Source organism: Polypterus senegalus, chromosome 14, assembly GCF_016835505.1.
Source record: "Polypterus senegalus isolate Bchr_013 chromosome 14, ASM1683550v1, whole genome shotgun sequence".
Classification (NCBI taxonomy): Eukaryota; Metazoa; Chordata; class Cladistia; order Polypteriformes; family Polypteridae; genus Polypterus; species Polypterus senegalus.
In genome coordinates, this window is record NC_053167.1 from 139,849,678 (window position 1) to 139,921,766 (window position 72,089).

Sequence of the window (72,089 nt, forward strand, 5' to 3'; positions counted from 1 at the left end):
GTAGAGGCAGACAGCTCCCGACGCGCCCCTCGTCTGATTTGTCTGCCTCCACAGATGACACGAGACTTCAAAGCTCGACTCGCAGCTTCAAAGCGTCTTGCACAAACAAGTCCTCCAAATTCATTAGACGCCAGGCACCCAGTCGGCTCGGCGCTGAGGCTCTGATCGCTAATAAGTGATAGTCCCCGAGAACCCCGAGCCTTCCTCTCATCTCACTGGGGGCTTCCCCAGCCCGCTGTGCCGTGATTAAATTTTAATCAAAGGCACTGCATTTGTGGTCCTGCTCCTTCTGGCTGTCGTGGGCTGTAATGGATGAGACTGCCCAGCAGCAGCGAAGGTGGTGTCACCTCAAGGAGATCAAGTCAGCAGACCCAGGTGACGCTGACCTCGGTCCACAATTCTGCAAAGTCAGCCTCGTGTTTCCAGGATCTAATGGACTTGAAAGGAGAAAGAAATCATGGATTGGCAGACTTGGTAACATTTTTCTGATTTTGCAATGGCCACTGTTGGTTACCACGTGCCTTGACGGGTGCTGTCTCCCGTTGCTTCAAAGTTCAACATTTGGTGTATTCATTGATTCACATCTGCACACCACTGCTGCTGTATTTCTGTATGTGTGGCCCATATTTGCCCTTAAAACTGCCTGTCACCGGATGCTTGTAGTTAATTGTGTGATTCTGCAATAAGCTCTAAAGAATGTATTGCTTGAAATCATCTGGAGCCACCAAATTGGGCACTAGTAACGTTGTCACCGTCCAAGTTGTTTGCATCGGTCACCTTAGCCATTCTAATGTCTGGTCAGATGCCAACCTTTTAACCACATCTACATATTGTATGAATCGCAGGCACGTGATTGGCTATTTGTTTGTCTTCAAGAGTCGGTTGGCGGGCCTAATAAAATGGACACTGAGCCTGTGTGTCTATTGTGATGGACAGCCAGCATTTCAGTCTGGCCGGGACGCCCCTCAACTAAAAGAAAGAGCCTTTTTAGGGCACTAAATCCCTCGGGACGCTAGATGGCAGCACCCCTGGATGGAAATGGTTCCCCGCATTCCCACAGGGCAGCATGGGACATGGAGTCCGGCTCTTCAACCCTGTTGGGTGCCGCCAGGGGGAGCTCACCAAGAATCAGGGGGATAGTACCATGACGTTAACCCGGACGTACGTAGGTGTCACGAGGATGGAAACCCGCAGTACTTCTGGGACACCTGAAGAAGGTGTTTGACCCAGAGACGGAATACTTCCAGGTCAGAGATCGAGCTGGAGTTGGGTGGTAGAGGACGGAGCTGCTGGGAGTGGAGGATTGTGTGTGATTATTGATTATTATTATTATATTATTAAAGAATCTTCTTGTGCCTTTACACGTGTGTCTGGGACGTCTGTCTGGTGGGTTCAACGGGGCTACAGCGACCCCTAGCATCCACACTATATATTGCCATTGTGTCCAGTTTAATGATGGCAGCAAGGAGAAATGTCTCTTGATTCAAATAAGCTTTCATGCCAGCAGTTGCTTTGGTAAAGAGTGTTGATGGTCTCAATAGCTGGTTCTGGTCTAATGACCAGTTACAGTTGTTTCCGCTGGCTTTTCCTCTCATGTCACACTGGTGTACGGTCACATAACAGGTGAAAAGCCCCCGTTGTTCTCATGAAACTCCAAGCTGTCAGAAATGCCTTGAAAACATTCAGGCCACACCCCCTGCTCCGCCTCCTGCAGTCCCACCAGAATAAAAGCAAATGGCAACAATGTTGTTAGACCTGCTAAAGCTAACGAGTACATCAATAAATATACTGTACTAGCTGTGTAAGCCCATGGTGTAAAGAGCCCGGGCTCCTAGAAACCATGGATTCTGGCCCTTCAATCAATCAATCTATCAATCAATCAATCAATCAGTTGCATCGGTTGTGCATTAGTGGCTAAGCGAGGTTCTCTTTTCTCTGTGGTTTCGTTTTGCCGACCTGCTCGACTCCATTGTCTATCGGCAGCTAAGCAAGTTTCTCTCTCTTAAAATGTTTTGTTTTGCCGATGTGATCGCCTTGCTTGTATATTAGCGATGGCGATATCACTTTGGCGACTGTCACTTTCTTTGAGCTTCATGCTGTAGCCTTGCACTTCCTGGGCCACCACGCACTCCCAGGCCGGACAGACACACACACACACACACACACTTCCACATGTAGACGACTATATAAAAGATATAAACATATTATGGTCATGCGAGGTGCAGCGATGGGTCTCGAGGAATGTTGGGGTGCCAGCAGGGTCACCCCGTTTAAAAATAACAAAGGATTTCAAACAAAAAAGTTGAACAATGGTGCTGCTACAAAACAAAAAAACAGCCAACGGTTGAAAGATTCTAGTGATCAGCTCTGGTTTGGAGCTCCATCTCTAATGAGCGTCAGTCCAGAATGAGGTGCCACCATCTGTGAACGGGCTTAGTTAAATCCAGCTGGGGAGTTTTTTTTGTTTATTTCTGGCCATGGAGTGTATGATATGGATTAGAATCACTTTATTATACTGTACCTACACAATAAAGGTATGCATGGAATTCAAACATTGCAAAAAGATTTTAAAAAATCATATATAATATTAGTCAGTCAGTGTCCAACCTGCTACAGTGGTGTTAAAAACTATTTGCCCCCTTCCTGATTTCTTATTCTTCTGCATGTTTGTCACACAAAATGTTTCTGATCATCAAACACATTTAACCATTAGTCAAATATAACACAAGAAAACACAAAATGCAGTTTTTAAATGATGGTTTTTATTATTTAGGGAGAAAAAAAATCCAAACCTACATGGCCCTGTGTGAAAAATTAATTGCCCCCTAGTTCAAAAATCACCTAACTGTGGTGTATCACACCTGAGTTCAATTTCCGTAGCCACCCCAGGCCTGATTACTGTCACACCTGTTTCAATCAAGAAATCACTTCAATAGGAGCTGCCTGACACAGAGAAGTAGACCAAAAGCGCCTCAAAAGCTCGACATCATGCCAAGATTCAAAGAAATTCAGGAACAAATGAGAACAGAAGTAATTGAGATCTATCAGTCTGGTAAAGGTTATAAAGCCATTTCTAAAGCTTTGGGACTCCAGCGAACCACAGTGAGAGCCATTATCCACAAATGGCAAAAACATGGAACAGTGGTGAACCTTCCCAAGAGTGGCCGGCCGACCAAAATTACCCCAAGAGTGCAGAGACGACTCATCCGAGAGGTCACAAAAGACCCCAGGACAACGTCTAAAGAACTGCAGGCCTCACTTGCCTCAATTAAGGTCAGTGTTCATGACTCCACCATAAGAAAGAGACTGGGCAAAAACGGCCTGCATGGCAGATTTCCAAGACGCAAAACACTGTTAAGCAAAAAGAACATTAGGGCTCGTCTCAATTTTCCTAAGAAACATCTCAATGATTGCCAAGACTTTTGGGAAAATACCTTGTGGACTGATGAGACAAAAGTTGAACTTTTGGAAGGCAAATGTCCGTTACATCTGGCGTAAAAGGAACACAGCATTTCAGAAAAGAACATCATACCAACAGTAAAATATGGTGGTGGTAGTGTGATGGTCTGGGGTTGTTTTGCTGCTTCAGGACCTGGAAGGCTTGCTGTGATAGATGGAACCATGAATTCTACTGTCTACTAAAAAATCCTGAAGGAGAATGTCCGGCCATCTGTTCGTCAACTCAAGCTGAAGCGATCTTGGGTGCTGCAACAGGACAATGACCCAAAACACACCAGCAAATCCACCTCTGAATGGCTGAAGAAAAACAAAATGAAGACTTTGGAATGGCCTAGTCAAAGTCCTGACCTGAATCCAATTGAGATGCTATGGCATGACCTTAAAAAGGCGGTTCATGCTAGAAAACCCTCAAATAAAGCTGAATTACAACAATTCTGCAAAGATGAGTGGGCCAAAATTCCTCCAGAGCGCTGTAGAAGACTCATTGCAAGTTATCGCAAACGCTTGATTGCAGTTATTGCTGCTAAGGGTGGCCCAACCAGTTATTAGGTTCAGGGGGCAATTACTTTTCACACAGGGCCATGTAGGTTTGGATTTTTTTTCTCCCTAAATAATAAAAACCATCATTTAAAAACTGCATTTTGTGTTTACTTGTGTTATATTTGACTAATGGTTAAATGTGTTTGACGATCAGAAACATTTTTTGTGACAAACATGCAAAAGAATAAGAAATCAGGAAGGGGGCAAATAGTTTTTCACACCACTGTATACCCTAACACAGGGTCACGGGGGTCTGCTGGAGCCAATCCCAGCCAACACAGGGCACAAGGCAGGAACAAACTCCGGGCAGGGTGCCAGTCCACCGCAGGACACACACACCAAACACACCAAGCACATACTAGGGACAATTTAGGATCACCAATGCACCTAACCTGCATGTCTGTGGACTGTGGGAGGAAACAACATGGGGAGAACATGCAAACTCCACGCAGGGAGGACCCAGGAAGCGACACCAGGTCTCCTTACTATGAGGCAGCAGTGCTACCACTGTGCCACCGTGCCGTCCCTTATATTATATTATATTATATTATATTATATTATATTATATTATATTATATTATATTATATTATATTATCCATCCATTATCCAACCCGCTATATCCTAACTACAGGGTCACGGGGTCTTACTTGAGTATTTCACTACAACGGTCAATTTTAAATACCAATGGATAATAAGACGTAGTAAGAACTATACGTTAAAATGAAAACATAATAAAATGTAATCAAAAGAAAATAAAAAAATAAATTACATTAACACCTCATCAAAAACAATATAATGAATTGCTTTATCCTTTAACTTACATTCGCATTTCTGTTTGCATATTGTCCGGGATATTTTTCTCTTTTTCATTTATTGGACGATTCTCTTTGTCTTTTGATTTTTATTATATGCCACTCCTTTTTGTTAATTTTCTTTTTGTCGACGTTCATTTTCAGCTCTTGCTTCTCTTTTACTATCGCGATGTAAACTTTGACATTCTTGAATAGGCCATTTGCTTTTCTGCCCTGCCGTTATAACCGACTGCGCTGAAAGGGCGAGTTAGCAGCACTGAGAATGTCAGGGGGCGGGGCGGAGAGAGGATGTGCACAGCAGGAGTAATGATTGGGTGAGCGGTGTGGAGAGGCGTGGCCGAGGCTTAATAATGTGGGCACAACAGAAAACTTTTTTAATATAATAGAGAGATTATATTATATTATGGAATAGAATCACATTAATAGCCAGGTATGTTTATACATACACAATAAATGCATGCATGCAAAGCAAACTTTGTAAAAAGATTTAAAAAAATCAAGTTTTATGTTATACTAGCTGATTACCCAGTGGCTTCGCTCACTGAGTGCAAGGGAAAAAAATTAAATGTAGTATTTATAAAATAAGTTTGTTAATTACCAATTTTATTTTAGAATAAATAAAGAGCATTTACAGTAACATAGAAATCATATAAATATAAATTATTAAGTAGTAAAACATTTTGATAAAAGAATTTGAAGAACATATATGAAGCGTATAAATTATTAAACAGTGAAACGTTTCCATAAGAGAATTTGAATGATATATAAGAAGCATATAAATTATTAAACAGTAAAACATTAACATTTAAGAAGTAAAAATACATTAAGCAGTACTGAAGTGGTTTCGGGTAAACTACCTGCTTGACAACCTTGCACTACGTGCCTGTGATTTAAGAGAGAAATTATTCTGAGAAATGTGGACGCTGCCCTTCCGTGCTTAACGGGCAGAAGGTCCAAACAATTCCCAAGTCCAACACTTGACATGAAGAGGTCGGTACATCTTCTTAGATGTAAACCCTCCATCTTCTTAAAAGAATTCATCACAAAAGCAACCTTGAATGTTGCGGGGTTTTAGTAGACCTGAACTCACCTTAAGGGACAGTAAGTAGTCGTGCAGCGTAATTTACAAAGAGAGTTTTGCTTCGACGCCGCCGATTACACTCATTCGCAAAGACTTCCACTCTCCAAGGAGCCGACGGGGCACTCAAAGTGTCACAAACAGTGCGAGAAGAGAGGACGCCGCCTGAAACCGTGAAGCTCTCGACCCGGCGGAGCAGCCCGACATTCCGCAGCTCCCAGCGTCCACTTTGTTCTCACGACCCCTCGCCGCTGAAGGCGCTGTCATCTTCACATTATTTACAACTCGGCGCAGTTAAAAAGTAGAAAGACGCAAAGCTGTTTTCCTCATCTCTTCTACTATCAAGTACTGCCAATTAAAAAAAAGTTATAATGTGGCAGTTTCCGCGACAGTCACGTGGACGAATAAATAAAACTTCTCTGTCAGAACGCGCCTGGCGGCAGACGGGTCAGCGATTGAGTCCAGAGAGGAGGGCTGGGATCTATGGGATAGATCGCCGTGTTTGTGTTTACTTCTTTTCAATATCAGTAAAATAATTCTCACACAAATAATAACAATTCTTAAAGAGAAAATAAAAATGGCGTCCACAAACGAAGTGATTAGTTCCTACAATTAGGTCATACGTAATTTCCATTTCAAATGCGAAAAGAATTTTATATACAGTGGTACCTCGGTATACGTCTGCTTTGGAATAAGTCCAACTTGGTATACGTCCTGTTTGGACACGAAAAATTTTGCTTGATATACGACCTTTGTTTGGAATACGACTCGCGTGCTAACCTTGTTTACCTCTCTTGAGACCAAGCCACAACTGCCCACGAGTGTTAGTGCGCCAATTGCTAGCATTCAGTGAACAACCCGCGCTATAACTCTCTGTGAACTTTCACGTGTGTGATATAGCGGGTCCACAGCTCCTGTCAAAGTCCAGCTTTAAAATAAATAATCACCGCTTGCACCTTGGTGAGGGGGTGTGGTGGTTATGTGGCTGAAGGTTGTCAGGGCGATTAGCGATGTGGGCGTTTCTCACCAAAGTGCACTTGTGAGGGACCGTCCGCATTCATGATTGTTCTTGGGGCTGCTTATCTTGATAAACAGAAGCGCGAGTCGGCTTGAAGGGGAGTAAAAAGAAAGAATGGATGAGAGGGTGAGTGAGTGAGTGAGAGAAAGAGAGAAGTAGCTGAAGTAGGCAGAGTTAACATCAGCTGCAAGTTGGGCGATTCCCCTGTCGGGAAGCAGGGGGGCTGCCAGGTAAAAAGGCACCGGCTTCTTCTTGTTTTTTTTGTTTTTAAAGAATGCTTCCTGCTCTATTTTAACTTTGTTGTTTTTAAGAAGACTTTTTTCTATTGTTTTTAACCTCCACGTTTCGCTTCTGATTTTATGGATTATTTATTTGAACTTTGGAGACTGCGCTTTAATTTGAACACCTTGTTTTGTTAATTGTTTTAACAAAAGCACTTTGCACTTTTTCACCATCCTCTTGCTTTGTTGTTACCGATGAGGTTAGCAGTGAGGCACATTACCGACGGTGTAGGGTTCAAGGGCTCTCCGGCAGCAGATGGGAGCATACAGCAAACCTGCATCGTCACAATGTGATTTTGTGTTTTTTTCATGTAAATTTGAATTGATTGTTGAAAAGTATGAAGGTGGCATGCGTATCCGGGACATGGCTGTTGCATACCGTTTGCCGAGAACGACGGTATCTACGATTGTGAAAAACAAAGACGTTATTAAAAAGTAAAGTGAGGTTAAATTTTCATTTATTTCATCTAATTGCTTTGTATTTATGTATTTTAGTATTAAGCAGTGTTTCAATTATTTTATACAACCCCATCAATGTATAATATGCCAATAGCAATAGGATTTTTTTTTTCATGGGAACGGATTAATCATTTTCCCATTATTTCTTATAGAAAAAATTTGTTTGGTATACGTCCTGTTTGGTATAAGTCAAAATGTCTGGAATGAATTAAGGACGTATACCGAGGTTCCACTGTATATAGATTATATTATATGATGTTATCCACCCATCCATTACCCAACCAACTATATCCTAATTACAGGGTCACGGGAGTCTGCTGGAGCCAATCCCAGCCAACACGGGCTGCAAGGCAGGAAACAAACCCCGGGCAGGACGCCAGCCCACCACAGTATATGATGTTATGTTATATCATATTATATTACAGGGTGGTCCAGATCTAATTATGCAACTTTTAATGCAATGCAGGAAAACAATACAAGACAAAAGAATTGTTCGAAATGTCTTGTAATAAACGAAAATCTATCGTGCTGCCATCTATCGGCAACAAAAAGAATTTTTTGTGAATCCTCAATGTAATAAACTTAATAAGTTAGAGTGTAATGAAAATTGCATAATGAGATCTGGACCACCCTATATATTATACTAGCAGAATACCCGCGCTTCGCAGCGGAGAAGTAGTGTGTTAAAGAAGGTACGAAAAAGAAAAGGAAAAATTTTAAAAATAACGTAACATGATTGTTAATGTAATTGTTTTGTCATTGATATGAGTGTTGTTCTCATATCTATCTATATCTATATATATCTATATATCTATATATATATATATATATATACTCGCGCTTGGCAGCGGAGAAGTACTGTGTTAAAGAAGGAAAGAGAAAGAAAAGGAAACATTTTGAAAATAACGTAACATGATTGTCAATGTAATTGTTTTGTCACTGTTATGAGTGTCGCTGTGATATATATATATATATATAGCAAAATACCCGCGCTTCACAGCGATGTCATGTGTTTAAGAAGTTATGAAAAAGAAAAGGAAACATTTTAAAAATAATGTAACATGATTGTCAAAGTAATTGTTTTGTGTATTTGGCGGCAGCGTCACGAAGTTGTTTTCGTTTTGCTGCATCAGAAAATGTATCACGACGTCTGACACGCCTCCTTTTTACTGTTTTCTCACAGCTTGGATTAATGCTGTCAAATATATACACACACACACACACATACATACAGTACATATATATATATATATATACACATACATATCTTCATATCTACATATCTATATATACACATATATATATACATACCTATCTACATCATATATACACACACACAAATTATATATATGTGTGTATATATGTATGTATGTGTGTGTGTGTGTGTATATATATATATATACACATACATACATATATATACACATATATATACTTGTGTGTATGTTTGTATGTGTCTATATGTGTGTGTATAGCTTTGGTCACTGAGTGCAAGGGAAAAATAATAAAATATAGTCTATAAGTTATTAAACAGTAAAACATTAACGTTTTAAGAAGTAAAGCTACACTGATCACTACTGGAGTGGTTGCGGGTAAACTACATTTTAAAGACTGTGTAACACAACAGGTAAGTAACTAACAGCAGCTAAAATGTATATGGATCATCTCTCGGTAGTAGATCCCTTTTGAAAGGCGCTACATGACGGCTGTGGTATAGAAATTACATTTTCTATGTGAACGTTCAAATTTGTGCCTCTGGTAATGTGCCTTACCGGCATTTAAAGAAAATTATTTTTGTGTCCTCTGCAGTGTTAAGAGAGAAAGGCTTTGGTTTGGGATAAAAGGAAAAAAGGTGTAAAGAAAGGAAAGTTGCCTTTTTCTTTTATATAGTATAGAGATGTGTTAAGCTGGCGTTATGATCGCCTTTTGGGACAGTAGCGTGGGTCTTGTGTAGACTGGTGAGCGCCCCTGCCATTAATCGGCTGTGATGGCACTGTTAGTCCTCCACTCCTGTGCGTGTCTTCATAATCCGAGGTGAGAACCTCATAATCGTATACGTGCAAAAGAAAGTGTGAATCGCCTTAATATTATTTTGCCGTGGTGTAGAAAAGGGGTCCGTGTTTGCACTTGTCTGGGCTCAGGGGGAGGATGAAAAAAATTAAAAGTGCTCACTTTGACTTAAGGCACAAGCGCAGTCAGCGTCTCAAAGGCGGCACAGCTATGCACGCGCTGGCTGCTCGACTTTTGCTGGGCAGGAGACCCCAGTTTTGCAGACACGTTCATGATATCAAAAGTCTCAGCTCTTTGGAGGTCATTCATATATTATATATATAGCAAAATACCCGCCTACAGCGAGAAGTAGTGTGTTAAAGAAGTAATGAAAAAGAAAAGGAAACATTTTAATAATAACGTAACATGATTGACATTGTCATGAGTGTTGCTGTCATATATATGCCTGCCTAAATAAGTCACCCTCGCTTTGCTCTTACTTTTTTACCGTTCATTTAATCATGGCTATTGGCGGAAAAATTATAAAATGGAAGGAGGATGGCTTTACCAAAACAATTATTGATGGCGAATCGATTATTCATAAAGCTTGAATTGGTGATGTTTTTCTGTGTTAACCTCATATTTTTCAGACTTCTTCTCAAACTAAGGTGGTGCGAGGGTAAAATGAATCGGGATGCGCTGATCAATGTAATCGGTGTACCAGGAAATCATGCATTGACAAAAGCTCCCTTTGCTTGTAATGCAAAGTGTGATTAAATGCATTATTTTTTAACGCGTTATGGAGCACATGCATCAAAGCTTCTCAGCTGTGCTTGTGCTAAGAAAAGGAAAGATTTTAAAAATAACGTAACACGATTGTCAATGTGACCTTTTGTAAGTAGTGCCTGGAGGATTCAGTGTGGAGAAACTCTAGAGACAGCGTGTGTATTAACTTGTGGATTTTTCTGTGAGTATTTGGTGGCAGTCTGACGAAGTTGCTTCGGAAGACGGCGTTAGCATGAGCTCAGCTCAGAGCGAAATTAGATGAATGGGAGGGAGATGATGACGTGACTCCCCACCCTTAACTGTCAATCCCCACAAACACAGTCTCGAATTTGCATAAGCACACCCTTCACCTACAATTTTAACTTAGTTACAAAGTGATCAAAACTCGTTTATATCCTCGTCCTCTCATTAAACTTGTATCCCGCATTACCTGTGTGTATGTGAAACGCCAGCGTAGCCTGTCTATGAACTTAATTTAAAGTTTAGGTTTACCCCTTGCTTTCTTTCGAGCTGGCAACACTCATGAATATGGTAGTATATGTCACTCGCTCGCTTCTTATTGTTTTTCGCTGCCTTCTCAATTATATAATGCATGTTTTCTTAAGCGCTTTTTGGAGGTCTTCCTGGTTTTCTACGCACTGCGTGATGATGTCACACAAAACTCCGCCCCCCACGTCATTCCAGCTCAACTCCATTACAGTTAATGGAGAAAAATACCTTCCAGTTATGACCATTAGGCGTAGAATTTCGAAATGAAACCTGCCCAACTTTTGTAAGTAAGCTGTAAGGAATGAGCCTGCCAAATTTCAGCCTTCCACCCACACGGGAAGTTGGAGAATTAGTGATGAGTCAGTGAGTGAGTGAGTGAGTGAGTGAATGAGTGAGTGAGGGCTTTGCCTTTTATTAGTATAGATTATGTTATAGTATATTATCACTTTTCTAGACAAATATGTTTATAAATTACAGGAATATGACTTTTGTAAGAAGATTAAACAACAAAGAATAAAATATACTTTAATATTCTACTGTATAATATTATATTATGTCCGTTTCCATTAAAGTGGTGTGGTGGCTCAGTGGTCCTTGATCCCCCCACCCCCCATGTTCTCCCCATCTCCGTCTTCTTTAATCAGCTGCTCAGGCTCGGATTGCTAATTTTTTTTGTTCTCCTTTAATTACCAGGGCTGCGGCTCCCAAATCAATGGCATATTGCGAATGGCAGTATATGCTGAAGCCGAGAATTTATGGCGATTTTGACATTCACGGGACGCGGTTTGACTAAAGGGTTAAACATTCTCATTTTCGAAGGGCGTCTTTGCATAACTGAGTTTTGGTAATCCAAATAATTCTTCAATTAAAACCCCCCAAAATGTGTCTCCTTTGTGAGAGGCTGGGTGGGCCGCTCGGCTGGTGTCGTTTTTTCATCAAGGGCACACGGGACAGATTGCTTTGTCATTTTTTTTGTCAGCTCTTTCCTAATTTCTTTCTCTGCTCTGAGATGGAGAGACGTTCCTCTCACTTCCGCCCACCGCGCACTTCATGTATGAATAAAATTACAGCAGGTGCTGTCAATCAGCGGGCTCCTCAAGGGTAATGGGCAATGTGAGGATGGCAGTCCGTGTCAGTATGATGGAACACTAGGGGGCACCATCTCCGCTTGACTTGACTGGACTGGACTGACCCTCAGGCCACAGTAGCTCAAGAAAGGACACAATAGAGAGATGTTGTGGGTGGGAGTCTGGATGGTGAAGATATTTGTCCAGGATGTTCATCCATTGATGGAAAAGACTGCAGGACCCCTAAAGCTTTTCCAAGGGATGAGGTGCAGGGGATGAACAAATCACAGTTTGGAGTGCAGCCTCAGATCAGCGTGTGTGTCCACTAAACTTAAAACAGGGAGTTAGAGGACACCTGTAGCTGAAGTCAAGTGGGAATAAAGGACCACAAGGGGGCAGAGTGGCAGTTACACATGAACTGCGGGCACCAAGAAGGAGGCCGTCAGAGAATCCGTGAATGTGGGGTCCCACCTGGGAAGAAACTTTTGAGATTCAATGGGACCCCCTAATTAACCATTTTGTTTCACTGAAAACCGGAACATGATAGATGTGTGTGCAGAGGGGGTTCCGAAGGAGCGTCTTTATTGTCATTGTGGCAAGGAGATGGACATTCAGTCTGTGACTCCTGAGGTGACGCTTTTTGTTTAAAGCACACACAAGTAAAAAAGCCATAAATTAAATAAAAATCTACAGGTATATAAGTGATAAAGTGACGGTACTTAAAGTGATGTTACACAACAGCATAATAAAATAACAATAATCATAGCGATAATAATTACAAAAATAAAATAAGGGAATAGGTAATCACATATATGTATTATGTTATATCTATAAATATAATTATACACACACTTATCAACCCAAACACCATTTGGCCAAATGTTTATGGACACCTGACCTGACCTGACATCCCATTCGAAAACCAATTGGGGTGAAAGGACATTGGTTTTCCCTGCAAGGTCAAGATGGAGGCTTTCCACTTAAAGATCAGCGTAATTCAGAAATCTCCAAACCAGAGCCATCAGCTCAGAGGGGTGCGAGGCTGAAAGATCCATCTGGTGGCCATGTGCTCATCCAAGGTGTATTATTGGGATATTTGCCTCTACTTACCCTTTGCCTAGGGGTAGATGTACACATCAGATACTTTACCATGTTGGTCTACTGTTGCACCTTAAGATTAACACGGACACACATAGCTATACGCATACACACAGCAACTCAACAGTACTCTATGAATGACACACACACATAGCACTTTAAACCACTGCCTGTCACTCTCTCAGCACTTCAAGAGACTTATTTATTATCGGCACGAACAACAAAAGATATCTCAAATCTAAATTTCACTTTTGGTCTCCAAGAAAATATTTAAACATACAAAAGCTCAGCATCCTTGACTATATGCCATTTATCAGCCAAGACTGCCTTACTTGATGTCCTGTTCCCTACTATTGGGTGGAGCCCACACCCTCAGCCTTAATAAACCTCACAGCACAGAAGGTAATGGTAAATCTCCCACTACACCTGGTGCTCAAAGAAATCTACCTCAATACTTCAATCACTCTAGACATGAAGACAAGGTATAGAAAGTTAAAAGCAGCACAGTATTTATTACAGGAATAATAATACCAGTGGAACAAAGAATAATGGAAAATAGGACTGATAGGAAAGTCTGGATATATGTAGTCTTTAGAAAAAAAGCTTATGAAAAGTAAAGATGACAAGGATGAATGTTGCAGGCGGCTTGTGATCGAGCACTCGTAGTTGGTCATGAGATGCTTTTCTGACGATCAGATGGAAACTGCCATACATTGACATTGCTCTGTTTTCTTCTGACATCTTCGTCCCTTCTTCTTCCTCCCTTCTTCTATATCGCTCCTCAGATAAGGTATATTTATTGTAAAATTCTACCGTGGGGTTCTGCAAGATGTGAATGTTAGATATTCTGATTGACTTGCTGCCAATATGATGAATGAATTCACTGTCCATTTTCCCAAACAATAAAACTTTTTTGATGTTGCCTGAGGTATCGGCAGGTCTTCCTTTCCCAGGTGTGAGACCGTGAGTCTTATGGAGACGCGGGTAATGAGCCTCCCGGTGTCATGGATATGGTGTTAATAGAAGCCAGTGTATGCTTTGGGGATGTGCATTTACCTGTCTCGCTAGGAGAGGGTTATAAGAAAAGGAGAACAAAGAGTTTTATTAAACGTACCGTCACGGAGGGCTTTGTGCACATTGTGCTCGTTCTGTTTTTTGTTTTCTGTTGCGTTCACTGGGGTTTGCTCCGCATGGTTGGGACAGGTGCACACAGAGCTTTTGTCAGTTTTAAAAGTGCTGCAGTGACTGTATTGTACCGTGAGACCGTGTGGGTAGGTAGAAGGTCGAGTATTTGGGGGGCGCCGTGAGTGTCAGGTTTGTTTTGATGGGAAAGTGTAGGTTTATTGTGGATGTCTGGTGATTTGATGGTTGTCAATATAATACAAGTATCCGTAAAGGGTGCTAACATCACCTTTCATTTTCTTTTTATCACTGTTGGGAGTTGGATAAACTGATTGTATCCCCTCTCCCAAGGATAAGAATGGAGATGCCTTGGTGAAGAGTATCATTAGATGGCCTGATTTTAGGTTATTTAAGGCTGAATAAATAGGAAGAAGGTGGAAAACCACACTGCAGAGAAGTGGTAGATGAGAGTGTTGAAAAACTGAGAGCACAATTGAGATAGGTTGTGCGGCTCAGTGGCTGGCGAGTTCTGGGTATACATAAAAAGATGACAACCCCAGTACGCCAGTGATGACCCCTGATTTGTTCTTTTTTTTGAGGGAGTCTTATTGGTTATGTTTAGAGGTTGGGCTACAACAGAACCTATATATATTTTTGGGTGACTTTATAAATGCTTTATTTATTTATTTATATTTTTTTCTTATTTTTTTTCACTGTATATATGGTTGCTCTCTAAGACAGATTGAATAGGATTGTATGCAATAAGCAACAACAACAACATTTATTTCTATTTGTATTTCACATTTTCATACAAATAGTGTAGCTCAAAGTGCTTTACAAGATGAAGAAAAATAAAAGACAAAAATAAGAAATTAAAATCAGAGAACACTAATTAACATAGAATAAAAGTAAGGTCTGATGGCCAGGGAGGACAGAAGAAACAAAAAAAAAAAAAACTCCAGGCGGCTGGAGAAAAAGTAAAATCTGCAGGGGTTCTGAGGACATGAGACCACCCGGCCTTCCTCTAGGCATTCTACCTAACATACTGTAAATGATCAGTCCTCATTGTATTCAGGGTTGTCATGGAAGGACTTGATGATGACGGTCACGTGGACTTCTGGCCTTTAATCCATCAATGTAGGAACATCATGATGCTTTGATTAGGTGGTGGTGGTGCAGATCGCCACCACAGAAAACCGGAAAAAGAACAGCAGAGAGAGTAGGGGTTAGTACAGATTTTGGAGCCACCATTAATAGTTATGATAATTAATTGACTATACAGAGCATCAGAATTAAATTAAAATGAAGCTCCGAGAAAGCCATGTTACAGTAGTGAGTTCTTAGAAGTTTTTTTTAAAGTACTCCACCATATTAGCCTGGCAAATTCCTATTGGCAGGCTATTTGAGATTTGAGGTGCATAACAGCAGAAGGCTGCCCGACTCACCACTTCTTTTAAGTTTAGCTCTTGGAATTCTAAGCAGACACTCATTTGAGGATCTAAGGTTACAATTTGGAATATAAGGTGTCAGACATTCTGAAATATAAGATGGAGCAGATTATTGAAGGCTTTGTAAACCATAAGCCGTATTTTAAAGTCAATTCTGAATGACACAGGTAGCCAGTGTAGTGACATCAAAACTGCTGTGATGTGCTTGGAATTTCTTTTGCTAGTTAGGATACTAGCAGCTGCATTCTGCACTCATTGCAGTCGATTGATGTCTTTTTTGGGTGGTCCTGAGAGGAGGAGTGCGTTACAGTAATCTAGTCGACTGAAAACAAAAGCGTGAACTCATTTCTCAGCATCTTTCAATGATATAAGAGGTCTAACTTTTGTTATGTTTCTTAAGTGAAAAAATGCTGTCCTAGTGATCTGATTGATATGTGATTTCAAATTCAGGTCACAGTCAACACCGTCGTCTTGACTTTTAATCCTAATGCATCAAGTTTATTTTTAATAACCTCATTAGATCCATTATTGCCAATCACTAATATTTCTGTTTTCTCTTTATTTAGCTTGAGAAAATTGTTATTCATCCACTCAGAAACACAAGTAAGACATTGTGCCAGTGAATCAAGAGAGTCGGGGTCATCAGGTGCTATTGATAAATACAGCATACATGTGGTTGTTCACATTATGCCCCAAGATAATCTGACCTAACAGAAGCATGGAGATCAAAAAGAGCAATGGACTCAGGATAGAGCCTTGTGGACCACCATATACTGTAGAATATCAGGTGCCTTTGAGTTATAAGTACCACAACTAACAAAGAATTATCTACCTGCCAGGTAGGATTCAAACCAATTTAAGACCCTGCCAGAGAGCCCCCACTGACTAAGGCGATTTCTAAGAATACTGTGATCAATAGTCTAAGAATATTGTGGATCAATAAACTGCAACTTCTTTAGTTTTAACATCTTGACATCTTAGTAGCAGCACACCTGCAGCTGCCGGCGAGTTACAACACCAGGCTGTAAAATAATTAGATGTCCATCCTTTCTCAGGTTAAAAAGTAATCGATCGCCTGAGCCACCAGCATGTCTTCCTTTCTATTAATTTAATTTTCTATTAAAATTGATATAACTGGGAAGAAGACAAACTTTAATTTGTCCTGAATGCAGTTCATCTGTTGTCTTGTCTTGAACAAAATGTAATGGAAATATAAACCAAAATGTACAGATTTTGATATGCCAAAACACGAGGGAAGGACAGGTGGTGACAAGAGATCGGTGTTGGAAGGCACCGTCGCCGTATTACTTTAAAATCAAACGCACGATGGCGTGAAAATGACAATGACATCTGAAATGGGTCAAGCCATGAAGTGGCATCTCCTTTTAATGGTCCCATGACCAGAAGGGGTGGAGTCAGTTGCAGAAGCACTGGGGAAGAGAACACAGTGAGTGGTGGGATTACAGACCTGAGAGGGACCCTGACTGAGACCCTCCGAAGTGCTTGAATAATCAAGGTGACAATTTCTATAAGAACTGGAAGGCATCGCTGCCTTCATCATTTTTTAATGAATTTTTCTTTGTAATATAGGGCCTTTCGTCATAAAGCAATTAGAGGCTTTATTAAATATGGTGCCTTTCATATAGGAATTATAAAACAATTATTTAATTTTTGCCTATAAGTTATGAATTGATCAAATATTCAAATCAATAGAGTGCCTTTCACATATCAATTTGAAATGTATTACTTTATATGTTGCTTTTTGCCTGTCAATATTAATTATGTGCTCTCTCTGGCCCTATGCAGTACGCATACCTTCAGCGCCTTTCCTCGGTTTTCATGTGTGTGAACGTCTCTTCACCGGAGCCTTCTGCTTTTCAGACTCTGTGATCATTTTTTTGGGTGCTTTTCTCCTCAATCCAAATTTTATACTTCCCATCTTTTCAGGTGACTCTGAGTTTGCCTCCTGTGCTCATCTTGTGTGTCCAAAACTCACACTTCCTCTTTCGCTTGCATCACTAAACTAACCAATCAGATTGCTCTGAGGGACCAGGCCCATACATAGACAATGTCAACTTTATTTATATAGCACATTTAAAACAATATAGGAATGCTGTTGTAAATGCCAACCTTACCCAGCCGGCAGCTACACCTCCAAGACCTGTGGCCTGGATAAATTACTGAGGCTAATCTAAATATCATGCCGTACCTCTAACAAATGAAAACTTCCCCGCAATTGATGGTTGAAACAAGCATGCAAAAGCAGGTATGTCAAATAAGTGAATATAATAAATGAAAAACAAAACACTACTGCACATCCCTAAAATAGAAAAAATATATATGTTGTGGTGGATTGCCGGCATTTTACTCCGGCCCTCGCCCTCTCCCGACAGCATGCTCATGCCCCGAGTTCCAGCAGGGCATCATGGACTATGTAGTGTTTATACACAGCCCTGCTGGATACCCTGGGGGCCACCAGGCGTCGCTGTAGGGGGGCTCGTAGGCCCGCATGTGCCCTATAACCCGGGCATACGTCATAGTCATGTGACAGGAAGAAACAACGTGCTCCCGGGGTGAAGAAAAGGACTGTTTACCCTGACCCGGAAGGAATAAGGAACTGTGGACTGATGGGGCAGGAACACCTCCGGGTCAGGGGCTATAAAAGGACTATGGGCCAGTCCAGACACTGAGCTGAGCTGGGAGGTAGGAGGGCGAAGTGTCTGGGCGAGGAGGAAAGCGTATTAGTTGTACTGTAGTTTATTTGTGATTTATGAGTGAGGAGTGGAGGGTGCTCGGTGCACTGCGTAATAATAAACATAATAGTTATTATACTTTCACCTGGTGTTCAGAGTGGTACCTGAGGGTGTTAGAGGTGGACCACGCCTGTATCTGCTACAATGTATAAACCACCACCAAAGCAATAACGTGACAACACTATATATACACAGTATTCAATGACAAACCCTCCCTTGCCCCAGTAATATATAATGGGCACAAAACACAGATAGTATTAAATGAACACGGAAAACGGCAATGATATTAAACTCCAGTCCGAGTGTACAACTGTCCTGAATGCGGACGACTGGTCAACTGATAAAAGATGCGTTCGTATTTCCCGGAATAAAAGGAGCAACCTCACCGTGAATCCTTGGCTTATGGTAGATGATGGAATTCGACCCCGGAGTCTCTGGTGATGAGGGCATTGAAGTCAGCCCGGCGGAATGAAAACAAACTGGTTGCAGTGGTGCGATGTGGTAAATAGCAGGTAAGATGATGCGTCGTGGTGACATGTGGTCCTCTTCCCTCTCTCTCCCCTGTTCTCTCCCGATTGTTTCTATAGTACTGCCGGATGTAATTGACTGATAGTTAACAGGTGCTTTCCAATTTGGGGCTCTTTCCATCATCCGTCCCCCCTTGTATTTACGGGGACGACATTTACTGACGCACACAAACAGCAAACGGGACAATGGAAACAAAACGCATTCGGTACAAACATTGAACAACACTATTACTATGTACACTGTGGCCAAAGTGCTTTACAATAATAGAATAAAAGAAAAACATACAACTATCATGAATAACAAATAGAAATAAAATAACATAAATAAAATAAATAATAAATAGAAGTAATGTTACATAATCACAACATCAGTATTACTGAAGGTCACGGAATACAAGTGAATAGAAATGAGTCTTTAATCTCGTTTTGAATTGTCGGCGACTCCTTTATATGATGAGGTAAAGAGTTCCACAGACTGAGATGCCACAGCTGTCCCCCTTAGTTTGACACTCAGTACGAGGGACAACAAGAGACAACTGACCAGGAGATCTCAGCACTCTGGATGGCTGGTGTAAAACACACAATTCAGATAAATAGGCAGCAGCGAGCCCATGTAAAGATTTAAAAACTAGCAACAAGATTTGAAAATCAATTTGAAAACTGACAGGCCGCCAGTGTGAAGAAGCTAATATTGGAGAAACAGAATCAGACTTTCTTGCCCCAACCAGAAAGCGAGCGGCAGCATTCTGGACCAACTGTGACCTGCGTATCAGAGATTTGTTAATCCCAGAATACAGCGAGTTGCAGTAATCAGGCGAGAGAAGATAAAGGCACAAGTAGCTTTCTCAAGATCCCTAGAAGATAAAAAAGGCTCAATCTTACCTAATAGACGAAGCAACTCTTGACTACAGAATTAAGTTGTTTCTCAAAAGAGAGGTTACTGTCAAAGGTAACACCAAGATTGCGGACTTGAGGTTTGGAAAAGACAGAGAAAGAGCTGAGAAGTCCAAGACCAATTTTGGCTTTAGCTTACGGACCTGCTATAAGCACCTCCATTTTATTTTAATTCAGATCAAGAAAATTATTAGCCATCTTAGTTCGGAAAGACAGTTGTGGAGTTGATTCATTGCAGTGTTGCAGACGGGAATATAAACCTGAGAATCATCAGCAGAGCAGTGAAGCTCCAATAGAGTGAAGGTATATCGAGAATAAGACAGGACCCAAAATGGATCCCTGAGGGACACCACATTTAAGAGGAGCAGTAGACGACAAAGAGGAATTTAAAAGTCACTGAAAAGTGTCTACCAGTTAGATATGACCTGAACCAGTTAAGAGCGGCCCCTTTAAGCCCATTAAGATGTTCAAGCCACATCAGCAATGTCTCCTGGTCAATAGTGTCAAAGGCAGCGGACAAGTCAAGGAGGACAAGGACTGCAGTGCCACCTGAGTCAGTAACAATAGAGATGGCATTGAATACTTTCAGGAGGGCCGTCTCAACACCATGATAACGCCTAAAGCCAGATTGGTAGATCTCAAATCTTCGTGTTTTTAATGTTTTATTAAATCGAAGATACTGCCTTTCACATGTAAAGTGAAGGTTTTATTTAGTAAAGTGCCTTTCACCTATCAGTTATGAAAATATTTAGAACCGTGCCTTTCACTAATGAGTCGTGACTCAATCCGATGTTTGACTTCATATAGTGCCTTTCGTTTTAAACTAAGGTGCTTTAACAAAGTAACATACAATGGCAGGGGAAATTAGAAGATCATTTAAGATGGTGGCCTGGATGTTAGTGACCATCTCAAAAGGCGCTATGTAGCAGATAGAGGCGCGGTCCACCTCCAACACCCTCAGGTACCACTCTGAACACCAGGTGAGAGTCTAATAAACTATTCTTTATTATAATCACAATGTGCACCAAGCACTCTACACTACTCATAAACCACAAAACAACAATACTACAATTTTCTCTCCTCCTCCCAGACACTTCGCCCTCCTACCTCCCAGCTCAGCTCACTGTCTGGGCCTTCCCACAATCCTTTTATACACCCTGACCCGGAGGTGTTCCTGCCCCATCAGTCCACAATTCCTTATTCCTTCCGGGTCAGGGCAAACAGTCCTTTGCTTCACCCCGGGAGCACATTGTTTCTTCCTGTCACATGACTATGAAGTATTCCAGGGTTATAGGGCACATGCGAGCCTATGAGCCCCCCTACAGCGACGCCTGGTGGCCCCCAAGGTATCCAGCAGGGCTGTGTAAAAACACTACACAGTCCATGATGCCCTGCTGGAACTCGGGGCATGATCATGCTGTCGGGAGGGCTCCTCCTGGCGGCCTGGAGGTGAGGGCCGGAGTAACAATCCATCACAGCTATAAATTATGAGCCCATACTTGACATCCAGAAGACACACATAATGACATGAGCAGCCACGCCATATAAAGATGCTTTACCACTCAGCTGGCATGAGCACCAGGTCTGCCATGCCATAACTTCTATTAGAATCGGCAAAATAAAAGTGTCCTGCGTACATTGAATTTCAGCTTCTGTATTTCAGCCTGTTATGGCATCTTCTTCCCCTTGATACTTTTTTTTTTGGGGATTCAATCCCCCACACCAGCTTCCTAATCCCTTGGGAAGGGTGCTAAAGCAGCACAATATGGCGTCTTTGTGTGTCGAAGATGGACCAGGCACAGAAGAAGGGAATCGTTTGTGTCTCATCGGAGTAAAAGAGAACTCCGGCTGGGCGAGTGGGCGTGCTGGCGAGAGACAGCGTATTCGGGAAAATGGAAGACTGCGTGTCTGTCTGGAGACTGACAGAGAAAGAGAGAGAGAGAGTGAGAAAGAGAGAAGCGCAAATTATTTTTAACATAAATTAAAATAATAAGCCCATCTCATTTGCATAATACACAAGCCTTCCAAGAATTGTCTTTTCAAATTCAAATATAATGGAAAGCAAGATAAGATGGAACAAATGGGAGCAAACCGGGTCGCCTGTCTGCCTGGTAATTATGTTTTAACAGCTGCACTTCACGTACAAGAATGGCTCCCCGCACAGGTCACCGACCTCAGGAATGCTTTCACATCCGCAGCTTTTGCTTCATTTGCATTTCTAATCGGCAGATCAGTTTTATTTAGATCTTCAAGGAAGTCTTTTGTGCTTCTATAAAAACTGCAGCTCGCGCTGAGAGAGTCCCACCATTCACATCCCATTGAGTCTGAGGATTGTAGAGCTTTGGCTAAAGGAGCCTAACCCTGCCATAGAGCTTGATGTCCTGCAACTCACTGTCACCACGCTTGTCACAGTTTAGACTTGCGTCCCGTTGTCTTGTGCTGAACTAACAAATCTGATCACCTCCACACGTAGGCTGATCCTGTTAGATCTCATATTTATGAATGTTTGTGCCCAGCCAGATGTGAGGACTGGGTTGTTTTGTGTCATTTAGACTCGGCCTGTCAACTCTCAGTGTCATGCCTCTTTGTCTCATGAAGAAGACTAACCCCTCCAGAGTTTGATGTTCTGCCTGTCCATTGTATGATGCCTAACCTTGACTCATTGAGGCAGATCCTGTTAGACATCTGTATCATGAGTGCTGGTCTCTCCTTACTCTGAAGCCCGGTCATGTTGAGACTGATCCTGCTAGATCTTAGCGTTATGAATGTTTTGAGCCATGGTGTCTGACCTTACCAAATCTGAGGATTGTGTAGTTTGGTCTCAAGGAGTCTCAGCCTGTCGACTCTAAGTGCCATGCTTCCTTGTCTCACAAAGAAGACTAACCCCTCCAGAGTTTGATGTTCTGCCTGGCTGTTGTATGATGCCTGACCCCATCTCCTCTTGGAGTTGAGATCTTTCAGTCTGATGTTGTGACATCCTATTATTTATTAAACAGCCTTGTCTAATTGAGTCTGAACCCATCAGATCATCTCAACCTATAGCTGAGTCTCATTGAGGCAGATTCTGTATTATGAATGCTACTCTCCTTACCCTGAAGCCCAGTCGTGTTGAGACTGATCCTGCTAGATCTCAGTGTTATGAATGTTTGTGCCATGGTGTCTGACCTTACCAAATCTGAAGATTGTGTAGTTTAGTCTCATGGAGACTGGGTCTGTCGACTCTGAATATCATATCTACTTCTCTCATGAAGACTAACCTCACTAACACTAAGGCTAATCCTGCTGGACCTCAGATTTGTGAACGTTTGTGCCCAGCCAGATGTGAGGACTTGGGTAGATTTGTCTCATAGAGACTTGGACTGTCGACTCTCATTGTCATACCTCATTGTCTCATGAAGACTGACCACTCCAGAGTTTGATGTTCTGCCTGTCTGTTGTACGATGTCTGACCCCATCTCCTCTCAAAGTTGAGATCTTTCAATCTGATGCTGATGCTGATTAAACAGTGTTGTCTATTTGAGTCTGAACCCATCAGATCACCTCCGCCTGTTGCTGAGTCTCATTGAGACAGATCCTGTATTATGAATGCTACTCTCCTTACCCTGAAGCTCAGCCATGTTGAGACTGATCCTGTTAGATCTCAGCGTTTATGATTGTTTGTGCCATGGTGTCTGACCTTTCCAAATCTGAGGATTTTGTAGCTTTGTCTCATGGAGACCCGATCTGTTGACTCTCAGTGTCATGCCACCTGTTCTCATGAAGAGTAACGTCACTACACTTTGGTGTTCTGCCTGTTCGTTGTATGATACCTGACCCTATCTCTTCTCAGAGTTGAGATCTTTCAGCCTGATGTTGTGACATCCTATTATTTATTAAACACCCTTGTCTAATCGAGTCTACGTGGCATGATGCCCGATCCCATCTCCTTTCAGAGTTATGGTCATCTCTCTCTTTGGGTTTGATGTTGTTGCATCCCAAGGTTTATTGTATTGCCTTGTCTATTGGAGACTAAACCCATTCAGATCACCTCAACCTGTAGCTCAATCTCATTGAGACTGATCCTGTTACATTTCTGTGTTATCAACACTGGTCTGATATTTCCTGACCCTAACAAGCCCTCACACTATGCAATTTCCTTCAATCTGATCATTTCAGATATTATTACTATAGGGCCATGTCTAGTGGTCTGTGACACCATCGGATATCTTTAAGCATTGTGCCACTTGGACTGATCCTTCTGAAGGTTAGTGTCTGGTCCTCCCAGATCAGAGGGGCTGGGTAGTTGTGCCTCATGAAGAGTCGGTCGGCAGACAATTAGTTGCTTCAATCTCTTATGAAGACTAACCCTACCTACCACATTTCAATGTCCTGCACCTCTGTCGCATGATGCTTGACCCTGTCTTCTCTCAGATTTCCCTACCCAGCAGTGGAATTTCATTACAACAACGAGTTATGCTGTAGACGTGTGCCAAGAAATGTGACGGGGGGCTCCTCCATACTAACAGCTTTGTATAGCGCCTCACCGGGACTGGGACTGCCAACTCAGAACTTTTCTTTCTTTGAAATTTTCTTGCTTTTTAATCATTCCAGTGTGTTTAGATCAGGGGTGCTGCGAACTACTTTTAAAATGACCAGGTCAAAATGATCTACCTACATTAAAAATGCTATATATATATATATATATATATATATATATATATATTGTGATGGATGCCCAGGGATCCTGCCCAGACAGGATGCCCTTTCCAGGAGAAGACCAAGGGAAAGGGCATACTGTCTGGAGTACCTCCCACAGGACACGAGAGGGCAGCACCCTTAGTTTACAGCGAGGCCTTGGAATTGGGGCTTGGAGACTCAACCCAGTAGAGCTCCGTGGCCACTACCAGGGGGCGTCTGGACAGCTCCAGAGTCTGGACATGCAGCAATTCTGCTATACCCAGAAGTGCTGCCGGGTGTCAATCAAGGGTCACCTGGAGCACATCCCGTTGCACTATAAAGGAGGCCATCTCACTCCATTCAGAAGCCAGAATCGGGAGGAGGAAGACAAAGCTTTGGGAAGGAAGCAGTAGACGAGAGACAGAAAGAGAAGGACTGAGTACTGTTTGGAGCACTGTGATGTTTGCAGGGTACAAGAGTAAATAAACATGTGTGTTTTGGACATACGGTGTCTGTCTTTCTGTGCCCGGGGCCTGGTCTTCCACAATATATATATATATATATATATATATATATATATACTAGCAAAATACACGCTCTTCGCAGCGGAGAAGTAGTGTGTTAAAGAAGTAATGAAAATGAAAAGGAAACATCTTGAAAATAACGTAACATGATCCATCCATCCATCCATCCTCTTCCGCTTATCCGAGGTCGGGTCGCGGGGGCAGCAGCTTAAGCAGAGAGGCCCAGACTTCCCTCTCCCCGGCCACTTCTTCCAGCTCTTCGGGAGAATCCCAAGGCGTTCCCAGGCCAGCCGGAGACATAGTCCCTCCAGCGTGTCCTGGGTCTTCCCCGGGGCCTCCTCCTGGTTGGACGTGCCCGGAACACCTCACCAGGGAGGCGTCCAGGAGGCATCCTGATCAGATGCCTGAGCCACCTCATCTGACTCCTCTCGATGTGGAGGAGCAGCGGCTCTACTCTGAGCTTCTCACCCTATCTTTAAGGGAAAGCCCAGACACCCTGCGGAGGAAACTCATTTCAGCCGCTTGTATTCGCGATCTCGTTCTTTCGGTCACTACCCATAGCTCATGACCATAGGTGAGGGTAGGAGAGTAGATCGACTGGTAAATTGAGAGCTTTGCCTTACGGCTCAGCTCCTTTTTCACCACGACAGACCGATGCAGAGCCCTCATCACTGTGTACGCCGCACTGATCCGCCTGTCGATCTCACGCTCCACTCTTCCCTCACTCGTGAACAAGACCTCGAGATACTTGAACTCCTCCACTTGGGGCAGGATCTCTCCCCCAACCCTGAGAGGGCACTCCACCCTTTTCCGGCTGAGGACCATGCTCTCGGATTTGGAGGTGCTGATTCCCATCCCAGCCGCTTCACACTCAGCTGTGAACCGATCCAGAGAGCTGAAGATCACGGCCTGATGAAGCAAACAGGACAACATCATCTGCAAAAGCAGTGACCCAATCCTGAGTCCACCAAACCGGACCCCTTCAACACCCTGGCTGTGCCTAGAAATTCTGTCCATAAAAGTTATGAACAGAATCGGTGACAAAGGGCAGCCCTGGCGGAGTCCAACTCTCACTGGAACGGGCTCGACTTACTGCCGGCAATGCGGACCAGGCTCTGACACCGGTTGTACAGAGACCGAACAGCTCTTATCAGGGGGTCCGTACCCCATACTCCCGAGCACCCCCACAGGATTCCCGAGGGACACGGTCAATGCCTTTTCCAAGTCCACAAAACACATGTAGACTGGTTGGGCAAACTCCCATGCACCCTCAGGACTCTGCTAAGGGTGAAGAGCTGGTCCACTGTTCGCGACCAGGGCGAAAACCACACTGTTCCTCCTGAATCCAGGTTCACTATCCGGCGGACCCTCCTCTCCAGAACCCCTGAATAGACTTTTCCAGGGAGGCTGAGGAGTGTGATCCCTCTATAGTTGGAACACACCCTCCGGTCCCCCTTTTTAAAGAGGGGGACCACCACCCAGGTCTGCCAATCCAGAGGCACTGTCCCGATGTCCATGCGATGTTGCAGAGGCGTGTCAACCAAGACAGTCCTACAACATCCAGAGCCTTAAGGAACTCGGGCTATCTCATCCACCCCGGGCCCTGCCACCAAGGAGTTTTTGACCACCTCGGTGACTTCAGTCCCAGAGATGGGAGAGCCCACCTCAGAGTCCCCAGGCTCTGTTTCCTCATTGGAAGGCATGTTAGTGGGATTGAGGAGGTCTTGAAGTACTCCTCCACCGACCCACAACGTCAGTGAGGTCAGCAGCGCACCATCCCCACCATATACGGTGTTGACACTGCACTGCTTCCCACTCCTGATTTGCCGGACGGTGGATCAGAATCTCCTCGAAGCCGTCCGAAAGTCGTTCTCCATGGCCTCTCCAAACTCCTCCCATGCCCGAGTTTTGCCTCAGCAACAACCGGCAGCGTTCGCTTGGCCTGCGGTACCTATCAGCTGCCTCCAGAGACCCACAGGACAAAAAGTCCTATAGGACTCCTTCTTCAGCTTGACGGCATCCCTCACAGCCGGTGTCCACCAACGGGTTCTGGGATTGCCATCACGACAGGCACTGACCACCTTGCGGCCACAGCTCCGGTCAGCCGCCTCAACAATAGAGGCACGGAACATGGCCCATTCGGACTCAATGTCCCCCACCTCCCTCGGGGCGTGGTTGAAGTTCTGCCGGAGGTGGGAGTTGAAGCTACTTCTGACAGGGGACTCTGCCAGCCGTTCCCAGCAGACCCTCACAACACGTTTGGGCCTACCAGGTCTGACCGGCATCTTCCCCCACCATCGAAGCCAACTCATTACCAGGTGGTGATCAGTTGACAGCTCCGCCCCTCTCTTCACCCGAGTGTCCAAGACATATGGCGCAAGTCCGACGACACGACCACAAAGTCGATCATCGACCTGAGGCCTAGGGTGTCCTGGTGCCAAGTGCACATATGAACACCCTTATGCTTGAACATAAAAATATCGAAACCTAATTATGTCATATTATCTACTGTTAAACCATAATTCTAAAATTTTTATTATGCTGTCTTAAGGAATTGTTCTGTTGTGTATATTGTATTGTATTGACCCCCTACTTTTGACACCTACTGCACGCCCAACCTACCTGGAAAGGGGTCTCTCTTTGAACTGCCTTTCCCGAGGTTTCTTCCATTTTCCTACAAGGTTTTATTGGGAGTTTTTCCTTGTCTTCTCAGAGAGTCAAGGCTGGGGGGCTGTCAAAAGGCAGGGCCTGTTAAAGCCCATTGCGGCACTTCCTGTGTGATTTTGGGCTATACAAAAATAAACTGTATTGTATTATTGTATTGTGAACATGGTGTTCATTATGGACAATCCGTGACGAGCACAGAAGTCCAATAACAAAACACCGCTCGGGTTCAGATCGGGGGGGCCATTCCTCCCAATCACGCCATTCCAGGTCTCACTGCTATTGCCCACGTGAGCATTGAAGTCTCCCAGCAAAACGAGGGAATCCCCAGAAGGTATGCCCTCTAGCACCCCCTCCAGAGACTCCAAAAGGGTGGATACTCCAAACTGCTGTTCGCGATACGCACAAACAACAGTCAGGACCCTTCCCCCACCCGAAGGCGGAGGGAGGCCACCCTCTCGTCCACCGGGGTAAACCCCAACGCACAGGCTCCAAGTCGGGGGGCAATAAGTATGCCCACACCTGCTCGGCACCTCTCACCGGGGGCAACTCCAGAGTGGTAGAGAGTCCAGCCCCTCTCAAGGAGATTGGTTCCAGAGTCCAAGCTGTGCGCCGAGGTGAGTCCGACTATATCTAGCCGGAACCTCTCGACCTCGCGCACTAGCTCAGGCTCCTTCCCCTTCAGAGGTGACATTCCACGTCCCAAGAGCCAGTTTCTGTAGCCGAGGATCAGACCGCCAAGGTCCCTGCCTTTGGCCACCACCCAACTCACACTGCACCCAACCTCCTTGGCCCCTCCCATAGGTGGTGAGTCCATGGGGAGGAGGACCCACGTTACCTCTTCGGGCTGTGCCCGGCCGAGCACCATGGGTGCAGGCCCGGCCTCCAGGTGCTCGCCATTGAGCCCCACCCCCAGGCCTGGCTCCAGAGGGGGGCACCAGTGACCCGCGTCCGGGCAAGGGAAAACGTCGTCCAAGGTTTTATTCTTCATTAGAGGTTTATTGAACTGCTCTTTGTCTCATCCCTCACCCAGGACCAGTTTGCCTTGGGTGGCCCTACCAGGGGCATAAAGCCCCGGACAACAGAGCTCTTAGGATCATTGGGACACGCAAACCCCTCCACCACGATGAGGTGACGGTTCAAGGTCGTCAATGTAATTGTTTTGTTACTGTTATGAGTGTTGCTGTCATATATATATATATATATATATATATACATACATACATACACACACACATTATATCTATATCTATATCTATATATATATATACTAGCAAAATACCCGTGCTTCGCAGCAGCAAAGTACTGCCTTAAAAGTTTTATTAAGAAGAAAATCAAACCTTTTTAAACTGAGAGATAATATCCCAATAATTATTTGTTAAGGATCTCTTTGTATACCACATTGTGAGTTCGGCCCTCCGGTTGTAATATGACCAAGCTGTGCGCTGAGCTTACTCTTGAGCATGTAACGTACAGTTGGCCATGTGAACAGTAATCTTGTTTCAGATCTCACAGCTTGGATTGCTGCTGTCATAATCGGTTTGAGTTTCATGGTTTGTTTCAATTACGACCGTATTTGCAGGACTTGTGTTGAAGTGACATTCGGCATCTGTCAAGCGTTGTAAGCACACAACCGGTTTCATCGATAAAATCACATCCAGCTTTTGAGAGTTTAAACATTCATAAACATCAAAGTGTCCACTACTGAAATCGTCACCTGTAAATAATCTGAGATGTTTAAGAAGCATTGGCGGTTGTCGAAAGGTGTAAACTATTTGGCCATTTCGGTACACTTGAAAGCAACAACCAAACAATTCAGCGGCAGCCATCAACTCACATGCAGATCCACAGGTGAAGGGCTTAAGCATTTCACTCTTCTGGTGCTCCTGTGTAGTCTAATTATCTCCTGTACCGTCATCAGTCCACACCTTGAACCTGTCAGTCATTCAATACATAAGACACAATGGATATCAAGAGTGAGCCTGATATGGCCGTGCAATATGTAACAAAGAGAATGGAAAAGGCAGGTGCCATCTCCGGGCATGAAAACCACTCGGTAAGTGACAGTTCTTTGATCGATGGTGATCACCTCGATAGACATGGTAATGGGGGTACGGTTGGAATGATAAAGGAAATGGGAACCTGAACAATGTAAAGTATGTCTAAAATACCTACACAATAACTATAATCGTAATAAATGAACAATAAAACAGCGGAGAAGCCGTGGATTAAATTAAAAGGCTGTAGTTATCAGCAGGGAGACGTGAATCCTGTGGTGAAGCAAGGAAGGGAATGTAGAGACCGGAGCGACGGACGGCCTTATATAGGCAGGCAGCCAACAACGTGGGAGGAGTGGGGATGGGGGACCCAACGCCACCTCACACGGTGACCGAGCTGCAGGCTATGGACGTATATATGTATGTAAGTAGGATTCAGTTAGCGTTGGGAACCCGCGTACCAAATTTCTTGAAGATGGGCCCATAAGTAACAAAGACCGTTGAAATGTTCAATATGGAAGCCAACAGTGGCTTCATACCACCAAAATAAGTACAAAATTTCAGCCTTCTACCTACACGGGAATTTGGAGAATTAGTGACGTTGGAAAGTTCAATATGGCGGGTGACAGTGGCATCCTGCCACCGAAATAAGTACGTACATTGGTTTCGGTTAGCGCAGGGAAGCCGCCTACCAAATTTCATGAAGATGGGGCCATAAATAAGAAAGTTCAATATGGCGGACATTGTTGACCGTTTTGAGCGTTATGCGTAGAATTTCGAAATGAAACCTGCCTAACTTTTGTAAGTAATCTGTAAGGAATGAGCCTGCAAAATTTCAGCCTTCTACCTACACGGGAAGTTGGAGAATTAGTGGTGAGTAAGTCAGTCAGTGAGTGAGTCAGTGAGTGAGTGAGGGCTTTGCCTTTTATTAGTATAGATATTGTGATATTCATCCCGGCCAATACCCCCAGGCCGCCAGATGGAGCCCTCCTTGCAGCATAGAGGTGCCCCGAAAGCCAGCAGGGAATTATGGACAGTGGACTTTTAATGCACAGCCCTGCTGGATACCATGGGGGCCGCCAGGAGTCGCTGCAGGGAGGCCCAGAGACTATTTTCCCTACACCCCGGAAGTACGTCCCACTCACATGAACAGAAGAAATGACGTGCTTCCTGGATGAAAAAAATGAGTTTTTACCTGACCCAGAAGTGATAGAAAGTCACATGGACTGAGGAACAGACACTTCCGGGTCAAGAACTATAAAAGGACTCTGGGAAATCCCAGATGGACGAGCTGAGTTGGGAGGCAGGGTGGCTAAGCGTCTGGGAGAGGAGGATTGTGATTATAGAGAACTGTATTGTTAATTGAGTATTGTGGAGTGGAGGGTGCTTTGTGCACATTATTATTATAATAAATTGTCATTTTTGGTCTTAGGGTTCAAGGGAGCGAGAATGCCCTAATCTGTCACTATATATACATATATATATATATATATATATATATATATATATATATATATATATATATATATATATATATATATATATATGTAAGTCTGAATCACAATCTGATTGTATGGGTGGTTACCTACCAGGTAACACGTGTGGTTGGTCTGCAAGTTGGCAAACATTCGCCACGGGTGCCCTCTCAGTTGCGAGAAGCAGATCATAGAATGTTACTGTCAAATAATGCAAAGAGTACGCGACACGTGTTTCTCCCTATTTTGGGCTTATCAGGCATAAACACTCCACTGTACCCCTCATCAGGGATCGAACATCGGACATCAGACCAACACACTTCGATTGTGACATTGTGAGAAAAAAAAATCCTCTTCCAATTCCACATCCAGCTCATACCCTCCCCAAACATTTTTTTTTTAAATCCCTTCTTTAGTCGATACAAATTGGAAGGCTGACTAGACTTAGATAGCTGGAGTTTTGCAGTAGCTCGCACGTTTGATTGTGCGTGCGGGATGACCAGTGTGTTAGAAGGAAAGAGATCTCAGACTGGCCACCGTGTATGTCAATCAAGTGGCAAATGCCATAGGGAGGATATATGATAGACTAATGTTTTAAAAACATTTTTTTTTAAAGCAACACGATCTACAGTACCTGCACTACTTTTGCGATCTACCGGTTGATTGCGATCGACGCATTGGGCACCCCTGCTTTAGATCAATGCATCTGTTCTTATTTATTTTAAAAGCCAAATTTCCCCCTGGGGACAAAAAAAAGTTCTATCTATTTTATATAGTGCCTTCAAAGTGAGCAATAACACAAAGTGCTTCTTTGAACTTCTTATATAGTGTCTGTCAAACTCGCAATTACTAAGCACTTTAATAATTTGTGGAATCATTCAATATTTTATATAGTGCCTTTCAAGTTATCTATCTATCTATCTATCTATCTATCAAGTTGGCAATAACACAAAGCACTTCACTGAACTTGTCAATTATTCTTTATAATATATAACCTCATCCCAGTCCACTGTCTTCTTTAAACTTGTTTGCTATTCTGACATCGTGTCTTTCACATTCACTATTGCTAAGCACTTTAATGATAGATAGATAGATAGATAGATAGATAGATAGATAGATAGATAGATAGATAGATAGATAGATAGATAGATAGATATGAAAGGCACTATATGATAGCTAGATAGATAGATAGATAGATAGATAGACAGATAGATAGACAGATAGATATGAAAGGCACTATATTATAGATAGATAGATAGATAGATAGATAGATAGATAGATAGATAGATATGAAAGGCACTATATTATAGACAGATAGATAGATAGATAGATAGATAGATAGATAGATAGATAGATAGATAGATAGATAGATAGATAGATAGATAGATAGATACTTTTCAATCCCAAGGGGAAATTCACAAAGAATTTTTTCATCTTTCTTTATTTCTTATAGTGCCATTCAAGTAAGGAGTAACACAAAGTGCTTCATTAACTTTTCATTTGTTCCTTATAATATATACTGCATTTCAAGTGAATGCCATCACTCAGTTTTCTACTGAACAATTTAATCATATTTTCTTATTTAGTGCCTTTCAAGCAGGCCTTAACACATGCTGTTTCATTGCTTATATTATATAGTGCCTTTCAAGTGGGCTATAACACAGTGTTTTCTAGAACTTTTCAATTATTCTTTCTGTTATATAGTGCCTTTCCAGTGTGCACTGTCATTTGGCTTTTTATTGAATTATGTAACCATGCTGTATTATATAGTGCCTTTATACTTTATTGAACTTCCCAATTAATCTCCCGAATTATATAGTGCCTTTCAAGTGAGATTTATCACTAAGATTTTGACTCTTTTAATAATTCTTTACATTTTGTAGTGCCTTACACTCAAGTGTTACCACTTATCAGTCCTAATTCATACTGTACAATTCAAGTTATGATTTACTGGTGTTATATTCAGTACCGGCTCCTGCCTTGTGTGGGCTCCTTTCTGCCATGGCCCCCTAATTTAAAATTGAAAACCATTTATGGTTTTACCTTTTTTTGTAAATGAAGTCCATGCACCTTTCCTTCTCTATGAAAATCTCTGTCTCTTTCGTGTTAAAGTCCACCTTATTTTCCTTTAGTTTTAAAAATCTTCCATTTTGGCAGTCAGTCGGAGCAAAGCATAAAAATAAACGGCCCGCTGCAGTGCACTTCCATCCATCTATTATCCAACTCACTATATCCTAACTACAGGGTCACGGGGGTCTGCTGGAGCCAATCCCAGCCAACACAGGGCGCAAGTCAGGAAACAAACCCCCGGGTTGGGCACCAGCCCACCGCAGTGCACTTGACTTTCTGATGTCGCTAACTTATCGGCGCGACTGCGTAGAAGAACAGCAGCAAGGAGCGCCTGTTGGCCTCACATGCGCCCCTGCCCCTTTAAGGCCGGTTTATTACTGTCTGCCTCACTTTGTGCCTTTTCACTGCGGTTTAATGTCCAATCAGGAAGACTAAATATGTCACACGCGTTCATTAAATATATTAGCCAGATTGTGGAATGTCAGAGTGTCTGCAAACATTATATTGGCGACATACAAAGAGACAGCAACAGGCAGGTGCCAGTCGCAGGCATCGACCCCGTCAGTGTGTGAGGAGAGGCGAGGCTCGTCGCTGCCGCACCTCGCGTTTCTCCCCTGTATTTGAACAGGGAATGCGCCAATGGCCCCCTAATTTAAACAGGCTTTTTTGTGAAAATGGATGGACACGTTTTGTGCTGCTGAGCACCAGTCAGTCCATCCATCCATTATCCAACCCGCTATATCCTAACTACAGGGTCAAGGGGGTCTGACCAGTCAGCCATTCATCTCAATTTGTGTTTCACACCCACTTTGACGCCGCCTACTGACGTGTAGCCACACCCCGTCGTGATGGGCGGGGCGCTGCTCAGGCCCTTTCAGCTTTTGAGCCATTTGAACTCACAGCCGCTCTCTGGTGGTAATGAGTGGACCTACAGCAGACTGACACAGCCTGGCATTGATGAGGCACCTTGCACAAGAACCTACACATAAAGCAGCCACAGAGTGGGGTCTTATACCTAAATTAGTCCACTAATTGGATTCCATGAGAACCCTGAATGCCATGAGGACTGATTGAGGTCATTGATGTTAGGTAGAATGCCTAGAGGGGGCTGGGTGGTCTTGTGGCCTGGAACCCCTGCAAATTTTATTTTTTTCTCCAGCCGTCTGCAGTTTTTTTTTTTTTTTTCTGTCCTCCGCACCTTACTTTATTCTATGTTAATTTGTGTTCCCATATTTTAATTCTTATTTATTTTGTCTTTTTGTCAACTTGTAAAGCACTTTGAGCTGCACTATGTATGAAAATGTGCTATAGAAATAAATGTTGTGGTTGTTGAGGGGTGGCATGGTGGCGCAGTGGTAGTGCTGCTGCCTCTCAGTTAGGAGACTTCCAAGGTCCTTCCTGCGTGGAGTTTGCATGTTCTCCCCGTGTCTGCGTGGGTTTCCTCCCAAAGACATGCAGGTTAGGTGGATTGGCGATTCTAAATTGTGCTTGGTGTGTGTGTGCCCTGTGGTGGGCTGGCACCCTGCCTAGGGTTTGTTTCCTGCCTTGCACCCTGGGATTGGCTCTGGCAGACTCCCATGACCTTCTAGTTAAAATATTGTGGTTTGGATGATGACTGACGTTTATATATTTCGATAAACATAGAAGGGAAGAACCCTTTCATTTATGATTTTACAACTGGTTTGGATTTTTCTACTTAGAAATCGTTTTTTCCATTAAAATAATATGAATTGTAACAATGATCATCATTTTTTTAAAATATAACAAAAATATAAAATGATCAGAATATTACAGAAAAAGCTGTTATTAAAGTTATTTTATTTTTATGAACTAGCTGAAACATCCAGCGTTGCCCGGGAGGAAAATAAAGTGTTTTTTTTTTTTTTTTATGCATTTAATTGTTTGAGAAAACTGCGATGGGCTGGCGCCCTGCCCGGGGTTTGTTTCCTGCCTTGCGCCCCGTGCTGGCTAGGATTAGCTCCAGCAGACCCCCATGACCCTCTAGTTAGGATATTGCGGGTTGGATAGTTGATGGATGAATGGATGGATGTTGTTGTTATAGAGTATAGCGCCTTTTGTGAAAAGTCATTTTTGAAAGCAAAAAAACTCTTAAAGGGATAATTTAATCACTTTGTGTTTTATCTCGCACTGTCGTGTGCGTTGCAACTCGCTTTTTGATGCTATTCGTATGAAAGGCGCTATATGATCATGTACAAACACGCAATAGGAAAAGAAAGGTCTCACAAATAAATTGCGATGACCGCCATCCTTGAAATGTGTGACTTCCATTTTGCCGCACATGAAGCGAGGGAATCGCACCCCCGCCTCCCGTAATCAAACCCCGCCAGCTTGTTTCCCGGCGATGAGGCTCCGTGGCGGATTAGGATGACCCCGAGTGAGATAAGACACCGCCGTCGTAACATAAAAGGAAGAGTAGCAAAGGCGTTTTAATTAAATCCTCCGCCGTGTGTATTTCAAGCCGCCGAGGTAATAAGTGTTTAATTCCCCCATCGTGATTCATAATCGCACTCGTGTCAGGGTGGGACTGCATTTTAATTCAAAGCCCGCACCGCGGATGGCCTGCAGGTTTCAGGCTTTAGGATTTTTCATTTCATAAGGACGGGCCTGGCTCTCCTGGGAGCACATCGGACCGACTTGGTGCAAATTAATAAACCGTAACGGGGGGTCCGGCTGGGGGGTGGTGACGCTGAGGGGATTTCAGAAAGCTGGGAGTTGTCAGAGCGCATTATCGTCAATCTGAGTTTGCCAGCCGTTTAAGCCGAACAGTAAAAGCTGCTGGGGGTGAAGGTGGGCACCGTCCACTTAGCCAAGAATACTGGGCATCGGCCTGGACCAGCAGGGGAGAAGCATGCGTGTTTCGGGGTTGATTGCAGGGCCGGTGGTCTGCACCTGAGGTAAAGGGTCCAGCTGCTGAGTAAAGCTGCAGCAGTTCTAAGCGCCGGCTAACAGCTGCTTTATGGGAGTGCGAAGTTCCTCCCTCCATTTCTCGCACCCCCGGGGTCGTTACGATAAATATTACAGAACGCTGTTCTGAATTTAAAAAAGGGGCTGTCGATAGCGTTGACACACCCCGTCCCCACAAGGCTACATACAGGAGGGTGGGGGCTCTTGGCCTGACAAGCAGTTTTGGGGTCTCACCAACACTCTAAGAGCATGTCAACTGCAGGGTCCTCCAGAATACGCGGAGCGAAGTAAACGACAACTATAAAGTATTAGCTTGAAATTGAAAAACACGAGCTTACTGTTTGAAATGGCGAGACGACAAAGTATAGCGTATTATTGATCCGCCATTGCTGTGCAGATGACAAGGTTTAAAATGTCAACTATAGAGCAAGCGCCCCCTAAAGCATGAATATCACGCGCTGCGGAGGCCATTCTCTACATCAGGGGTGCCCACACTTTTTCGCTACGAGCCACTTTTAAAATGACCAGGTCAAAATGATCTACCCACATTAAAATGCTATATATATATATATATATATATATATATTGTGACAGATAGGGGGCCCCGCCGTCCCCTTGAACCCACAGACCAGATGCCAGACACCAGATAAAAGTCCAAAGCACCCTCCACTCCACAATACTCATACAATACTCCAATAATAAATCAATAATCAACAATCCTCCACTCTCCCAGACGCGTTGCCACCCTGCCACTCAGCTCAGCTCGTCTGTCTGGGATTTCCCATAGTCCTTTATAGTCCATGACCCGGAAGTGCTTCTGAACCCTCAGTCCATGTGACTTCCTAGCACTTCCGGGTCAGATCAAAACTCTTCTTTTTCATCCTGGAAGTACGTCATTTCCTCTGTCCCTGTGACCAGGATGTTACTTCAGGCTTATAAGGCAAATACAAGTCTCTGAGTCTCCCTGCAGCGTCCCCTTGCGGACCCCATGGTATACAGCAGGGCTGTGAAGGAAAACTCCACTGTCCATGATGCACTGCTGGAATTCGGGGCACCTCCATGCTGCTGGAAGGGCTCCATCTAGCGGCCATATCTCATAATCTATATATATATTGTAAAAAGGAGCAACTCGACACACGTAGAAAAGGTTTGGGGCAGCCACCCGTATAATATTCCTAGCTGCAAAGGATTCTTTTAAGTTCATTCAATTATGTTGACAGTACAGAGTCCAAAACAGAACTGATCAAGGTTTGAAAAGATGGCGGTTTTAAATGGTCAGACAGGAAGTGACGTATGTTAACTGGAAGTGATGTTTCTCTGACATCAGTCTGGGCGCCAGAACTGGAAGTGACATTCTTGATTCAGATCGGTTTTCCCGCGGCTGGTCTGTAGAGATAGCAGGAGAAGGTTTAATGCACCCCACCCTCCCCTGGCCTGGCATGGAATTACCATTACTTGGTCCACACAACGTCCTCCTATTCGCACGTGTGTGACAATATATATATATATATATACTTGCAGACCAACCACAAGTGTTACCTGGTAGGTAACCACCCATACATAGGCGGTTTTAGACGGGGATCAACAGGGGCCAGTGCCCCCTGTAGAACTGGCCCTGGCCCCTGTTATGGCACCTGTGCTGAAGAGATAACATTTTAATTAATTGCTTGCGGTGATGTTCTGTGCCCCCAATGAAAAAACACTGGCCCCATTCTGGCCCCCCTGGTAAATTTGGTCTGGAACTACCACTGCACCCATACAATCAGATTATGATTCAGACTACGAATGCCGTGAATATATACAGGTATATATATATATATATATATATATATATATACTGATCAAAAGAATTAAAGGAACACTTTTTAATCAGAGTATAGCATAAAGTCAATGAAATTTATGGGATATTAATCTGGTCAGTTAAGTAGCGGAGGGGGTTGTTAATCAGTTTCAGCTGCTGTGGTGTTAATGAAATTAACAACAGAAGCACTAGAGGGGCAACAATGAGATGACCCCCAAAACAGGAATGGTTTAACAGGTGGAGGCCACTGACATTTTTCCCTCCTCATCTTTTCTGACTGTTTCTTCACTAGTTTTGCATTTGGCTACAGTCAGTGTCACTACTGGTACCATGAGGCGATACCTGGACCCTACAGAGGTTGCACAGGTAGTCCAACTTCTCCAGGATGGCACATCAATACGTGTCATTGCCAGAAGGTTTGCTGTGTCTCCCTGCACAGTCTCAAGGGCATGGAGGAGATTCTAGGAGATAAGCAGTTACTCTAGGAGAGCTGGAGAGGGCCATAGAAGGTCCATAACCCATCAGCAGGACCAGTATCTGCTCCTTTGGGCAAGGAGGAACAGGATGAGCACTGCCAGAGCCCTACAAAATGACCTCCAGCAGGCCACTGGTGTGAATGTCTCTGACCAAACAACCAGAAAGACTTCATGAGGGTGACCCAAGGGCCCCATGTCCTCTAATGGGCCCTGAGCTCACTGCCCAGCAGCATGCAGCTTGATTGGCATTCGCCATAGAATACCAGAATTGGCAGATGCACCACTGGTGCCCTGTGCTTTTTACAGATGAGAGCAGGTTCACCCTGAGCACGTGACAGAAGTGAAAGGGTCTAGAGAAGCCATGGAGAACATTATGCTGCCTCTAACATCATTCAGCATGAGCAGTTTGGTGGTGGGTTAATGATTGTCTGGGGAGGCATATCCATGGAGGGTCACACAGACCGCTACAGGCTTGACAAAGGCACCTTGGCTGCCATTAGGTATCAGGATGAAATCCTTGGACCCATTGTCAGACCCTATGCTGGTACAGTGGCTCCTGGTGCACGACAATTCCTGGCCTCATGTGGTGAGAGTATGCAGGCAGTTCCTGGACGATGAAGGAATTGATACCATTGACTGGCCACCACACTTTCCTGACCTAAATCCAATAGAACACCTCTGGGACATTATGTTTTGGTCCATCCAATGCCACCAGGTTGCACCTCAAGACTGTCCAGGAGCTCAGTGATGCCCTGGTCCAGATCTGGGACGAGATCCCCCACAACACCATCTGTCATCTCATTAGAAGCATGCACCGATGTTGTCAGGCATGTATACAAGAACACAGGGGCCATACAAAGTGCTGCGTACAATTTGGAGTTGCTGCAATTCAATTTGGGCAAAATGGACTAGCCTGCCACATCATTTTTCACTCTGATTTTGGGGCGTCTTTGAATTCAGGGCTCTGTAGGTTGATCATTTTCATTTCCATCAAACGATGTGGCATCCTTTCGTTCCTCACACATTACCCAGTCTATATCAGTATAGATATCAGGAGGATTTCTTTTTCCCATTGAGATCTGATGTGTTTTCAAAGTGTTCCTTTAATTTTTTTGAGCAGTTTATATATATATATATATATAGTGGTGAGTGGCTGGGGCTGCTACCCAGCCAGGACAACCAGGACAACTGGAGGAGGGCTTGCCCCTCCTCCAGACCACGAGGTGGCGATCACCCTGGTGCCTTTGGGGACCACGGGAACAGAGCTTCGAAGCTCAACCCTGTAGGGGCTCATGGTCACTGCCAGGGGGCACCCCAATGCCTTCGTAGCCCTGGACTTTAGCACTTCTGCCACACTTGGGAGTGCCGGAGGAAGATTGTCAGAATGCACCTGGAGCACATCCGGGTGTGGATAAAAGGGTCTGCATTCCTCCATATGATGGCTGGAGACGGGAGAGAAGGAAGGACAAGGTCTTGGAGGAGAGGTAAGGAGGAGGCCTGAAGTGAGAGAAGGCATTGAGTGAGAGGCCTGGACTTTTGGGGACTTTGGGGTTTGTGCATTTGTGTTTAATGGAAAATAAACGTGTGTTGGGTGACTTGAATGTGTCCATCTGTCTGTGTTCGGGACGGCTTCCACAATATATATATATATACTGAGTATCAGAGGTGGGTAGTAACGAGTTACATTTACTTGAGTTACTTTTTTTAAAAAATTGTACTTCCAAGAGTAGTTTTACTGCACCAGTAAAAACTTGAGGACATTTGTGAAGCAGAATCGCTACTCTTACTCCGCTACGTTGTCAACACTCGACTTGTTACTTTTTTCCATTAAAATCTGACAGCCAATTTTCAATCTGCTCTGTGTAGCGGATGCTGTCAAGTTGCACGCACACGCCTTCCATTGCGTCTCCAGCTCTGACGCGAGGTTTTCGATGTTCCCCAAATCAAGGCGCTGCAGCTTTGAGGACAGATGTTGCTTTTTTCATTTGAAGGCATTAACTGAGCTAATCATATTGGCCATATTGGTTTTCTCTTTTCCTTGCAGCTGTAAATTAAGCTCATTCAACATGTTGGTCAGATCGGAAAAAAATGCCAAGTCTAGCGGCCATTGATCGTCATTAAGTTGCTCGTATTCTGCATGTTTAATGACAAAGAGAAACTTCTTATTCTCCGGCCAGGGATCTCGAAATCTTAGCAGGAATTTCTCCCTAGCCGTCTGTCTCAACGAAGGCCTCTTTATCATCTCTCCATCTTGGAAGGACTTCTTATGCTTAATGATCGAGTGACTCGCCTGGAACGATGCTTCTGTGTGTCTGCCTTTGCTTTTGAATTCAGCCGAGTGAAAAATGATGGCTGTCTGATTAACTGCTATTTTAGTTCCCTCTCCTTTCTCTTTGTCAGATCGCTTTTCAGAAGGAAGGCAGTTTCGTAGTATTTATGAGCAGTTCGAGAGTACCTTTACACATTTTCCTTCTTTGGAATAGCAATGACAGATTGACAGATCAGACAAACGCACTTCGATTGTGATTCCAATTCCACATCCAGCCCATAACCAACAAATATTTTTTTAAGTCCCTTTTTTAGTCGATATAAATTGGAAGGCTAACTAGATCACTTAGATAGCTGGAGTTTTGCAGTGGCTCGTGCGTTTGATTGTGCGTATGGGATGACCAGTGTGTTAGAAGAAAAGAGATCTCAGACTGGCCGCCCTGTATGTCCATCAAGTGGCAAATGCCATAGGAAGGATATGATAGACTAACGTTTCAAAAAAATGTTTTTGAATGCAATGCGATCTACCTGCACTACCTTTCTAATCTACCGGTCGATCACGATCGACGTATTGGGCACCCCTTGCTCTACATTAACGCTGACAGATGCTTGCTTTTTATAATTATGCTTCTCTGGGTTCGTCCCGCGATGGACTGGCTCCCCGCTCGAAGTTTGTTGCTGCCTTCCAGCAGTGACGTGCGGTGAAGTACATGGCTGGTGAGGCACTGACTCCTTCAGAGTCAGATTTACAAATATATGAACCCAAAAGTGTCGCTTATTCACTATTCAATTGGCAGCATGCTCATTGACTACTGGTTATGTTTCATATCTCATCAGCTTTCCTTACAAACACAGGTAAGGCGCATATTTGGCGAAGAAACAACGTTTTACGTTTATAGCGATAGAGAGAGCATTTGCTCCTCACCCTCCATGTGTTCTAAATTTGCCGTTGCAACTTCACAATTCACACTCATTCAATACAAATGAAAGTACAGAGTGAGTGTAAAAAAAAACGAATTTCAATTTCGACCTTAATTGAAATATTTAGTTGTTTTTAAAAGGTTTTAATTCTGGTGCTTTAATCAACTTTAATACAGACTGTTTAACAAAAGGATAACAAGAAAACAAAATAATATATTATTTAAGGTCAAAATTTAGCTTTTCAATATTGGATTGTTTTTATCTCTGATCCCATTTTTTTTTTATAAAATTGAAAGCCGTATATGGTTTTACCTTTATTTGTAAATGAAGTCCATGTGCCTATCCTTCTCCATGAAAATCTCCATCACTTTCTTGTATCACTCCTCCTTATTTTCCTTTAGTTTAAAAAGTCTTAATCTTCCATTTTTGCAGTCCGTCTGAACAAAAATTAAAAATAAACGGACCACTGCAGTGCACTTGACTTTCTGATATCGCTAACTTATTGGCGCCTCTGCGTAGAAGAACAGCAGCAGCGACCACCTGTTGGGCTCTCATGCGCCCCCTTCAGGATGGCACGGTACTGTCTGCCTCATCTTGTGCCTGTTCACTGCGGTTTGATGTCCGATCAGCAAGGCTAAAAAAGTCACACACACTCATTAAAGATATTAGCCAGACTGTGGAAAGTCAGGGGGTGTAATAAACGGGTCTGCACACATTATATTGGCGACATACAGAGAGACAGCAGCAGGCACGCGCCAATCGTAGGCATCAACCCTGCCAGTGTGTGAGGAGAGGCGAGGCTCGTTTCTCCCATGTATTTGAACAGGAAATGTGCCAATTCAGCGATTTTGACTATTTAAATTATCAAAATTATTGGAATCATACAGAAAACAAATTTATAGCACACACCAGTGGACAAATTTATTTTATACTATCATTATTAGTTGTATTTTTTTTTTTACTTTTCATAATGATGCCTCCCAAGACCACGCGTCCCTACTTTGCACAACTGTACTAGCCTAGATAGACCCTTGCACCCCTGTTCAGGACTAAGGGGGTTACAAAATGACTGACTGACGGACTGTTCCAGGTTTCTTTACATCAAAGTCTTCAATCAGATCACGCAAATCCAATTTCTAAACCTGACTCCTTGGGATTAGTAAAGAATCTATCTATTATATAGTGCCTTTATCTATCTATCTATCTATCTATTATATAGTGCCTCCATCTATCTATCTATCTATCTATTATATAGTGCCTCCATCTATCTATCTATCTATCTATTATATAGTGCCTCCATCTATCTATCTATCTATTATATAGTGCCTCCATCTATCTATCTATCTATCTATCTATCATATAGTGCCTCTCATATCTATCTATCTATCTATCTATCATATAGTGCCTCTCATATCTATCTATCTATCTATCTATCTATCTATTTTCACCAGCCTGAGTGCAGAGCAAAATTGTTTACCACGTGCATTTTTGACAATCAAAGTCAGGGATCGCTGGAAAGCAACGTCAATATTTGGGAGGATGTGTGTCCAGAAGGTGGCACGGTGGTGCAGTGGGTAGTGCTGCTACCTTGCAGATAGGAAACCTGGGTTTGCTTCCCAGGTCTACCCTGCATGGAGTTTGCATGTCTGCGTGGGTTTCCTCCCACAGTCCAAAGCCATGCAGGTTAGGTGGATGGGCGATCCCAAATTGTCCTGTGTGTGTGCCTGCGGTGGGCTGGCACCCTGCCCGGGGTTTGTTCCTGTGTTGGCTGGGATTGGCTCCAGCAGACCCCTGTGACCCTGTTTTAGGATATAGTGGGTTGGATGATGGATGGATATTTAATATATAAAATAGTCAATGTCTGAATATATAACACCCGTTTGTCAGGTCTGATTACATAAAGCCCACCAGTGAATACGACGGTCGTTTGATTCCTTTGGTCAGTTTCTACGAGATGTCACCACAACGACAGCAAGCATCACTTGTCAAACATGTCAGGCCCAATTTCAGCCACAAGCGATGTGTTCTTGACGTTCTACAGACATTTGAAGCATTTGTTTTCCAACAAGTGGTGTTTAACTTGCTTTTTAACTGTACTTATCAGATGACCCTTGTATATTTAGTAATTTCTGAATATATAAAACAAACCTCTAAATATATAAAGTCAAAGTCTCAACATTTAAAATTATTTCTGAATATATGAGTTTGAAGTTGGAATATATAAAGTTGGGCGGCATGGTGGCGTAGTGGGTAGCGCTGCTGCCCCGCAGTTAGGAGACCTGAGTTTGCTTCCCGGGTCCTCCCTGCGTGGAGTTTGCATGTTCTCCCCGTGTCTGCGTGGGTTTCCTCCCACAGTCTAAAGACATGCAGGTTAAGGAATTGGCGATCCTAAATTGTCCCGTGTGTGTGCCCTGCAGTGGGCTGGCACCCTGCCCATTGTTTGTTTCCTGCCTTGTCCCATGTGCTGGCTGGGATCGGCTCCATCAGACCCCCGTGACCCTGTAATTAGGATATAACGGGTTGGATAATGGATGGATGGATGGATATATAAAGTCAATGTCTGAATATATGAAGTTCTTTTTGTGAATATGTTTGGTCATTTCTTAATATATAAAGTCAGTATCCGAGTATACGAAGTTAAAGTCTGAATGTGTAAAGCCAAAGAATATATAAAGTCAAAGTATGAATATATTTATTCTTTTCTGAGTATATAAAGTCAGTATCTGAATATTCAATTCATTCAAAGTTTAAATAAATTAAGTCATTACTGCATATAACAAGTCAAAGTCTGCATACAGGACATAGGAATTTCTAATGATATTACGTCAGTCAATGAATATATAAAGTCAAAGTTTAAATATGGAAACTCAGCATGTAAATATGTACAGTCAAAGTGTAAATATATCAAGTCGGTGTCTGAATGTATAAAGTCAACTTTTCCATACATAATGTCATTTCTGTCTGAATATATAAAGTTACTCTGGAATATAAAAAATAATCAAAGTCTGAAAATATCAAGTCATTTCTAAAGATAATTAAAATATTTATTAGTAAGGATAGACTTGAGTTCACAGATTCATATGTTTCATATATTCAGAAATTTCTATTTGTGAACTGTATATTGTAGCAATGGCGCCGGGTGCAGGAATGGAGTCGTTTGCTCATCGCGTGCCTCTTTTAAGTGTCTTGTCACATGATGTCACGCTAATGTTGCACAGCATCACGGGATATTGGGGGGAAGAAAGAAGTTTGCCTAAGCCGGCCTCGTATACCTGATCTACTGAGTCAGACCCCCTGATCAATCGAACTCAGAAATATGCACAAAACGTCACGGGAAATCGCACTTCCTTTATTAACTTTATTTATTTATTTTTTGATTGCAAAAATCACAGAGGGAGCCAAGAACCCGACGCCCGCAAATCGTAAAAACGTCACTGGCCGGCAGATAAGCAACAACTGTACCTGCTCAAAGCTGCCACGACAAGCAAAGTGATGTGGCGGATCATCCAGTGCCGGTGGGATAGACAACAGCTGTAACAAGAAAGAGAGAGAAGAAGAACGAGTGAGCGGCGAGTGATGACGACAATAGTATCGGTGCCCGCCACCACCTACCAGGATGGACACGTCAAGACCTAACAATTCATTCAGCCATAACACTCAAGAAAGCAACTCCAGCCGATACCCGGAGCTCTTAAGATCCGACGCTTGTTAGGTCAGCGCTCATTGATTACATGACGAAGCCTTGGAATTTGTACGCATTATACTGTATATGTGTGTGTGTGTGTGCGCTCACTATACAAAGGCACTATCTCTTATATACATCTCTCTTCTGGTTCATCCTGCTTCCTCTTCAAAACCGATGATGTGGAGTTTACATGTTCTCCCCTTGTCTGTGTAAGTTTCCAGTTTCTTCCCACAGTCCATACCAGGTTAGGAGGACTGACGATACTAAATTGGCTCTAGTGTGTATTTGGGGTGTGTGTGTGTTCCCCCTGCGATGGTCTGTCGTCCTGTCCAGGGTTTGTTCCTACCGTGTGCGCCGGGACAGACTCCAGCACCCCTGGCGACCCAATTCAGGATTAAATGGTTTAGAAAATGACTGACTTTAGAAAGGCACTATATGAAAACAACATTATTTAGCATGGAAAGTGCTGCCCTCTAGTGGCTAAGAATTTAAAGTACAGGAGTGTTAATTCCGAGTTTGTTTGGTGTTCACTACAGAAAGGTGCTGTATAAATTAAAGATTAGGGTGCGGTGCCCCAGGTGGTCAAGACTTTAAATTGTCAGTGCCAGGGTAATGCGACCAGCGCCTGAATGGTGGGAACAGCAAGGCAGACTGAACTGCCCTCTAGGGGCTAAGACTTTAAACTTTCAGGGTGTCAATTGTGTCCCCAAAACTGACCCACTCAGTGACTCCCCTCAGTTTATAAAAATGCCAACTTTTGTACGGTACTGCAAACGGCTGAGAGGAGCAGGCACTGAGACCCCTTTTCAATTTTAAGAGGCCCACTCACTGCATTGGATTATGTAACCATCATGTGATTGATGGAGGGGCACTATACTAAAGGAAAAAGCCCGAATGGGACAGACGATACTGCCCTCTAGAGGCCACAACATTACACTACACTGGTGTTCATTCTGTCCCTGTCCCTGACTGCTCTAGTGACTGTGAGTTAGGAACATCACAGGCCAGTCCTTTAGATGTACGTTAGAAACACTAATACCTTGACAGTGTTTGTTGTGGAAAGGCACTATATAAAATAAAGGCTGAGTGGAATGGGCAGTTGGCACCTAGGTTCCAAGGCACTGAGTGGTAAGTGGTGGCCCAGTCCCTGCGTTCATTTATGTGATGGCGCTAATGATGGAATTGTGCTGGTCAGGTGTGTGGGTGTGTTTGTGTGTGTCCTGTGTTGGGTTGGCACCCTGCCCAGGATTGGTTCCTGCCTTGTGCCCTGTGTTGGCTGGGATTGGCTCCAGCAGACCCCCGTGACCCTGTATTCGGATTCAGCGGGTTAGAAAATAGATGGATGGATGGAACATGAATCAAGCAGCACACCCTCTAGTGGCTAAGACTGTAAACTGCAAAGGTCTTAACTCGGATTCCTAAGGTGACACCAAGTGAATGACTTCACCGGCCGAAGCTTATTTTATACAAAAAGCACCTCTGAGCGTTCAGACCTAAGTGACATTATGTAAAACTGTGGGATTCGGATTCAAGCCCTTTACTTAGCCACTGTGCCAGCCATTTCACCTGCCAGGACCTTTGGCTGTAAAGATACATGGCTTCCTACACTTGGGATTTGCATTTTGCTTTGGATCAAATTTTCACATCAATTTAAAAGGGATTTTAGCGATCTTTTGCTTTATATAGCGCCTTTCATACTGCGTACAAACAAAAGGCAGTGTGCAAAGTAAGCAACAGGCAGCATTCAAAACTGAATATACCAGGCTTGTGCCTTGGCTGTAGAGCACTCTGAGTGATGCCAACACATGATGCCAATAGCTTTGAGAAGAGGCTTGAAAATCAGAGGTTCAGCCACCAGACCCCTAACTACTGCCCCATAGCCTGTACCAACAATACAATGACATTTACTGCCTCCCACAGCCAAGTGACAGGAGTGTCACCAAAAAGAGACATGCCACCTTTCATAATGAGCACTGTTGTTAATTAAATCTTATTGATGGTAGATTAACATTGCAGAGCAGGGTGGCATGGTGGCTCAGTACTTAACGCTGCCGCCTCACAGCTCTGGGGTTCAAATTAATCAATTCAGAGAAGGTGCTACATAATAGATAAATAGGAAAGGCACTATATAATAAATAGATAGACATGAAAGGCACTATATAATAAGTATAGATATGAAAGGCACTATAGATTAGATAGATAGGAAAGGCAGTATATAATAGAAAGATAACAAAGGTACTATAGAATAGATAGGAAAAGTACTATAAAATAGATAGATAGATGTGAAAGGCACTATATAATAAATATAGGTATGAAAGGCACTATAGATTAGATAGATGTTGTCACACATGTGCGATTAGGAGGCATTCAAAGAGCCTAAAGGTGAGTGAAACATCGCGAGATAGAGGGTTGTCACGTGGTACTTACCTAAATCTCTTTTGCTCAACAGAAAATCTGAAGAAAAATAAGTTCCTCCACTTCCGGCTTCCAAAATGGCCCCAATGACATCACTTCCGGCCAACCATGATGATGTCACTTCCGGCTCGATCAAACCACCTCACTTCCGTCTCATCATTATGATGTTAATTCCGGTTCCTGTTTTCATGCCAACCATTTCCTGTCCCATAATCCTTTTCCCTATAAATTCGCCATTTTGTTGGAACTAAACTGTTCATTGTTTTGATTTAAGACTTTGAATCATTTATTCTTTATTGTCTGGACGACAATATATGGGGACGGTCCCCAAACCTTTGTTTGTGTATTGTGGAAAATTATTTGGACCAGAACATTTCACCACAATGTGAAAGGCACTATATAATAAATATAGATGGGAAAGGCACTATATAATAGATAGATATGAAAGGTACTATAAAAGATAGATAGGGAAGGCACTATAGAATAGGTAGATAATCAGACAGATCAGTCTGCTGATTAACTGTGCAGACCGCATCTCTGTTGTCAGTCATTAGCACTAAAACATAAGTAACATGAGAGTTAGAATTTGTTACTAACCCTCACCTATTCTGTTTCTCTTCTCGGTACTAAAATGTGGCCCTTGTGCCACGGACAACCGGTAAAGTTTTTTTACCTGCCTAAGGAAAACTCATCCCTGATGGAAGATCGCAGGAATCGTCAGGTAGAGGGGTCCTTTCATTGGATTGGCTGTCCCAGCATTGGCAAAATGGGGGAGTCAGCTTGATGGCCGAGGTCTTCAGGACTCTGAACAAATCCAAATCATATTACTGTATGTGATATCATCTACTGTTAAATTCTGCTCCGTACTTGTAAAATTATTATTTTTATACTGTATTGAGGATTTGTTCTGTTCTGTGTATTGTATTGTATTGTATTGACCCCCTTTTTTTGACACCCACTGCACGCCCACCCTGCCTTTCCGGAGGTTTCTTCCATTTTATCCCTACTAGGGTTTTTTTGTTAGTTTTTTCTTGTCTTCTTAGAGAGTCAAGGCTGGGGGGCTGTTAGGGGGCAGGGTCTGTTAAAGGCCATTGCGGCACTTCTTGTGTGATTTTGGGCTCTACAAAAATAAATTGTATTGTAATTGTATAGATAGGAAAGGCAGTAAATAATAGATAGATATGAAAGGCACTATATAATGGATAGATGGATATGAAAGGCACTATTTAATAAATATACACTGAAAAAAGTCTAACATTGATGTTGTTCATTCAACATAAATTTTCTCTTTCAAGCAACTTAAAATTAGTCATTTAGTGTTGTAGCTTGAAATATTTGGTTTCAGATCTCAATCAAAGTAAAAAAAAATGTGTTTGTACCAAAGTAAGTTATGGTGGAGGGAATAGATAGATAGATAGATAGATAGATAGATAGATAGATAGATAGATAGATAGATAGATAGATAGATAGATAGATAGATAGATAGAGAAGAAAGGCACTATATAATAAATAGATAGATAGATAGATAGATAGATAGATAGATAGATAGATAGATAGATAGATAGATAGATATGAAAGGCACTATATAATAGATAGATAGATAGATAGATAGATAGATAGATAGATAGATAGATAGATACTCTATTAATCCCAAGGGGAAACTGAATAAATGTCAAATTCCTATTTCAGTTAACCTAATGTTTTGTGCCGTGTGCAGTGTTTTAGGGGTCTTTTGTATTTTCTTCCAGTCAAACTTTCCAGCGTGATACAACAACATTTATTTCTATAGCACATTTTCATACAAACAGTAGCTCAAAGTGCTTTCCATATTAAAGAATAGAAAAATGAAAGACATAATTATAAAAAATAAATCAACATTAACATCGAATAAGAGTAAGGTTCAATGGCCAGGGGGGACAGAAAAACAAAAAAACTCCAGACGGCTGGAGAAAAATAAAATCTGTAGGGATTCCAGACCATGATACTGCCCAGTCTCCTCTGGACATTCTACCTAACATAAATGAAACAGTCCTCTTTGGATTTAGGGTTCTCACGGAAGGGCTTGATGATGATGATGGTCACGTAGACTTCTTCCTTTTAATCCGTCCATCATTGTTGGAGCATCATGAAGCTTTGAGTAGGTGGAGGTGGCGCAGGCCACCACCACAAAGAAACCGGAAAAAGAAACAGAAAAGAGAGTAGGGGTCAGTACCGATTTTAGAGCCACCATGAATAGTTGTTATGATGAATTGAACATACAGAGTATCAGGATTAAGTTAAATTACGATTAAAATGAAGTTATAAAAGGCCATGTTACAGTAATGTGTGTTCAGCAGTGTGTTAAAGTGCTCTACTGTATCAGCCTGGTGAATTCCTATTGGCAGGCTATTCCAGATTTTAGGTGCATAACAGCAGAAGGCCGCCTCACCACTTCTTTTAAGTTTTGTTCTTGGAATTCTAAGGAGACACTCATTTGAGGATCTGAGGTTACGATTTGGAATATAAGGTGTCAGACATTCCGATATATAAGATGGGGCAGATTATTTAAGGCTTTATAAACCATAAGCAGAATTTTAAAGTCAATTCTGAATGACACAGGTAACCAGTGTAGTGACATCAAAACTGGAGAAATGTGTTCTGATTTTCTTTTCCTAGTTAGGATTCTAGCAGCTGCATTCTGCACTAGTTGCAAACGATTTATATCTTTTTTGGGTAGTCCTGAGAGGAGTGCGTTACAGTAATCTAGTCGACTGAAAACAAACGCTGAACTAATTTCTCAGCATCTTTCAGTGATATAAGAGGTCTAACTTTACTTATGTTTCTTAAGTGAAAAATGCTGTCCTAATGATCTGATTAATATGTGATTTAAAATTCAGATTACAGTCAACAATCACCCCTAAGCTTTTTACCTCCGTCTTGACTTTTAATCCTAATGTATCCAGTTTATTTCTAATAGCCTCATTGTATCCATTATTGCTGATCACTAAAATTTCAGTTTTCTCTTTATTTAACTTGAGAAAATTACTATTCATCCATTCTGAGATACTAGTCAGACATTGTGTTAGTGAATCAATAGAATCGGGTCATCAGGTGCTATTGATAAGTACAGCTGTGTGTCATCAGCATAGCTGTGGTAGCTCACGTTGTGCCCTGAGATAATCTGACCTAACGGAAGCATGTAGATTGAGAATAACAGCGGACCCAGGATAGAGCCTTGTGGAACACCATATTGGATATCATGTGTCTTCGAGTTGTAATTCCCACAACTAACAAAATATTTTCTCCCTGTCAGGTAGGATTCAAACCAATTTAAGACACTGCCAGAGAGGCCCACCCATTGACTAAGGCGATTTCTAAGAATGTTGTGATCAATGGTGTCAAATGCAGCACTCAGATCTAAGAGGATGAGAACAGATAAATGGCCTCTGTCTGCATTTACCCGCAAGTCATTTACTACTTTAACGAGTGCAGTTTCTGTGCTGTGATTTGTTCTAAAACCTGACTGAAATTTATCAAGAATAGCATGTTTATTTAGGTGGTCATTTAACTGCATAATGACTGCCTTCTCTAGAACTTTACTTAAGAAGGCAGGTTAGAGATGGGTCTAAAATTTTCAAGAGCGAGGGTCAAGATTATGTTTCTTAAGTAGGGGTTTAACTACAGCAGTCTTAAGACAGTCTGGGAAGACCCCAGTATCTAGTGACGAATTTACTATGTCAAGAACATTATCAATTAGCACGCCTGATACTTCTTTGAAAAACCTTGTTGGTATCGGGTCAAGGACGAGGTGGAGGGTTTTAATTGAGATATTATTTTTGGTAAATCTATCCTAGTGAAAGAGTTTAATTTGTTTATAACAGGATGTTGGGGTTTAGGGGATCCTTAGTGTTGGGGAGATATACTATGTTATTTCTAATATCATTAATTTTTGATTGAAAATACAGCGACAGCCTCACAGGTTTCACTGGAAGCACTTAGGAGGCATTCCTTTGAGCTACCTGGGTTTAGTAGGCGATCAATTGTTGAAAATAAGACTCTGGGATTACTAGCATTGTTATTTATAATCTTGAGAAATAGCAGCGTCTCTCAAGACGGACAGTGTTATTGTATTCTGTTATTTTGACTTTTAATATTTCGTGGTGGATAGTAAGTTTAGTCTTCCTCCATTGACGCTCAGCTCTCGCATGTTCTCTTTAAATCAGACACTCTTTGGGTCTTCCATGGTATACCAATGCTAGAAGATTTTTTCACTGTCTTTTCAGGTGCAACTATGTCAACAGCAGCTCTCACTTTAGAATTAAATCTTTCCACCTTACTATTTACATTGTCCTCGCTATTATAGCTGGCACTATAAACGGACTGATTGCTTAAAATGTTTGTAAGTTTTAAAGCTGCTGCGAATCAAAGAAGCGTTTTTAACAATATGCTTCTCATGAGTGTTTTTATCATTATTTCTATATTAAAAGTAGAAGAAAATGGTCTGATAGACCAATATCAATGATCTGTTTTATATCAACTTTCAGTCCTTTAGTAATCACTAAGTCTAATGTATGACCTGCTTTATGTGTAGGCTGATTTATGAGTTGTCTCAAATCAAAAGAATCCAGGAGGTTCATAAATTCTTTTACTTTTAGATCACACTGATTATCTATATGAAAATTAAAGTCGCCAACTATTAGGAGTGTGTCATAGTTAGTAATTAAAATTGACATTAAGTCAGAGAATTCCTCAAAAAGCGCGTTATATTTAGGAGGTCTATACACGGATAGTATTAGAACTTGAGAATCTCCATGAATAACAACGGCGAGATACTCAAAGGACTTGAACTTACCAAAACTGACATCTTTACATTTTAATCGGCTCGAGTAAATGTTAGCCAATCCGCCCCTTTTCCTGGCGGTTTGCATGAGTAAAACTGTAATCCGGAGGCAGATTCGATTAAAACTGACGCGCATCTGAATTCAGCCATGTTTCATTTAGTGCAATAAGATCTATTTTTATCACTAATAAGATCGTTGATAAAAACGTTTTGTTAGTTAAAGCTCTAACATTTAATAGTGCCATATTTAATGTTTCGGAGGTGCAGAGATGAGTACTATGTGCGTTATTGTTATTTGGAATAGGAACTAAATTATTATTATTAGCGCTCTGTGTATTTTTGTTTAATCTGTGATCTGTTTTATAGTTTTAATACATTGTTCCTCTAAAATAGTGATTTTAATTAGATTATTGGAGTTTATGCCGTATTTCCTAGGTTTTCTACGTGCATTGAGATTGCTTATTACAGTATTAATGGTGTGAACTTTAACGGAAGACTCTATTAAACATTCATCATGTCCTGGCACAGCAGTATTATTTCGGAAGGGGTTAAGAGCAGAGATAGATAGTCAAGAAAACGAATTACCTTCGATATGTTTTCGGAGAGGACCCGGCGCAAACTGTTCGGATGCAGGCCATCACGCTTGAAGAGACGCGCCTTTCCAAAAGAGATTCCAATTGTTGATGAAACCGACATCCTTCTTCTTGCAGAAACCCTGTAGCCAGTTGTTCAACCCTAGCAGACGACTGTAGTACTCGTTGGATCGTCTGACGAGAGGTAGTGGACCCGAAACGAAGATCTTTGCCGATGGGGTCCTCTCCTTCGTGTCTCTAATCAGAGCTGCGAAGTCAGCCTTCAGGATTTCTGATTGTCGGTGCCTTATATCGTTTACGCCGGCATGCAAGACGATTGATCCAACTGCCCTCTCCTTGTGTTTCTCGTAGACTGCTGGCGCACGTTTCATTACATCTCGGACACGAGCACCGGGAAAACAAGAAACAAACGATTTTGCATTAGGGCATGCGACATTAAGGTTTCTAACGATGGAATCACCTACCACTAATACATCACCAGGTGCTGAAGGCGAAATGGGGACGCGTAGAGGGTCAAACCGGTTCTGAGATAAAATGCTCGCCTGTGCCGATGGAGGTGCTCTGGCCTTGAACCCCCGCCTGCATAGCTGAAATCCACCGAGGTCAGCAGCGGCGCCGCTCCTGAGACGGGGTGAGGTCGGCACAACGCGGGGTTGATGTTTCGCCGGTTCCAGATGGCAAGGACGGTTTATCCAACAGCCGGGCCTTCAGATTTCTCAGGTATTTCCGTCCGGACAGGAGTTTCTGAATCTTTTCATCAAGAGCTTGGAGTTCCTCAATTACGATTTCAACGCGAGTTACCCCACTGTCGGCCATTTTCTACTTCGTACCCTAGGAGAAATGAGAGAAATGAGAGAGAGAGAGAGAGGTTAGGATCACGGAACAAGCTACAGGGACTGGAACAGAGGAGACCGCGACTGGAGCAGAGATTGCAGAGACAGAAGTGGTAGCTACAGGGACTGGAACCAATTAGCCCCTGATGGCTTTTCCAACTGCCTAAAAGAAGAACAACTTAACAAATAGATTTACTTCAGTATAAAACAAGTGAATTGCTCCCAATCACTCTAAATGATTTGCCTCAACTTAGAAATTGTGGGATCAATAAGATAAAAAGAATTCTATTGGTTCAGATTGAAAATATTAAGTGTGAATCATTGTCTTACTTGTTTCAGTGTAAATATGAAAGGCACTATACGGCAGATAGATAGATATGGAAGGCACTATGTAATGGCTATCTTATGCAGTGCCTGCCTATCACTACCTTCTTCATTAAAGTAAATTATCATGTGTTGTACCATATAGTGCCTTTTCACAAGCCCTACCACTGACTTTATTTTTCCTTCTATATAGTGCCTTACATAGCCAGCACTTTGCTATTCCAAACGCGCACATGATGTTTTGTGTCCTCCATTTCTGTTTCTCTCCCAGTCTTGCCTGCTCATTCAAAAACCTGCCCAAGATTAGCAGAAGCGGGTGTGCCAGGGCCACCCAACTCGTCCCATCCTGTCTGGGCCCTTTGAGGACACGTCACCTTGTTATGTCCGTCTTTATTTCCGCTTTAAAGCTTGCAGGCAGATCAGTGAAACGTAATCCCACCTGGGCAGGCGAGCGCTGACTTCTTAGAGAGCCGTGATGGAGACGGGAAGAGGAAGGAAGCTGAGGCCACTAATCGTTTCTCTCTGTCTTTCTGGATTAAGAGCTTAACATCACTCCTGTCACTCCTGTCACTCCTGTCACTCGTGTGTGTGTGTGTAAACCTCTGTGCTTGTACAAAGCTGGACAACTGCTGGGCAGGACAACCTGGCTCTCCAGAACCTGCAAAGTGGCCTGTGCCACTGGAGCCCACTGTCTTGGCTTCATCTGAAAGACTCAGAGCTTCTGTGTGTCACTGTCACCATTGCGGTAAGCCATTTGACAGCCATCTGCAGAGGGTCACACTGTCAAGTGGCAACAGAAAGAAAACTCTGATGGGGGCTTCGCTCGCCAGTGGTGTGGCATATCCCACCAGTCCTAGCTGACTGCCCAGAGTCTCATTTTACCTGCATTGCCAGCACCCACGAGCACCTCAATCAAAATGAATGACATCAACACACATGGTGAGCTCCCTATTGCAGACAGGTGGGCATCGGCAGGACCCCTATGAGAGCCTGGAGCTCATCTGAACAGAGGACAGATGATTAATTAACAATGGGAGGACTTCCAGTGCAGAACAGGCACAGGCACAACACAAGCGTCTATAATGCCAGCTGTCCCGTGTGGCACAGGCTGATCTGGCCCTCTGAGCGGGCATCTTGATCTAAGAAGATTAAAGAATGAACTAATAAGAATGAATTACTGAGGGTGTCGGCAGAAGGGCAGGTGGGGCTCTGCCCCCTACTGGAAGAATTCGGAAATCCTGTCCATACACGCCACGTGACACTCCTCCGCACCGGCCGTCTTTAGTTCTTCCCCCTCAACTCAAGTGTTGGGGTCACGGGATGCTAAGGTTCCCACCACTCTAACATGGTGATTTGTCTATTTTATTTAGGGAGGGCAGGAAGCCACCCAGCCTTGAAGTGGCTTGAACACTCACACGCCAATCGTCAACTGACAAAATCAACGACGATGAATCTATTAAACAAGTAATGAAAGTACAGAACAGTTAACAAACAATGTGCACGCCAAATCCCACCCAAAGGAAATCCCATGGATGATCTTGTCACAAGGGCAACGAGTGAACAGTCAGTTCTTGAAGGTGACGTGCTGGCAAGCGGAAGAATGTGAGCGACTTTGATGAGAGTCAGATTGTGATGGTCAGTGCACCTCCAAAATGGCAGGTCTTATGGGGTCTTCCCAGTCTGTAGTGGTTAATGCTTACCAAAAGTGGTCCAAGGAAGGACAACCAGTGAAATGGCAGCAGGGTCATGGGTGCCCAAGTGTGTGGGGAGTGAAGAGTAGCCCAAAGAGGAGCATCTCTAGAACTTCATGCTGGCCATGACAGAAAGGCGTGAGAAGGCACAGAGCATCGCAGCTTGCACAGAGTACCCATGCTGATCCATGCCTACCGCTGAAAGTGCCTACAACGGGCAGGTGAGCATCAGAACCGGACCACTGAGCAATGGAAGAAGGTGGCTTGTCTGATGAATCTTTAAAAACAATGTGGTTGGCTGGGCGCGTGTGCGTCGTTTACCTGGGGAGGAGATGGAAGCAGGATGCATAATGAGAAGAAGACAAAAAGGTGGGTGGAGTCAACGTGATGCTCTGGTCCATGTTCTGCTGGGAAACCTTGAGTCCCAGTGTTCATTTGGATGTTTCACCCACCTAAACATTTTTGAGCAGCATGAAAATATATCACACCTCCCTGGTGACACTTCCTATGAAGTCAGTAGACAGATTGGGAGAGCATGGGGGGTTCATAAGGCCGCTGGAAAAGGGGTGTGTGGCGCTCCTGATATCTCTACCAAAGGACGAGTCTTTAGAGTCCTGGTGCTATCTGTCTTGCTGTATGGCTGCGAAACATGGCCACTATCCAGTGACCTGAGATGAAGACTGGACTACTTTGGTGCGGTGCCTCTTTGTAGAATCATTGGGTACCGTGGGTTTGACTTTGTGTTGCTCATGGAGTCCCAAATGAGGCACATTACCTGCATTGTGAGGTTACGGCACTACGGCCATGTGGAGTGATTACCAGAGGGTTATCCTTATTGTTGAGGACCCGAACAGCTGGACCAGGGCAAGGAGTCACCTACATAACACCTGGTTATGGCAGATAGATGGTCATTCTGGAGGGTGGAACTGGTCCACATGTCTGCCTGGGGGGTTGCCACCTGGGATCCCAAGCTGTTTCACCATGTGATGGGTGCAGCAACAAGATGTACCAGTGCAGACTCCTCAACCTGACCTGACATGTACATCCCTTCATGGCAATGGTGTTCTGTGATGGCAGTGACCTCTTGTTCAGGAATGGTTTGAGAAATAAGATAGACAGAGTGAAAGGCGCTATAGATAGATAGATAGATAGATATATAGATATGAAAGGCACTATATGATAGATAGATAGATAGATAGAAAGGCACGATATAATAGATAGATAGATAGATAGATAGATGTGAAAGGCACTATATAATATATGATAGATAGATAAATAGATATTTTAGCGTAGTTGGCAGGATCACATAGAGTTGACAAAGAGTTCAAGGTGTTGGTTTGGCCTTCGACTTCCTCGGATCTCAATCCCATCAACCATCTGTGGGATGTGCTGGAAGACCAAGTCCAATCCATGGATGTCCCACCTCACAACTTGCAGGACTTGAAGGGTCTGCTGCTAATGTCTTAGTGCAGATACCACAGGCCGTCTTCAGAGGTCTTGTGCAGTCCACGCCTCGATGGCTCTGACTCCAAGGGTGGCCTACACAATGTGAAGCAGGTGCTTTTAATCTTGGGGCTTATTGGCATAGAATATGAAAATGATAAATATAACCACAGGCAGAGAGGGAACCCACAGGCTCAAACTTGACACCCGTCTGTTATTGTCCATCAGCCTGCTATTAAAGGAAGAATCTCTTTATCGTGATCCATTATAATTTCTAGTATAACTTTTACTCCACACTCCCAATTCCACATGTACGAGGACTCCTAATATCTGCCAAGCTGACAAACTGGGCTTTCCCATTTGTAAGCCCCTCATTTTCACAAAGCCCCCACTCCTCAGGTCTTGTATCATTTTCTAAATGCCGATGGACAGATTCGGTTTGTTAATTTTACTGCAACTTCTGCCTCGGGAAGGCGTCTTCTCCTTTAATGGCAGCCTGGCACAGCAGGCTTGCTGAGCTGCTGCTCTGTTTCATTAGGCGTTAGATGGTGACATTTAAATTTTTAATTATTGTGGAGTAGGAGTCCAGGAAATCAAATTATCCAGTGAGATACAATTTTAATTTCACAAGCCGGAATAGTGAGGAGATGATTTATTTATGAGGGGTATGTAAAAGTGGGATCATCACACTCGAAGGGCACGCCGAGCCAGCCACATGGCTGATTTCTGAAGGAGCTCAATGGCTCTTCTAGATGTCTGATTGTGAAGAAACAACTTCAGCTTGAAAAACACCAAACAGAAGGACTGGGAGAAAAGACGTGGAAAGAAAAAAAGCAAAGGTCGAAACTGAGAGTCAAGAAGAAACAATCATTAAAGCCGCTGAAGCTACACCAAAAATCAGAACGGAAATTCAACACCAAACACGAAAAATGAAGTGTGTGACGGCACGGGATGGCTGCAGCTGCCATTCTTTCCCTTGAACCCGGGACCGGGGTGAGTCATTGGGACTAAGCGAGCAAGTTTGCAAAAAGTAGTAACAATGTGTTTATTTAAAAAAGAAGAATGTAAAGTGTTTAACCGTCCATTCAAAATTCAATAAATTAATAATTCATAAAATCGTGTCATCAGACCAATAGGAGTGTTCTGGGGTGTTTAATATCCTAGAGCAAATAAAGAAGTTAAAATCCATTAAAGGTCAGAAAAGTACTATTGGTCATTTTTAAATCCATTAAAGGTCAAAAAAGTACTATTGGTCATTTTTGTCAGGACCCAAAGTCGTCCCCCACAGCTGCTGAATTTAAAATGGCAGCCAAAGGTAATCAAAAGAAATGACACAACTCCTGATCAAATTGGAAAATAAGTGCCAGAAATGAAATCTCTGACACAGAAAACCCACAAACGAGTATACGGTCACGCAAAGTGACAGTCTTACCGACAAAAATGAACAAAACCCAAAATGTAATACCAGAAAGACTGAAGCAATGCTTACAATGCTTAATGATGATGCTGACTCTGCAACAAACAACGAAGCTCTGAGAGTCTGAAGTATAAAAGGTAGGGGTGGGGTGGGCGGGCCCTCAGTGGTGATGTCATGATGGCCCCACCCACTTGGAGGTGTTCCTCCCACAGGAAACAAGGAGTGCGGCCTTACGATACATAACAATTAAACAGGATGTACCTAAAATAATATTAACACAACTGTTGTATATAAAAATGAAAAATAATCATTTAAAAATAAAAGTGCTTAAGCCAGCAAAGCCACTCAGTCTAAAACAAACATGACAAGGACACAAACATACACTCAGTGACCCGTTTAGAGAAGCTGCACCTTTGGGATGTGGGACTGAAGGCAGAAAGGGGAGCCCACGGGGGTGTCACTGGAAATAAAGGGGGAACACAGACAATGTCTGTATGTCTTGTGGTCCATGACCGGCTTTGTATCCCAGCCAATACCCCCAGGCCGCTAAAGGGAGCCCTCCCAGAAGCATGAAAGGTCTCCGAATTCCAGCGAAGCCTCATGGACATTGTAGTTTTTATGGACAGCCCTGCTAGATACCATGGGGGCCACCAGGAGCCGCTATAGGGAGGCTTGGGGAGTGTTATTTGCCCTATGCTCCAGAAGTACTTCCAAGTCACATGAACGGAAGGAATGATGTACTTTCGGGGTGAGACCCAGAATCTGACCCAGAAGTGCTAAGGAATTATGGACTGAAGGATGACAAACACTTCCGGGTTGGGTACTTTAAAAGGACCATGGGAACTCCCAGACAATGAGCTGTGCTGAGTGGTAGGAGGGCAACGCGTCTGGGAGTGGAGGATTGTGATTTATTATTATTGTATTGTGGTCAATGAATAGTGTAGAGTGGAGGGTGCTTAGTGCACATTATTATAATAAAAATATTTATTATTGCACTTTTACCTGGTGTTTGGCGTGGTACCTGAGGGTTCAAGAGAGTGATAGCGTCCCCCTACTGCTACACTGGCGTAGTCTGCAGGATTCTCTGGCCGTCGATTTGGCAGAGGACCTGTTTTATAAAATTTGTGTGGGCAGAAAACCCTAAGAAGGTCACGTCAAAGTATCCGGAGGTAGAAACGCTACCCTCTACAGAGAGCACTACAACAAGAGGCCTCCTTCAACATCGATACGTGATTGAGAAAAAATCTGGGAAGAAGAATGAGGATCACCCAAGGAAACAGGCCCTAGTTGATGCGGCAAGTATGTGGACCTACCTGATGGGAAGCGAGGAAGACCGGGCAATGATTGAGGCCGAAAGTGCTCGTGCGTTATGGCTGTGGGATGGCTGCCGGACATCGGACATGTTGGACTTCCTAAATGGACTGGGAAAACGTCCTTTAAATATAGAGGTATGTGCCGGAAACACACCCGAAGCGCCGGGAATTTATTATTCCTATTTTTCAGAAGCCTGTCTTTTCGTTTCTGACGACGAGTTGGAGAAATACTTCCCGCCTAGGCAAGATGGCTGCGATGACGAGGAGGCTAGCCCATCTAGGAGTCGAAAACTGGAGATCCTATTCGACGAGAATAATCACGTGAACTACACCGGAGCAGGCTGGGAACCCCTAAAGAACTACAGTCGATCATATGACCATGAGGGTCGCCTTCCATTTGCCTAAAGTGGGCACGTGATTTCCCCAGATGGATTATGGGAAGGAGAAGGTCGACAACAGTCCAGAGGTGAGGTTAGCATTTCCTCGATAGAATCGAGCTTCCTGAAGGGGAAGGGGGAGGCAGGTGAAGCAGCGGCAGCTATAATTGAAAGTAAACAGGGACGGGACGTGACTAAACGGTCTGCCGATAAAGTAGAAAAGGTGGATCGCAGTCGGCCAGTGGCGCTCTAAAATGAGAGACTCCTAATCCCAAGAGCATTTGCGCAACCCAGCCGAGCACGTGCCAGGAGCGGATGTGCCGATTGGCTCCCGGCCGGAAGGTAAGGCAAGTGATGGCTTTAGCCTGCCTCTGGCCGAATTAAATAACATTATAGAACTGCGGGATCTCGAGAAACTGCTCGAGCCCGTATATGCTTTGTTACAGACATTAACGAATGTCAAGAAACAGGTGGAAGAGTTGGGAGCAACGACCGAAGCGCCGCTGAAAAGGATACAGGATTATCTACAGCGTTTTGGTCGGGAGGCTCCCATCATGGTTGATGCGGTGGTACAGGTGAGTGCAAACGGTACCGTACAGTATAAAGGGATGCAGTGCGAACTGGGCTCACAGTTAATAAGTAGCGGGTGCCAAGGCACTGCAAACCCAACAAGAGAGTGTGGCGTGATGACAGACGGAGCGGGGGAAGCGCTGATCGAACCGAAGCAACTGGAAAGTGCTGTCTTTTGGAACGTTGCGGTGCTAAAGACGCCGCTCCCAGTTATAAATAAATCAATGGATGTGCAGACAGTAAAGGTGCTCTCTGCTTCTAATAGAGAGACCCAAACTGTGCACAAGCCCCAGAATAAGCAGGAGATCCCAAAAATAAAACGCGGAACTCCTGACAAATTAGAAAAAAGGGCTGAGAGTATCGCGGCAGCCCAAAAACTTCCCTTGGCGGAGAAAAGGGCGGAGACAGAGTTCCCAAGGTGTTTCTGGTCTCGTAAAGGGAGACAACCAAGAGAAAAATGGAGTTGTTACAACTGTTGTCGACAGGGCCACGTATGACGAGATTGTCCCCGGGGGAGAGGGGAGCGGAGGGATATCCGTTACAACGTTCCCCCGAGGTTCTCTGGGGAGGCTAGACAACACAGCCAAGGCCCGACTGACGGGACCTCCTGGAGGAAGACGTCCCTCGCGGGGCTGGATGCTCCACCCTATTGGACTTCGCTAAGGGGAGGGAACTGTGGTCCATGGCCGGATTTGTATACTGGCCAATATCCCCAGGCCGCTAAAGGGAGCCCTCCCAATGGCATGGAAGGTCTCCGAATTCCAGCGGAGCCTCATGGACATTGTAGTTTTTATGGACAACCCTGCTGGATACCATGGGGGCCACCAAGAGCCGCTATAGGGAGGCTTGGGGAGTGTTATTTGCCCTATGCCCCGGAAGTACTTCTAAGTCACATGAACGGAAGGAATGTTGATGTGAGAAAAAAGGACTTTTATCTGACCCGGAAGTGATAAGGAATTATGGACTGAGGGATGAGAAACACTTCCGGGTCGGGTACTTTAAAAGGACCATGGGAACTCCCAGACAATGAGCTGTGCTGAGTGGTAGGAGGGCAACGCATCTGGGAGTGGAGGATTGTGATTTATTATTATTGTATTGTGGTCAATGAATAGTGTAGAGTGGAGGGTGCTTAGTGCACATTATTATAATAAAAATATTTATTATTGCACTTTTACCTGGTGTTTGGCGTGGTACCTGAGGGTTCAAGAGAGCGATAGTGCCCCCTACTGCTACAATCTCTGTATGTCATTGGGGGTCACCTAGAAAGTGACTACAGTCGTGGCAAAAAGTTCTGAGAATGACCCAAGTGTTAGTTTTCACAAAGTTTGCTGCTTTAGTGTTTTCAGATCCTTTTGTCAGATGTTTCTCTGGTATACTGAAGTAGAACTGCAAGCATTTCATAAGTTTCAAAGGCTTTTGTTGACAATCACATGAAGTTTTTGCAAAGAGTCCATATTTAAAGTGTTGGCCCTTCTCTCTTTGTTAAGACCTCTACAATTCACCCTGGCAGGCTGGCAATTAACCTCTGGGCCAAATCCTGACTGATGGCAGCCCATTCTTGCGTAATCAATGTTTGGAGATTGTCAGGTTGACCACAAGTTCTCAATGGGATTAAGGTCCGGTGAGCTTCCTGGTCACGGATCCCAAATTTCGATGTTTTGTTCCCCAAGCCGCTTAGTTCTCACTTCACACGCACTTCAATTTTATGAGTAAAGGCCATTAAACACATGCCAGTGAAGAGGCACAAAAAGACCAGGATGTCACGCATGGTGTGAGCCTCAGAGGATAGATAGAGAGAGTGAAAGGTGCTATATAAAGATAGATAGATAGATAGATAGATAGATAGATAGATAGATAGATAGATAGATAGATAGATAGATAGATAGATAGATAGATAGATAGATAGATAGATAGATAGAGTGAAAGACACTATAATAGATATATAGAAGAATGAATCTCCATACATTATAAAGGTTTGGGGCAGCCACCCGTATATTATATCCCAGCTGCAAAAGTTTGAAATTATTGAACAGAGATGTTTACAATATTGAGTCCAAAACAGAACTGAACACTTGGAGGTAAGATGGCGGTTTTAAGGGCTGGGGGAGGAAATGATGTCATCTATGCAGGAGCCAGATGTGACGTCATCAGAGGTGCCAGAGCCGGAAGTGACGTCATCAGAGGTGCCGGAACCTGGCGAGATTTCCCGGGAATGGTTTACTGAGACAGACAGTCAGCACACTGTGCCACCCCCTGGTCTAGTGTTGTACTACATTTACTTAGGCCCTTTAGCTGTCTCCTACTTGCATGTGTGTGATAAGACCCCCTTAGCCCAGACCTGTTGGGTCAGGTGGCCTGCACCGAGAGGTCGTGAGAATGAGAAGGAGCATCAGCGTTGGAATGAAGGGAGCCCTTACAATGAATAAGCGAATACTTATACGGTTGAAGGTCAAGAAACCACCTGGTGACCCGAGGATTCGACTCTTTGTGTAGGGCCACCCACTGTAAGGGTGCATGATCCGTCACAAGAGTGAATTCCCGACCCAAGAGGTAGTACCTCCTCAACTGGGTAATCGCCCATTTAATTGCAAGTGCCTCCTGTTCCACTGACGCATACCTGGTCTCCCAATCCAACAGTTTCCGGCTGAGGTACATGACGGGGTGTTCTACACCATCGACATTTTGGCACAACACGGCACCAAGACTTGTGTTCAAAACGTCGATCTGGAGAATGAAAGGAAGAGAGAAACCAGGAGCTTTCAAAATTGGTGTAGGGCCTGTTTTAAGTCACTAAATTTAGCCTCCGTCGTATCATCCCTTACCACATTGTTAGGCGCCCTCCTCTTTGTTAAGTCAGTCAAGGGTTCCGCTCTCACTAAAAACCAGGGAACAAACCGGCGGTAGTTCCTAGCTAGTCCGAGAAAAGCTTGGACACGCGTTCTTGGTTCATGGGCGGGGCCATCATATTATGGCTTCTGTCTTCGAACACAGTGGTTTTACTGTACCCCGACCCACCAGGTAGCCCAAATATTTAGCTTCTTTCAATCCAAAGAAACATTTCTCTGGATTAATTTGAAGCCCAGCTTTTCCTAGCGTCCATAACACCTCAGAGACCTGCTGTACGTGGTCCTTCCATGTGCTGGAAAAGATGACGATGTCATCCAGATAGGCAGCACTGTATGCATTATGGGGGCGAAGCACTTTATCCACCAGGTGCTGAAAAGTTGCAGATGCCCTATGTAACCCAAATGGAAGGACACAATACATCCAATGTTCACTAGAGGTACAAAACGTGGTCTTGACCTTCGCGGAGTCCATTAAAGGAATTTGCCAGTACCCCTTCATCATGTCAGGTGTGGTCAAAAACTTAGCTTGGCCAAGCCTTTCGAGGAGGTCATCCACTCGGGGCATCAGGTAAATATCAAATTGGGAGACCTGATTAAGCCGATGGAAGACATTGCTAAACCTTCAACTCCCATCAGGCTTATTAACCAAGACGATCGGACTGGACTATAACTTTCCTCTATTACTCCTAGTTCCAGCATACACTTGATTTTAAGCTCCACTTCAATTTGCTTTGCCTCGGGACGTCAATAGGGCCTCTCTCTACTGATAACCCTGGGCGTTGTCACTATGTCATGTGCAATCAGAGAGGTCCTTCCAGGTTTTTCACTCATGACTTCCGGTATTGTCAAGGATAGCCGTTTCAAGCTCCTGTCTCTGTTTGGAGCTTAACTCGGTACCAAAATTAAAGTTGACTTTGAGAGCAAAGAATGAGCTGGGCTGAGCAGAGGTGGGATCAGGATCCCTCTCCTTCCATGGCTTCAGCAAGTTCACATGATAGATCCACTCGCTCGGTCGACGATTGGGTAGTTTCACCAAATATTCGATGAGTCCTTTCCTCTCCTTAATTTCATAAGGTCCTTGCCAATGGGCAAGTAATATAGAAAGGGAGGTGGGAACCAAGACCATGACACAATCTCCCGGGTGGAATTCTAGGAGGGTCGTACCACGATAACGGGCCTGTGCTGCTTGTGCTTTTTCCAAGTGTCTTTTTAGAACAGGTCGAATTTTTCCAAATTAACCGCATAACTGCACGACATACTCTAATATATTGGTAGAGGAAAGGGCCTCTCCTTCCCATTCTTCTTTCAAAATATGCAAAAATCCCTGAGGTTGTCGTCCATATAATAATTCAAATGTCGAAAACCCTGTAGAGGCTTGTGGGACTTCCTGATAAGGAAAAGAGTACGAGGGGGAGGAGCTGATCCCAGATCCTCCCATCCTCGCTGACCACGTTGCGAAGCATTAGCTTGAGAGCCTGATTAAATCTCTCCACTAGACCGTCGGTTTGAGGATGATACGCCACGGTCTTTAAGTGCTTTATTTTAAGTAATTTGGCAACTTCCCTGAGCGTCTCTGAGGTGAATGACGTCCCTTGAGCCGTAAGGACCTCTTTAGGGATTCCGACACGGGCAAAGACCCCTACAAGTTCTCGTGCGATTGCTTTCGACGTGGCTGAACACAGCGAAACAGCCTTGAGATATCGAGTAGCATAATCAACAAGGACTAATATATATTTATATCCTTGGGCTAAGGGCTCTATGGGTCCTACAATGTCGACCCAATTCTCTCAAAGGGAACATCAATCAGGGGAAGGGGAATGAGAGGAGCCGGGTACCTTCTAGGAATTTGCCATAATTGACGGTCTGGACAAGAGACGTTAAAACAGCGAAACTCCTCATTAATTCCTGGCCGAAAAAATCAGAGCTTAATCCGCTCTAATGTTTACTCGGTGCCCAAATGGTGCCTCGTCAAGGCGTGGGGTGATGACGTGTCCCCCTGCGACAGCCCAGGAATCTACCCGTCTACCTCTTGTACTTCCGTATCTCTCTCCGCCGGCTGATTACACAGCGTGGAGACAGCTGAAGTCGAGTCATTCCCGTCTATAGTTAGGCCTAAGTTTTGTCCGGGAGTAGTAATTAGTTCACCGCTTTTAATGTCTGACCAGTCCCACCCGCAGAATCATTGCGAAAGATGGACTCGGCAGAGCTGCCATGGAGATTTTTTTCAGTGATCCTCCATAAGTGATGAAACATCAGGTGGTTTTATATTAATGGGTTTTCCCATGCACACAAGTAATACTAGTCATTATTTTTATCCACTGTCACAGTAATACATATCGGCGATCCACAATGGAAATGTTGCTGGAATCGAGGAGTGCTTCGACTTTATATCCGTTAACTATTACTACTCCCATCCACCTGCATCCCTCCTCGTCCCCCAGCAGGCTGCATGCCCCGAGGCCCGGGAACTTTGGAACAGGCTCCGGTTTACATGAAAGAGACCTCGTTTGTGTGATGTAATCCCCACGGAATCCACTAGAGGACCGTTCTGCTCCCTCGGATTGCGAGGCTGGCTTAGATGTTTCTAGGAGCTTTATAAGCTCTTCCATGTTGTGGAATTCTCCCCAGATCGGCTTGGCAAATGTTTTCGGGAGTTTTAATAGAAATAGGCAGGCTGCCTGTTGCACTATTTGGAAGGAGGACAGCTCAAAAGGCCTTAGCAAATAAACTAGTTCTTCTCAGAGAGCTTCTGCCTGCTCCCGGGTAGATTTCTCAGGATCTAACTCCCAGTTTTCTTATGGTTTCTACCTGCTGGACTGGGGAAAGCCCATATTTACAGTATCTGGAATCGTAACCCCAATGGGCGGTTCAGCTCTCTCCTCTGAGAGAACATAGTGAGCCCTTTTTGTTTCCTCCATAGGAACCAGCGCAAGTCTATAAGTCTCATCCATATTCTTCCTTTGAGAAAATATTAGCCCAGTTTCATATTTAGGAAGCAGAGCCTGTATCAAGTTACTCCTGACCCCTGGACACGCTCCCCACCCAGAAACTAAGCCCCAGTATTTTCTCACCTGGCTGTTTCTTTGGTCCTGTCCCAGTTTCTTCAGAGAACCAAAATCCTGCCGACTATGCCACTGTGAGAAGAATTTATCTCCAGACATTATAAAGGTGAAGTGGAGTGAGTTCAAAACAGAATTGAATACTTGGAGGTAAGATGGCAGTTTTAAGGGTTGGGGGAGGAAATGATGTCATCTATGCTGGAACCGGAAGTGACACCATTAGAGGTGCCAGAACCGGAAGTGATGCCATCAGAGGTGCCAGAGCCGAAAGTGACGTCATCAGAGGTGCCGGGACATGTCAAGATTTCCCGGGAATGGTCTGCAAGGAACTGAGGGAGACAGTCAGCACAATCTGCCACCTCCTGGTCTGGTGTAGTATTACATTTACTCAGGTCCTTTAGCTGTCTCCTACTCACACATGTGTGACAATAGATAGACAGATAGATAGATAGATAGATAGATAGATAGATAGATAGATAGATAGATATGAAAGGCACTATATGATAGATAGATAGATAGATATGAAAGGCACTATATGATAGATAGATAGATAGATAGATAGATAGATAGATAGATAGATAGATAGATAGATAGATAGATAGATAGATAGATAGTTTTTAATCCAATCAAATGCAACTAGAGAGGATCTGCCAGGAAAAGTAGGATCAGCTGTCATATCCAGGTGTACAAAGCTTATAGAGGCTCATACAGAATACTGGCAAAGTGACTTCTCCAAAATAGTAGTGAATTAAGGGTCTGCATATTCTGTGAATGAGAGATTTCAGTTTTCAACTTTTCATAAATTTTCAAACCTTTCTAAACACAAGTTTTCACTTTGTCATTATGGGTTGTTGAGTGTTGATTGAAGTGTAAGAATGGCAAATGTATCCATTATAAATGAAATCTACAACAAAGAAAGCAAAGGGGTCTCAATACTTTCTCAATCCACAGTGCATGTTTATATGCTATAGATGTGGAACTCTAAAGAAAACGTCATAAAAGTTCACTTTGAGAGCCTCACAGACGGGTCAGGAGCTCAATCTGACAAGCCAAGCGTCTTTTTTTATTGCAATTTTACAGCCCATAAATTGTTTGAATTACTCCAATAAATCCTGTCATAAGAAAGCCATCGCAAACACCAGCCAACACCAGAAGAGGGGTAGAAAATGCAGAGATAGGCAGAAAAATGTGAGGCGAGTAAAACGAGACGCCTACGACTTGATGATCTGTGTGGAGATTAAAGGAAAGAATAAATGAAAGCAGCACCTTTGGGGGATATGGGGGAGTCAGGGCCATTTGTAGCCATTAAGTCCCTACATACATATATTTATATATATATATATATATATATATATATATATATATATATATATATATAATTAATATTTATTTATCCTAATGGGAATTAAGTTTTCAAATCCTCTTCACAAAGCCACAAATGACCAGGTAACTCAACTTATGCTAGAAAATGACCTTAATGAAGTAAGTGAGTGACCACCGAGACAACTCACTGCCCCTGGCTGATTAGAAATTAATTATCAACCACATGCTTCAGAGCTTAGGTCCTGCTCCAAATCCATCATGTGACAGTTGTATGACAGCTGTCATTAAGGCCGTGCATCTCAGAGTCAGGGGACCCGGGGAGCACCTCAGTGTCAGCGTCATTCAGACAGCCAGCCAGGTGTGATGTCAACTTAATCCAGCTCTTGGAAATCAACCACCTTGTAGGGCAAGTAACATCTGGAAATGTTTATTTATAGTGCCATGACAGTCACCTACCTTTATGTTATTTGCAGTTCACTTTTATTTATTTATGTATTTATTTGTTTGCTTGTTTAATTAATTGTAGTGCATTGACTATCATCCATCTTGCATGTTAATTGGCATATAGGTTTATTCTGGTATAGTGTGTTGACAATTGTCTACTCTTTATGTTCTTTGAAATTCTCATCTATCTATCTATCTATCTATCTATCTATCTATCTATCTATCTATCTATCTATCTATCTATCTATCTATCTATCTATCTATCTATCTATCTATCTATCTATCTATCTATCTATTATATAGTGCCTTTCATATCTATCTATCTATCTATCTATCTATCTATCTATCTATCTATCTATCTATCTATCTATCTATCTATCTATCTATCTATCTATCTATTATATAGTGCCTTTCATATCTATCCCAACCATCCAAGAACAGTCTGGTGACCCACAATGCCTTTGCCAGCATGATGGAGCACCTGGCCATAAATTAAAAGTGAGAACTAAGTGGCTCGGGGAACAATTTGGGGTCCATGGCCAGGAAACTCCCCAGACCTTTAATCCCATTGAGAACTTGTGATCAATCCTGAAACACAAACCCATTAATTCTGACAAACTCCAAGCATTGATTATGCAAGAATGGGCTGCCATCAGTCAGGATTTGTCCCAGACGTTGATTGCCAGCCTGCCAGGGTGAATTGCAGAGGTCTTGAAAAAGAAAGAAGGGCCAACGCTTTAAACATTGACTCTTTGCCTAAACTTCATGTCATTGTCAGTAAAAGCCTTTGAAACTTCTGAACTGCTTGTAATTCTACTTCAGTATACCAGAGAAACATCGGATACAAAGAAGTAAAAACACTGAAGTAGCAAACTTTTTGAAAACCAACACTTGGGTCATTCTCCAAACTTTTGGCCACTGCTGTATGTTGATATTGAAATGATTTTGAAATTCTTCTTGTGATCTTTGTCATATGTATTTTTATGTTCCTGGGAGTGGTTGGGGTTTGTATGGGGTTCAAGCATGAATTTGTTTAAATTTGGTTTTAAATATTTGATGCTCAGATTGAACTATTACCTTTTATTGTCTGTATGCAGTTTACCATTAAGTCTGATTCACGTCTTTTTAATCTGATTTTAAACCTACTGCTGATCAGATGGTCCTTGTTTTCTTTTTTTAAAAAAGTCACCAATTTGCACCAACTGTTAATTTCTGTTACCAGACCCGAAGAATTCATATATTTCTTGTTCAGTTTATTTTTTTTAAATCTTCACTGTCCCATAATTTAAATGTAACCTACCTCTCATTTTCTCGACACAGCCGTATGCAAGTCATTGTACACCAACGCACCAATCACATCGTTTCTGTTCATAACTTGCAATATCAGGCCAATTAGATTATCTTCATTTATGAATCGACTCTGACGAACTCCAAACTGCTCCGACAACTCTCATGGACACGGAGCCCTGAGCAATAAAGAATTACAAAGCACTTCCGATAATGTCCACTAGAGGGGAATATCACCGTCAAGCCCTGGCAATCAGAAAGTTATAAATAAAAGGATTTATTTTGACAAAAATGCACAATATCACTAAGAAGCTTAAAGCCGAAATGGAATTGCCTGAAGCATGAAGGCATTCCAAATCAAATGAGCCTCAAAACAGATTTGCAAAAAAACAAAGCATTAAGTTGAAATGTCGGAGATCCAAATAATCAACAGAATTCATAAAATAACACAAGTAGACTCACCACTTCCAGGCACTTGGAAAAGGAACCACTTGGAACTGAGGGAGACCCCGCCCACCTGGATTTATAGGGCAGAGGGCAGTTCCTGGAGGTGATTGGCAGGTGGCCCCGCCTCTTGAAGGAATGCTCACAAAACACTTGGAACATAACAGAGGCAGGCAGCTTACAAAAGTAAACAAAATCAAAAACACAGAATAATCGAGCATGTAAGCTACAAACATAACATTAGCAAAATCAGCATAAATTAAACAATGAAAAATGAACTAAACAGACATCCTCAACATCATCATCATCATCGGTTGGCTGTCTAATTGGTTGTCCATTAAGTGACAGGCTCCAATTGTGCTGCCGATGGCGTCAGTGATGTGTTGTCAGCTCACTGGATGTTTTATTGTTGAGGCACTTTGAGTCTCTCTGTTGGGTCATAAAGAGCTTTGTTTCTGATGGGCTCTTTTGGGTCTCTTCGTCACATATGTCCTACAAAGCAAAACAGAAATAGCACATGGATTACAACCTCAGCCGGGAGAGGAACACGGGCTGAGACCTGACAGCTCCTGATCAAGGCACATAGCAGTGACGGGCGTTTTGATTCCCTTTACTGAATCGATTCTTTCAAACTACCCATTTATTGTATGCAAATGGATTCTCTTGATTCATTATATCTCTTTGAATCGATTTTAGGGTTAGACACTGGTGTATGCTTAACATCCAGAGTGGGACATAGTGTGTGGGCAGGGGATTAAAATCATAAATATATAATGTAATAAATTATACATTATTGTGTATATTTGGTATGGGATTCATAAAAGTGCTAATGTTTGTGATGTGCCATCTTTTTACTCATTTCACTCATTTCCGGCGCTGCAGTGAGTGGCAGCCATTCCGGCAGCTCAGTATATGACTTTATCTTTTTACCTTTTTTTCACTTTTTTTCTCTATTTCACCGATCACTTCTACCACTTTCTTTTATGTGGAATCACTCCCTGGACACTTTTTACTATTCTTACTACTTGACATGGATTTTTACACACCGAGACTCGCCTATTCAAATATTCAACTTAAAGCACTGAGAAGAAATGCTTATGCCGGTGTGGTTCCCTATTTACCTGACGAGGTAAGAAGACGATATTGGGCAGCTGGGCCGGCGCAAAGATAAAAGATAAGATAAAAGCCAAATAGCTTGAGAGAAAGTGGCGTTATAACCCGTCGATGCCTTCTGTGATCCTTGGAAATGTGAACTCACTACCAAATAAGATCGACGAACTGGCTGTGCTGGTGAAAAATGTCAGAACCTCCAGAGAATGCAGCTTGCTGTGTTTTAGTGAAACGTGGCTAACGTCTCCCATCCCAGATGCTAACGTGGAGCTAGCCGGGTTTAGCACAGTTAGAGCGGACAGAGACGCAAATACCAGCGGGAAGAAGAAAGGAGGAGGACTCGCTCTCTATGTCAATACAAGATGGTGCAACTCAGGACATGTAAACGTTAAAATCTCCACTTGCTGCAGGGACATCAAACTGTTGGCCGTAAGTCTGTGCCCTTATTACTTGCCCAGAGAGTTTGGACACGTGATTGTTGTTATTGTTTACATCACC